This window comes from Bubalus kerabau, chromosome 3 (genome assembly GCF_029407905.1).
Source record: "Bubalus kerabau isolate K-KA32 ecotype Philippines breed swamp buffalo chromosome 3, PCC_UOA_SB_1v2, whole genome shotgun sequence".
Classification (NCBI taxonomy): Eukaryota; Metazoa; Chordata; class Mammalia; order Artiodactyla; family Bovidae; genus Bubalus; species Bubalus kerabau.
Genome location: NC_073626.1, coordinates 27,198,233 through 27,255,834, shown reverse-complemented (window position 1 = coordinate 27,255,834; position 57,602 = coordinate 27,198,233). Strand labels below are relative to the sequence as shown.

General features: G+C 43.8%; 2 protein-coding genes and 1 long non-coding RNA gene across 8 annotated transcripts; 1 reads left to right on the top strand and 2 right to left on the bottom strand.

Moving 5' to 3' along the window:
* Window positions 1-6,699: 6,699 nt before the first annotated feature.
* LOC129647568 (glutathione S-transferase A2) lies at window positions 6,700-29,551 on the bottom strand. 5 transcript variants are annotated; one of them, XM_055574653.1, is made up of 8 exons: window positions 28,368-28,521; window positions 20,416-20,576; window positions 14,480-14,587; window positions 12,312-12,363; window positions 11,191-11,323; window positions 8,740-8,881; window positions 7,627-7,758; window positions 6,700-7,071 (listed from the first exon to the last, which is right to left on the bottom strand). In XM_055574653.1, exons 3-8 carry the CDS (start codon window positions 14,564-14,566, stop codon window positions 6,946-6,948), a joined length of 672 nt encoding a protein of 223 aa, XP_055430628.1. In that variant the 5' UTR covers window positions 14,567-14,587; window positions 20,416-20,576; window positions 28,368-28,521; the 3' UTR covers window positions 6,700-6,945. The 5 variants fall into 5 exon arrangements, with proteins under 5 accessions (XP_055430628.1, XP_055430626.1, XP_055430629.1 ...); XM_055574651.1 differs by lacking the exon at window positions 28,368-28,521 and adding an exon at window positions 26,511-26,677; XM_055574654.1 differs by lacking the exons at window positions 20,416-20,576; window positions 28,368-28,521 and adding an exon at window positions 26,511-26,679.
* On the top strand, window positions 14,735-22,054 carry LOC129647569 (uncharacterized). The gene is made up of 3 exons (XR_008712349.1): window positions 14,735-14,854; window positions 17,185-17,341; window positions 21,941-22,054. It is a non-coding gene; the product is annotated as an uncharacterized LOC129647569 (long non-coding RNA).
* Window positions 29,552-38,636: 9,085 nt separating the features above from the next.
* Window positions 38,637-54,210, bottom strand: LOC129647567 (glutathione S-transferase A1). Of its 2 annotated transcripts, XM_055574648.1 has the most exons (7): window positions 54,136-54,210; window positions 47,054-47,167; window positions 44,544-44,595; window positions 43,104-43,236; window positions 41,008-41,149; window positions 39,646-39,777; window positions 38,637-38,835 (listed from the first exon to the last, which is right to left on the bottom strand). In XM_055574648.1, the coding sequence occupies exons 2-7, from the start codon at window positions 47,138-47,140 to the stop codon at window positions 38,713-38,715; spliced, it is 669 nt and encodes a 222-aa protein (XP_055430623.1). In that variant the 5' UTR covers window positions 47,141-47,167; window positions 54,136-54,210; the 3' UTR covers window positions 38,637-38,712. The 2 variants fall into 2 exon arrangements, with proteins under 2 accessions (XP_055430623.1, XP_055430624.1); XM_055574649.1 differs by lacking the exons at window positions 43,104-43,236; window positions 54,136-54,210 and having other exon boundaries at window positions 47,054-47,139.
* Between the last annotated feature and the right edge of the window lie 3,392 nt (window positions 54,211-57,602).

Genomic DNA, 57,602 nt, shown 5'->3' with positions numbered 1-57,602 from the left:
CTTTGTTTTACAAAAATGATGTGTTTTTCTCAAGTTTTCAGTGTGCTTACAGGCTTACTATATGAGGGCTTACTATCTGCAGGGGCTCCAAAGATAAAGTGCAGCTGTTTTGGCAAAGTTGTGTATGCTAGAGCATGATGATTCAACTTCTGAAAATTTGCTATGACACATTGTAAGGGAAATTTGAGCACAGAATATTGACTAGGAACTTTCTTCTAACCCTGGCCGGCTCGGATGGTACCAACGCTGAAAATAAAAACCATGAGGAAATCAGAAGACCCAGGAAGAGCATCCCATAGCTCAGATTTGGCCCTTCCCCGATTTGAAAAAATTAGGTCATCAGAGGAAGAAATGACAAGTTAAATGCTATTTTTTATACTAAGTATTTTTTTTATTGTTCCTTAACATTAAGAAACAGTTGCCTGTTTCTTAACATTGTTGAGACACAGTTAAACACAGTACTTGGCTGATAAGAATGAGATGAAAAGCATTGTGTCCCTTTTTTCCTTCCCTCCCTCCCTTCCTTCCTTTGTTAAAATCACTGTTTGCACCACCTTGGATAAGCTCAGTATCAACAACCAGTTACCACAGACTTTGGGCACCTATTTAAAAACACTGAGTCATTCATTCACAGCTCAACATTTAAAGAATAAGTGGTAAAAACTGCTTTTTGGGTATCATATAAAGAGTTTCCTACAATTGCTCCCTAAGTAAGTGCTTAATAACCCCCTGAGATCAAAGTCATTTTCTTATGCTGTTATTTTTTTTTGGTCGCATTGCAGCATGTGGGATCTTAGTTCCCAACAGAGATTGAACCCATGTCCTCTGCACTGGGAGCACAAAAGTGCGGAATCTCAACCACTGGATTGCCAGGGAATTCTCGGCCCCCATCCTTTGAATACATTTACAATTCATTTATTTTACAAGTTTTACAAATTATACCAGCATACTTATCCATGAAACTCCAGAAAGCTAACGAGTCTAGTTGAGTTGGCAAATCCACACTCTGACTGGTTTTTCAGTTTTCTCTTCATCCTGTTTTTGGTGCAGAAGCAGATGAGTTTTTTCTTCTTCAGTTCAAGCTATGCTTTCAAATAGCTACAGTGTGAAATTGTACCTCCCAAAATACTGTATCATCTGGCAAAAGCTTATGGAAGAAAGCCAGACATTGGATTCTCACTTCATTTAGAATAAGATCCAAATTCCTTGACAGGACTGAAGGAGCGTGTCATCTGCCATCTGTCGCCTCTTCTCATTCTACAGGTGGCTCAGATGGTAAAGAATCTGCCTGCGATGCAAGATACTCGGGTTCAATCCCTGGGTCAGGAAGACCCTCTGGAGAAGGATATAGCTAAACCCACTCCAGTATTCTTGCCTGGGGAATTCTATGCACAAAGGAGTCTGGCGGGCTACAGCCCACGGGGTCACAAAGAGTCGGACATAACTGAGCGACTAACACTTTCTTTCTTTCTCATGCCAGAAGCCACCCACTACCCTCCAGTCATGCCTCCTTTGGCTTGGGGTACCGGACACTGCTTCCTACTCCAGGGCTTTGAAAATTCTGGTGTGTCCATCCGGAACCGTCTTGCTCAACTCCTTGCATGTCTGCTTCTTTCTTACATTGTGTCTCAGTTTATTTGTCACTTCCCCAGAGTGGCCTTCCCTCATCACCCACCTAAAGTAGAGCTCTCTGGCCTTCCCTGGTGCTCCAGTGGCTGAGACTCCACGTTCCCAATGTAGGGGGCCTGGGTTCGATTCCTGGTCAGGGAACTAGATCCCACATGCCACAACTAAGACCCAGCACAGCCAAATAAATAAATACATAATAACAACAAGAAAATAAAAATAAAAGTAGAGCTCTCACTGGGCAAAGGGTACAAACTTTCAATTATAGGATAAATAAGTTCTGAGGATCTGATGTGTAATGGTGACCCTAGTTGGTAACATGTGTGTTAGTTGCTCAGTCGTGTCTGACTCTCTGCAGCCCCGTGGACTATAGCCCGCCAGGTTCCTCTGTCCATGAAATTCTCTAGGCGAGAATACTGGAGTGGGTTGCTATTTCCTTCTCCGTGGTAACATTATATTGTATTTTAAAAAAGTAAATATGTAAGGTGATGATGGATGTGTTAATTTGGTGGGGGCAACCATTTCATGATGTATATCAAACATTTTAAAAATATTGTACAATTTCATTTGTCAATTATACTTTGTTAAAGCAGGAAAAGATAAAGCAGAACTCTGCCCTCTCCTCCCCCTGCAACTTGTCTCTGGGACAGAGTCTGTTTGATTTGCTTCACATCCCTATCATGCGGCTCTTGGGTCTCATCCAGGTTGCCCTGCCACACACTGCATTTCTGCCCAACGTCAGACACTGGAGCCTTTTCAGAGCCTTATTCACAAGCCTGAGCTCTGGATGGGGGAGGGCTGTCACTGATAACGTGTTATTTATTTTGTGAAAATTCTGACCTTTTGAAATGAAGCAGGATTGGATGGTATCAGTGTGACAGCATGTTGGCAAGGAAGGCGTGCGCATCATGAAACTAAGAAAATGAGCGGTATGGACAACATGAATGCTGGAGTGATGGAGGGCGGGGGTCTGGCAGAAAGTTGCTGATAGAAGAGGAGAGGGGGCCTGGATTTTCAGTAAAGAAATCAAAGAGAATAGATACGAGGTAATACTTTTGAACTGTTAGAACTAATATGGTGATTAGTTCATTCGGTAAGAAACCAAAGCTCAAGACTTTGGAGAGACGTCAAGTCAGCGCAAAGACTACTTGAGTCTTGGAAGTGACAGCAAAGAGGGAAGGAAATACCAACGGGAAAACCAGCCAGGGATGAAAGAGGACTTTTTTGGATTTGTTTTGAAGTGCTTGTTGTTGCTGTTGGTTTTGAGGGATGGAGATATAGATGGCTAAGGAGAGCAGGACAGGAGAGACCAAAGCCTGACTGTAATTAGACAACAACTTCCCAGGAGAGAGAGGCAGCCTGGGGGGAAGAGAGGAATTGTCCAGAATGACCATCACAGGATAGATTTGTGGGGTTTTACTTGCCTCCTTTAGTCTTAGCATCATATTCGGGGGTATAATTGCCATATAATAAACGGCACATAATTTAAGTGTACAGCTGGATACGTGTGTGTGTTAGTCACTCAGTCGAGTCCGACTCTTTGTGACTCCTGGACTGTAGCCTGCCAGGCTCTTCTATCCATGAAGTTCCTCTTCTATCCATGAAGTTCTCCAGGCAAGAATACTGGAGTGGATTGCCATTCCCTTCTCCCAGGGATCTTCCTGACCCAGGGATCCAACCCTGGTCTCCTGCCTTGCAGGCAGATTCTTTACCATCTGAGCTACCAGGGAAGTCCACGTGTTAACAGGTATACACCCACGAAAGAATCATAGTCAATATGGTGAACATTGTCTGTCCTCTGCCTTGGACTCTTCCCCCTGCTCCTCCCCCACGGCATGTTATTTTCTCATCAAGATAAACTAGTTTGCATTTTCCAGAATTGTATATAAATAGAATCATACAAGTGTTTTGGGGTTTTTTTTTTTTTTTTGGTCTAGTTTCTTCCACTCAGTGTATCATTTTGAAATCCGACTATTTTATTGGGTGTATTCATTCTTGTTTATTGCAAAGTAGTTGTGTTAGCTCTCTGTGGCCACTGTAACAGATGACCACACCCTGGGTGGCTTTAAACAACAGAAATTTATTCCCTCTGGAGGCCTGAAATCAAGGTGTGGACAAGGTTGGTTCCTTTTGAAGGCTCTGAGGAAGAATCTGTTCCGTGATGCTCTTCTAGCTCCTGTCGCTGCCAGTAGTTCTTGGGGTTCCTTGGCTTGTGGAAGCATCGCTCTGATCTGTATCATAGAAACGGAGGAAGGAAAAGGACATGGAACAGAAGGACTGATGGAAGAAGGTGAAGAGATGAGGGCATAAGAAAAGTGTCAAGGGGAAGAGAGGAGAACGCTCCAACTTAGCCTTCCATCAGCAGTTTTAGTTTCTCTTGGGAGCAGTTTATGTGGATTTACAATTTTTTTTAATTTTTATTTATTTTAATTGGAGGATAATTACAATATTGTGATGGTTTTTGCTGTACATCAACACGAATCAGCCACAGGTATACATGTGTTCCCCTCCCATCCTGAACCCCCCTCCCACCTCCCTCTCCACCCTACCCCTCTGGGTTGTCCCAGAGCACAGGCTTCAGAAAAAGCAATTTTTCTGTTCCAGCAAGCAGATTGCTCTTAACTGAAGAGGCCCCACCTACTCTGAGCAGTGAGTCTGGCGGATGCCATGGCTGAACACTAGGTGGCGCACTTGCGCTCCCTGGGGTCTGGCATCCTAGGGCTTTAGGAAACTGGCTGTGACACCCGCTTCTGCTGTTCTTGGGTGACTTCCCACAATTACAAATAAAACTGAGCCTAACCCTCCCTTTCTGTCCTAGCTCTCAGACAGAGATCTTTCCTAGATCTCTATTATTCCACTCATCTGCGTTTTGCGGCGCAAACCTTCTCAAAAGGGCTGTCAGTGGCTGCCATCTCTATATCAAACTTCCCATGGGAACCTGCCCCCCACCCCCACCCCACCGTCAGACGTCTGTCTCAGCACCCTGCTGCCGTCTTCAGTCTCCAGCTGTGTGATGCCACACTTCCCTGCCTCACAGATGCCTCCTCCTCAGACTCCTTGGCTGGCCCCTTCCCTTCTAGGCCGTCTCCTCAATCAATCACTGTCCTTGGAGCCATGACTTCCGATGCCAGGTCATAGATATTTGCTGTTTCCGTCTTGGTCTCTCCTGGACTGCTAACTCTGGGGGAAGTTAGTGGACCCATCAGGAGGACACTCAAGCAGCCCCGTGAAGAGGTGGACAAGGAGGTCTTTTCCAGTAGCTGTGAAAGTGAACCATGTTGGCAGTGGATCCCCCATCCCCAGTCAAGCTTTCAGATGAGTGCAACCCTGCTGAGGGCTTGACTACAGCCTCCTGGGAGATCCCAACCCAGAACAACCCAACTAAGTTGCTCCCAGATCCCTGACCCTCGTAAATTGTCTCGGGTAATAACTGGTCAGCTTGACTTCACTAAACTTTGGGGTGATTTGTTATGTAGCAGGAGATAACAGATAAACCCATGCCTACCTCTCTGACCTCATCTTTCATACTTTCTCACCATGCCTCCCACCATGCTTGCCTGCCTGCTGTGCCTGAAGTCCACCAAAGTTGTTCCTGACCAAGGCCCTGGTCCCTCTTGTTCAGATCCTATTACCCTGGGTCTTCTCATGCTGGCTTTTTCCAGTCAGTAAGGTCTTAGTCTGCTCTGGCCACTCCTTTAGAGTCAACCATTGCCCCATCACCATCCATCACATGGCTCTTTTATTTTCCTTATAAAATAGCATTCATCATTAAGCATAATTAACCTTTAAAATTGATTTATTCATTATCTGAGCAGGAAAATGCTCATGTACCATTGCATCTTCTGTGCCTTGAAAAATGAAAGAAACAAAATAGGTGCTCAGTAAACATTCACTAAATAAAACAGTGAATAAAAGCTTTTAAATATGTTTTATTGGAACCATAATCTTTAAGATTTTATCAATTTCTGAGTCAAAGTCTAAATTTTTTTAAATGGGGTATGTTTGTCTGGCCTGTTGCCTTAGAATGTTGCAACTATGTTGAAAGCTTCAAAGGACAACATATTCAAACATAGCTGTAGAGTGCAGAGGGGAGGTGAACAAAGACTGTGGGGATGACAATCAACACAGGTTAACCTCGTGCTGACACATGGCTGCTGTGTCCAGGCAGCTCTGGTTGGAAGAATGCTTCTGATACAGATTTGTTCTTCCAGAAGATTTTGGAAAATTGACAAGTTGCTATATATAATGGGCTTCCCTGATGGCTCAGATGGTAAAGAACCTCCTGCAATGCAGAAGACCAGGGTTTGATCACTTGGTCGGGAAGATCCCCTGGAGAAGGAAATGGCAACTCACTCCAGTATTCTTGCCTGGAGAATCCCATGGACAGAGGAGCCTGGTGGGCTACAGTCCATGTGGTTGCAAAGAGTTGGACACGACTGAGCTATGAACACAACACTATATATAATACCTCAAATCTTGATCCAATCCCCCCAGGACATTCAGAGTAATATCTACTTACATTTATATAAATATAAATATGTATTAAAATATATATTTAAAATATGTATGTAAATACACACACATATGTAGTATATCTCCATGAAAATGCTGAATGATGTAGGGATCAAAGACCAAATGCAAATAACTTTGTAACAGATCTCTGTGTGTTTATGTCACAAATTACCCAAGAATGATACTCAACAGGCATGATTTTGGATTAGAACTGCCCATTTTGTCGTTTCTCTTACTAATGTAACCTCCTTGACAACAGGGACTATGTCTGGTTTGTTTATCCTTAGTTATCATGCTCCTGGAATACTGAATGTTCCCTATGAGATATAAAATAAAGATTCCATAACTGAATAGGAAAAGGGGTTGATAACGTGAAGGAAAGAGGTTGTCTGAAAAAAAGAGAAAAGTTTTAGGTTATGGGTCAGAAAAACAGCAAAATGCAAAAAGAAAAGACTATTTTTGTGACACCAAGCACGTCAGATGAAAATTTCTACTTAACTTGCTTTGACAGTGATAGCTGGTACATGCATAACTTTTTTGAACAGATCAAACAGTCCATGATACTTTTTCTCCTTTTATTGATGTTTAGGTCTGAAACACATTCTAGGAGGAGATCATGATTTTATACGTGATCAAAACAAAATACATTGTTTTGCAACTAAATCTGCATTCTAATTAAATCATCAACTATACTTTGAAAAAGTTTATTAGTTCCACAATAGACAAGATCTACATTTAGGTAAAGCACTTCATTGTTGGAGAACTTCAGAAGAGTGATCCTGTATGTCGTGGGCAGCCCTGCCTGCTTTATTTAATCCTGAAAATCCTCTTTGTTTCTTCCAAATTTTTCTCATCCATGGGAGGCTTCCTCTGGCTGCCAGGCTGCAGAAACTTCTTCACAGCTGGGAGACTGCTGACTCTGGCTTTCAGGCCCTGCAACCCACGAGAGCACAGCTCAGAGTGCCGCTAAAGACAAGCCCCGTCACTGACACAAGCCAGGGACCCCAAGACCCTCCTAGACAAGGGCCAGCCAAGGCCCCTCCATCAGCACCAGCAGAAGGCTGGACACAGACACCCACTAAGACAGGAAGATGACAGCCCAATAGCATTTTCCCCAGAGATGTCTTAGTGTAAGACTCTGTCCAACTTCCTGAACTTCCTAATTATCAGTCCTGCAGGTTCACCCTCGAGTGCAGTATGAGGAAAAGAAATGTGTCAGATATCAAGACAGGAAAATGAAAATATAGGGCAATTGGGCTGGAAGTGAAGACAGAAAATATGAATGGTAATCCGTGAGGCAAGTCAGGACCAATCTGCTCTCGGAGGGGGAGAGAGACAGGCAGAGAGAGACCAGCATGTGAGAGAAGGAACAGGACCCGAGGGAGGAAACAATTCGGTGCAGACCCCTAGCACCCCAGTCCCAGGGTCCAGAGAGCAGATGCCGAGGTGGGGGGTGTGTTTGGCCCCCAGGGCCGTGGGAGAGCTCACCTTCAGCAGAGGGAAGTTGGCCAAAAGGCTAGGGTCCAGCTCTTCCACATAGTAGAGAAGTTCAACCAGGTGGATGTCAGCCTTGCTCAGCTTGTTGCCCACAAAATAATCTTGTCCGTGATTCTTCAGCACCTGGCGAATGGAGGGGTCAGATCAGGGACACAGGTCCTGACAGGCTGGACCCCTGCTCCTCCCCTGCCCCTCACCCAGCCCCACTTCCATCTCTGCCCCTCAGTGAGTGGGTGGGAACCTCAGACCTTCTGCTCCCCCTGACACATAAGCAACAAATTAATACTTGTGAAGTTAATGAAAGAATGATTTAAATTTTATAAAGATGACAGTGTTGGTTTAAGCTTTTTATTTACATATAAGCCTCCTGTATCTTACAATCATTTTTTTTTTCAGTTTGTGATTTCTGTTTAGCATGATTTAAGGTAGTCTAATCATGAAACATTCTCCTCTTACATTTAAAGAGAAATATTACTACTAAGATGTATACTAGGAGTAATGATGGAACATTAATTTCTTGGTTTTGTATGACTTTCTTTAAGAGTCTGAGAACCACGTCCCCCAAATTTGTAGATTATTTTCTCCTGAATAACTTTTCCTCTGTCTTTTTATCTCTACCCCACCACCCCCATATCTGTTTAGATATGTTTCATCCGCCCCCAAAACACTACTGCATTCTGCTGACTGGCAGTTGCTCTCATGTCTCTCTACACATGGTATCAGAATATTTTCTGATGTATTGCTGACATCATGCTTCTCTTAGATCAAAGCCCCTGCACCACGTTCTGAGGATTCATCTACTCCAGGCTCCAGTGTGGCTCTCAGAGCTCCTAAAGCCCAAGTTCTAAGTATGTGAAATTCCATTGAATAGGGAATTCCAGATTGGTCTGAGTAAACAGAAATTTGGCTGAAAAATTATAACTTGGGTAAAACTGGTGCAATTTTTCCTCATAGATGATTTCTATAAAGTGCCCTGAGAATCAGAGTACTGCATTAGTATTCAGACAGGCTCACAGAGGTGAAGGTCAATGCCCTAGCAATGCCAAGCACTATTTTCCTTTGTCCTTTGATCTCAGTGCCAAAAATACCGAACAGTCCACTCACTTTTTCAAATGCAGGGAAATAACGGTTTGTTGTTCTCTCTTTGATCTGAGCTACTTTAGCATCTTTTTGATCAGGTGGGCACAGTGGCAAAAACATGATCATTTCACCCAAATCTGCCACACCCTCTGAGTACATATCAATCCTGAAAAGACAAAATGACCAAATTGTCAGATACCTCCTGCCTTAGGTTTTACAGTTTAGAAGGGCTAAAAGGGGGCATCAAGAAATGGCAAAGTAATTCACCTCCATTGGGTGCATCTTTCTATGCCAGTCATACAGTTATGATTTTTTTTATTAATTTTAACATTTAATTCCAGAACAAATCATCTAGATAGATATATATGTCTAATATTTTTGTTATACACATGGCCAAATATAGGAAGAGCATATCAGTGACCCATGCAGAGTCACAAGAATGAGAGAAAAGGGTGGAAGCAGGGCAGGTAACCACGAGACCACACTTGGGTTTGCCGTCTCTGCTGTGGTGTGGCCTGTCCACAGTTAATGTGGCGCATTAGTACCACCTCAGTCGTATCGAGAGAGAATCCTGGCACCGCCACCCCCGTCACATCCTTTTCCCTCTCTTGTCCTGTTATAACACGAGGCTCATTTAGCTGCCCAATACCAGCACTTCTTTCAGGTACTTCCCATAGAAAATGGTTTCACAATGCTCTCCATATACTCTTGCTGGACTCTGGCTTTGTTTGCGTTTCTCAAGACTCTACCCAAAATATCCCCTGTAATAGTGCATTTCTTCATTCTGTTCCCACAGTGCATATTCCACATAATTTTGTTGTTTTTCTTCCAAAGATGACTTCCTACAAGAGTGTTCTTGAGTAAAAAGCTTTGTTGAAATATAACTCACATAGCAGAATGTCACCCTTTTCAAGTGTAAAACTGTGCAAGTGGTAAAGTCTCAGGATTCTGTACCATCATCATTCTCTAATTCTAAAATATTAGTATTTTCATCACTCCCAAAAGAGATTTTTTTTTTCAGGCATTCAACATTCCTTACTCTCTCCAGCTTTGGCAGTCACTAAACTGCTTTTGGTTTTATGACCAGGAGTGTCCTGAATGTGCCAGACAAACGGAATCCTACAATATGCCTTGCTTGTGTCTGGTTTCTTTCTGTAAGAGAATGTTTTCAAGTTCCCTCCATGTTGAAGCATGGATCAGGACTTCATTTCTTTTCGTGGTCACATAATGTTCCATTGTATGGATATGCCTGCCTGTGTTCATCCATTCACCAGTTAATGGACATTTGTGCTGTTTCTGCTTTTTGAACGTTATGAACAACAGCACTATGAACTTTTGTGTACAAGTTTTAGTGTGGTTGTGTTTTTAGTTCTCGAGTATATTCCTAGTAGAGGATTGCTGAGTTGTATGGTAACTCTATGTATAATTTTTTGAGTAATTGCCATATTTCATGAGTCAATCATATGGTCCCATCACAACACAGAGGAGCCCCCCCCCCCCCCAAATATGGGTGCAATGAATAAGTCAGGCTGCTACATGTGAAGTGTTAGTTGTTCAGTTGTGCCTGACTTTGCGACCCCATGGACTGCAGCCCACCAGGCTCCTCTGTCCATGGGATTTTCCAGGCAAGGATACTGGAGTGGGCTGTCATTTCCTTCTCCAGGGGATCTTCCTGACCCAGGGACAGAACCCAGGTCTCCTGCATTGCAGGCATTCTTTACCGACAGAGCTATGAGGGAAGCCCCTGGCTGCTATAGACATATTCTAATGTTCCAGACAACCCTAGCATCTTGGGCTCAACATCTGCTAACCTTTGTCAAGCGACCAGTTCATATAAAAGACTGATAAATAAGGTTCCTGGTCATCATTCTTATAATTTCTGGAACTTAAAAATCGTCTCCTCTAGAGACTTCCCTTCTAAGGCTTTATCTTCTAGACACTCAGGTGCTTTGTCCCTTGTCTCTAACTGTTGGTGGGTGTTAAGCTCAAAAGGGCGTGAGCTTCTGGTGTCATGGTTCCACCATCCTCCCAGCTTCATAGTCCATCTGTGTTTGGAGACCTCTGTCACCGTTCTATATCCATGGTCCACATCCTTACATAAATATATTAAAATGAATTTATTTAATTTACTTATATGACTGTGCTGGGTCTTAGTTGTGGCATGTGGGCACTTTTAATTGCAGCATGTGGAATCCAGCTCCCTGACCAGGGATCGAACCTGAGTCCCCAGCATTGGGAATGCAGAGTCTTAGCCACTGGACCACCAGGGAAGTCCTACGTAAATTCTTGGTTCCACTTCAAGTTTACTCTTCCCTCATCCTCATAGGTCTCTGTAGTACTGGACCTCAGTTACATCATGAAGGTCTATACTGCTGTTGGTCATGATCTCTGTGAGCACATCCTGCTCACTCAAGGAAGCACCTAAATTGTTCCTATTAATCACAGATGAAAGAACAGAAAAAAAAAATACCGTACAGGGCTCTCTCCTTCATGTCTTTCCCATAGAGGTTGTATTTGGTGGCAACGTAGTTGAGAATGGCTCTGGTCTGCACCAGCTTTATCCCATCAATTTCAACCATCGGCACTTGCTGGAACATCAAACTCCCATCTTTTGAAAGAAGAAAAGAAGTAGAGTGAGATGTTGGATGAACCATGCTGTTTAATTAAACTGAAATTTTTTATGAATCAAACTTTTTGTTGAAATGGCTGAAGACATAAAAGGAAACAAAAATTTTTACTTGGTAAAATATCAGTAGGAATAACATTTTGCTTTTAGCTTCCTGTAGTCCTTTTTATCAATTTGCCTCTTACTTTTCAATCTGTCATTTCACTTTTTATTTCCCATCCAGATCATGGTATGTGTCTTTATTTTATGTATTTGACTTGCCTTCACGGATTTTTTAGGAACAATATAGGAGAGGTTCTACTAGCCAGTTGCCAAGTCAAATGAGATATTTCTAAAGTAAGCCTCCTGTGGTTCATGGCGTTAAGGGCAGTTCTAAGAGAGACTCCTATATACGGTGTTTTGTATGCTCATCAAATCCCACCCCCAGACAGTGCACGGGGTAACCCTCTTTTTCCAACTCCATTGCTGCTGGCCCTTGTGCTTTATCTCCCTCCTCACACACTCACCTGGGCTTAGAACTGTTTCAACACCAGTTGGTTAGTTGAGTCTGCAATATTGCTACAATATTACTTTTTGAAACCCATTAATGAAAAGGACTCATGGCAATGGCTGGGCTTCTTTCTCTTCTCTTCTCTCTGATGCATGTGTTTTTCCTGACTTTGGGTGGGAGGGCTGTGTGGCATCCTGAACTGGTATGGTCACTCACAGTGCAGAAAGGCAGAGAGAGGACAGAGAGGGCATTTATGGGGCACCGGGGCTGGCTCCTTTAGCAAATACTCGAGTTCCAGCCCAAGTCCTGGGTGAGCTGCAAGACCTCCTCGAGGAGCCCCAACCCTTACCTTTAACCATGTTTCTTCCACTCCCCTGATGCGCACCCACGATGCACACACATGGCATTGCTAGTGTTCTAACCTCAACTGAAGACTTTTACTAGATACTCCCATCAGAGGAATTTAGTTCTTGGTCTTACCGTTTCTTAGCTTATCCAGGTCTTCTGGTTGTTCTATAAATTTCTCTTCAAACTGAAAAACAGAAACAGTCAATGAGTCTTTGTTATTTCATTCCATAGCATTCATTGCTGAACTTGAATGTCCCCTGTCTGATGCTATGTAGAAGATAAGATTTCCAAGTTTGGCAGAGGGCAATGATTATGGCTTCTTGGAAATTCAGATTAGAGCCACCAAGATAAATGTGTGGCTTGTAGCACATAACTGCTTATTTTTCAGGTTCAGTTCCCCTCCTCACTGTCTCCATCTCTGTCAATCATTAGATATGCTTTGGGAGGAGGATGTCACTGGAGGGAACAGATAGCAAGTTCTAGTTATGGAGTTTTAATATCTCTGAAAGCCTTTCTCTTCCTATAAGGTCAGGACAGGGTACTGCATGTCCCCCATCATGGAGTATCCATGGGGTCAGTGATCCCCAAGATGTCACCAGGGGCCTCTGCTGTATATTACCTCCTCCCGTTCAAGTTTATATTTTAAAAGGGGTCTTGATGGTGAGGGACTTCCCTTGTGGCTCAGACAGTAAAAAATCCAGCTGCAATGCAGGAGACCTGGGTTCAATCCCTGGGTCGGGAAGATCCCCTGGAGAAGGGAATGGCAACCCACTCCAGTATTCTTGCCTGGAGAATCCCATGGACAGAGGAGCCTGGCGGGCTACAGTCCATGGGATTGCAGAGTCGGATATGACTGACTTTCATGTGTAGATTCTTGATGGTGAAGAGTTTGGGAACTGGGAGTTTCTAACTTGCTAAACAGTTTATTGTGGATCTGCATGAACTCACAGGGTCAGTCTGTGCAGTCTACGTCTCCCCCCGTCAGGCTGGGCTGGACAAGAGGAGGCCTGGATGCTCTCAGCGTCTCAGCACCCTCCTGTGCTGACCTCAGCCCGCCCAGGAACTCTGAACACATCCTTGAACCCCAAGGCTGGACCTCAGTGAAAACCGTTGGTTGTTGATTATTAGAAATTAAACAACCTGGAATGGCACTGTTTGAATTTTTCTGTGTACTTGTTTCTTCACACACTTGAGAATGGATCAAGCATGAAGCAATCAAGAAAGTGTTATCTGAGGCTTAGGTAAACATGTTGTTAGGGAGCTAAGGGAGCACACTAGAGCTTCCCTTTGCAGAACCCCACCTCACCTGAAGCCCTCCTTTACTGATCCCCACTAAGGGACCAAATCTCCTGAGTCTGTCCACGACTCCCTCCCCAGGGAACCCTCACAGAGTTGCTGGGTCCCTCTGACCTGGGCTGAGAAGTGCTTTTCTGTGACACCTCTAGAGGGCAGCACTCAACAGAGTCCCACTGAAACCTACAAATTTGCTGCCGGGAATATGGCATTGTAACTCCAAAATGTTTGGCTGTCCTTCTAGGTGCTCCCACCCCCTTTTAATCACCCACACACTTGTCTGCATCCTCACTAAAGTGTAAGCTGCCCAAGGGCAGGGACTGTATCTGTTTCATTTATCCCTGTATCCATTCAGTTCAGGTCAGTCACTCAGTCGTGTCCAACTCTGCGACCCCATTGACTGCAGCATGCTAGGCCTCCCTGTCCATCGCCAGGTCCTGGAGTTTACTCAAACTCATGTCCATTGAGCCGGTATCCGTTAACCAGCTTCAATAATTATCAGTTCTATTATATTACCCAATTGTAAGTCATCTATATGCTTATCCCCCTCCCCCTTGTAAGAATTTGAAACAAATCCCAGATATCACATATTTTCATTTAAATACTTCAGTGTGTATTTCCAAAATATAAAAACTATTAAAAGTAACACAGTACATTATAATACCTAACACATTAACAAAAGTTACTGAATATATCTATTGATATTTAATGTTCACATTTCTAATTGTTGTATAACTGTCGTATATAATATTTTACAATTTTAAAAATCAAATTCCAACTTAGGACCACACAATGTGATTAGTTTCTTAAATTTATTCTAATTGTTTATTCTCTTTGACAGGAAGAACATTTAATAATCCATAAGGACAAATCTGTTTATCTCTTAATGGCTGATAAATTTTCTTTAATGAAAAACAGCAGGTCATTTAGAAAGAAAAGTCTCCTAGCTCACGTGAGAGAAATAGTTTGATGCTGTCAATTTATATTCAACTGGAGATGAAACCTACCTCCACTCCGGCTGCAGCCAGGAGCCACCGAATGCACTCCATTCTGCCACGTCCATTGAAGTAGTGTAACTTGGGTTTCCCCGCCATGATGGCAGTCTCCTGGTTTCTCTAAACATTGATGAATGAATGAATGAATAAGTGAATGAATGAACAAAAATAAAACCACAGAAGCCAAATGCACTTTATGATATATGGCCAAACAGCATCAACAGTGCTGAGGAAGTGTCGACTTCCTTCATAGCAGAGTTGGAAGAGTCCCTGGAATGCATTCCTTGGTCCATATTCTCACCTCCTTTAAACCAATCATGGAAAATTGTACCAATCCATTCTCCAGTCTCCACTGGGTAAAATCTGATTGTCTTGGTAGGCTAAGAGGTAAGTCTGTGGTAAGGATGATGGGTGGGTATTAGAGAGGGAAAGGACTAGAGAACTAGTATATATGTATTTTTAATTAATGCATTTATTTGACTGTAATGGGTCTTCTCTGTGCCAGGCAGGATCTTCTTTTCAGTTGCACCATGTGGGATCTTTAGTTGTGGCAAGCAAACTCCTTAGTTGTGGCATGTAGAATCTAGTTCTGTGACCAGGGATTGAACCCAGTCATTGGAGAGCATGAAGTCTTAGCCACTGAATCACCAGGGAAGTCCTGAGCACTAGTATTTACTGCTGCTGCTGCGGCTGCTGCTAAGTCGCTTCAGTCGTGTCCGACTCTGTGCGACCCCATAGACAGCAGCCCACCAGGCTCCCCCGTCCCTGGGACTCTCCAGGCAAGAACACTGGAGTGGGTTGCCATTTCCTTCTCCAATGCATGAAAGTGAAAAGTGAAAGTGAAGTCGCTCAGTCGTGTCCGACTCCTAGAGACCCCATGGACTGCAGCCTACCAGGCTCCTCCGTCCATGGGATTTTCCAGGCAAGAGTACTGGAGTGGGGTGCCACTGCCTTCTCCAGTATTTACTGAAAACCTCCTAATGGTCCTGCTCCAATAACCCCTTTGGATGTTTAATCCTCACAACAATCCCATGAAATAGTTTTTGTGGATTTTTTAGTTAATAAAACCAAAGCTCAGAGATTACATGGCATGTTCACAGTCATAATCCAGTTAGTGATGGATGCCCACACCTAGGATTAAAATGAGGACAAGGCTGGAACCTACACAGATGCAGGCCCTGCGACCCTGGGAGGGAGGGGCCTTGAAGCCAGAGTACTGCAAAGAGAGTGAGGAGGAGGAGGTGGAGACAGAAGCCATGTTCAGCTCCTTGGCTGTTACACTGCATTAGTTCAAAAGCTGAAATTAGGACTCAGATTTGCTTAACTGTTGCTCAAAAATCCTAATTCTTTCTACAGGCTTAGGACGCTAAGTCCTTCCATTTCCTTGCAATTCTAGATTCTACCTCTCTTGGTACATCTTCTATCTAGAACAAGGGATGTTGCTGCATGAACTTTACAATCCGGGATGGAACTGACATTTGTTCAATGTCTGTCACGCAGTGGGCATTGTCACAAATTTATCTTCATTTCATTTAACCCTCCCAAAATCCCTGCTGTGAAGTTTGTCATTGATCTCACTTTGCAGTTGGGAATATTGAAGTTTCTAGGGTAACTTGCCCAAAGTAGGTGGTGGACCTGGGATTCAAAGCTACTTCTATATGAACCCAAAGCTTGGTTTCATTTTTCCATATTAGTGTTTTTCCAAATGTGCATGACAATCCTTCAGTTGACTATGAAATCCACCAATTTTTAAAGTAGAAGAAAATAGAAATAGGAAATATCAAAGTGCCTTCTATGTTCAAGAGGTAAGCATCATTCCATGAAATTTTAGTTTTGCTGTGTGTATGGGTAAAGGAAAGCACATGTGCACAGTTATCTGGTCATTGGAATGGTAAGAGATACTTTGGTTGGGTCCACTCAATGAAGTTTAAAAGCCCTTGGTCTACAGCAGCCTGCCTGAAGGGTGGACACAGCAGGGGACCAGAAAATGAAACTCAAAGGCTCTGGACAGAACTAGTTCTATTATGACTGTGAATGGAAACATACAGGACTCATTAAAAGCAGGAATCCCAAAGCCAGGATGTATGGACAAACAGCTGCATTTTCTATGCAAATCCCAATGTTTAGAAAGCACTAAGATTCTCTTGCAAAATTTTGTTGTTATGGAGCTTGGGACAAAAATATACTTCTCTTTACCCAATAATCATCTCCTGAAAAGTATACACGACTTGAATTTTAGATACCAAATGTTTTCAATATCCACATTTTAAATGTGAGATCAACGGTCTAACCTTTGGAAAATAAAGGATCCCTTGGAAACCTATTTATCTCATCTGTCTGGAAGTTGGAGATTGTGTACATTGTACTTTTCTTATCATGGGGAACGGAGGAGCTGTGATTCAGCAGAATTCTGAGAAGGTGTCGCTGTGAGGTGGAAGTCAGAGATCCCCCTCACACTAAGCTCCTTCTCACACTAAGCTCCCTTATTCAATGACCAAGGATCACGTTACAAAGGGAAATGAATTTTTAACTTACATAATATTTTATCGTATCTTTCTTATAATATCTTTCTTCATCTTTTGACAGCTGGGGCAAATGTGATATAAACCTCCTGGTCCCCAGAAAATGAGAACTAGAGAGATTCAGTGACTTGCCATCAGTCACACACGTGTGTTCCTGATTCACACTCAATAACTAGCAAGTGTGTCCACCTCTAGGACAACTCCGGGAAATGGCTTCTAGGATCCTATTATCAAGAAGAGGAAACTCGAGTTCAAAGAGCTGAAGCTACTTTCCTAGCTCACTCGTTTTGTGAGCACTGGGGTCCTTTGAAGGCATCTTCTGACTTCTGATCTGGGGCTCCCCCCCAACCAGGTAACACTTATGCCCTCTCTCTGCTGATCTCTGAGACCTTCAATATTAGTTTGTTACCCATTCAGAATCCATTAGTCAATTAACAATTAAATGGGAGAGAAGGAAACATGAAATTCATGAGTTCCTTTTCTGTTAGCTGATTCCTAGGACGGCAGAGCCTGGTGGGCTGCCGTCTCCGGGGTCGCACAGAGTCGGACACGACTGAAGCGACTTAGCAGCAGCAGCAGCAGGGGCTTGATATGAGGAAGCACAAGCTGGAATCAAGATTGCCAGGAGAAATATCAATAACCTCAGATATGCAGATGATACCACGCTTATGGCAGAAAGTGAAAAACTAAAGAGCCTCTTGATGAAAGTGAAAGAGGAGAGTGAAAAAGTTGGCTTAAAACTCAACATTCAGAAAACTAAGATCATGGCATCTGGTCCCATCACTTCATGGCAAATAGATGGGGAAACAATGGAAACAGCGAGAGACCTTATTTTGGGGGGCTCCAAAATCACTGCAGATGGTGACTGCAGCCATGAAATTAAGATGCTCGCTCCTTGGAAGAAAAGCTATGATCAACCTAGATAGCATATTGAAAACCAGAGACATTACTTTGCCAACAAATGTCCGTCAAAGCTATGGTTTTTCCAGTAGTCATGTATTGATGTGTGAGTTGGATCATATTTAAAGCCGAGTGCCGAAGAATTGGTGCTTTTGAACTGTGGTGTTGAAGACTCTTGAGATTCATTTGGACAAATAGAAGATCAAACCAGTCAATCCTAAAGGAAATCAGTCCTGAATATTCATTGGAAGGACTGATGTTGAAGCTGAAACTCCAATATTTTGGCCACCAGATGTGAAGAACTGACTCATTGGAAAAGACCCTGATGCTGGGAAGGATTGAAGGCAGGAGAAGGGGATGACAGAGAATGAGATGGTTGGATGGCATCACTGACTGGATGGATGTGAATTTGAGCAAACTCCAGGAGTTGGTGACGGACAAGGAAGTCTGGCGTGCTGCAGTCCATGGGGTCACAAAGAGTTGGACATGATCGAGCGACTGAACTGAACTGAACTGATATGAGGAAAAATGGATAAAAACATACCTTATTTACCTGAAACCCTAAAAACTTACTATGAGTAAATTGAGCACTAGTATAACTATGTTTGGCCTTCACAAGGAGGTAGGCTTATATTCCCTGAAAGGAATGTGTGTGTGTGTGTGTGAGTGTGTGTGCTTAGTTGCTCAGTCGTGTCCGACTCTTTGTGACCCCGTGGACTGCAGCCTGCCAGGCCCCTCTGAGCATGGAATTCTCCAGGTAAGAAAACTGGAGTGGGTTGCCATTCCCTCCTCCAGGGGATCTTCCCAACCCAGGGATCAAACCCATGTATCTTGCATCTCCTGCATTGGCAGATGGATTCTTTACCACTGCGCCACCTGTGAAACCCAAAAGGAGTGTGCCCTGGGATAATCCAATGTGAACTAAAGGAGCTGTATCTGGGAGCTGGTGGGGAGCAGGGCCCTGATGACAGAGTTTCTTAGCAGAAAGAAGGAAGGCTTAGAGGCTAAGTGCTTTCCTTATGAGGTACATACACTCAGGGCGGTTGTTTAATCTCTTTACCTCGGCGTTCTCTTTTAAAATATAGTTATATCTACTAGTGAAGCCTGATGAGAAAATTAAAGTATGAAAAATTCATAATAGGGACCAGGAAATTTCCCTCCTGCTCCCAGTTCCTGGGAGATGGGCAAGTCTCCGAGCACACTGGGCAGTGTGTGTCTATTTACCTCTTGACTCAAAGGTCTTGTAGGCATAAGAACTTATACATAACTAAGTCATTCTGGTTCTCTTTTTATTTGCTTTGTGTGAAATATTAGTGATGATCACTGATTAGTTAACTTGGATTGCATGAAGATTTTGGCAAAGGTTTAGGGAGATACATCTCAGCATATTTCCCTTTTGCAGCCCCAAGATTGTAGCTGGCCCCTGGTTGAAGCATGCACCCTGACTTGCCTTGCCTTGCCCCTCAGGCCTGGCCCTGCCCCACTCATTCCCTGTTCTGGACTCCCTGGAATTTTTCCTGCCCCATCTCTCACCCCCTTTGCCACAGCAGGAGCTCAGGTTCTCACTCTCAACACCTGATGGAAAAAGATCCCTTCTCTCCAACCTCTGGTTCATTACCTGAATATGCAGACCCTTCACTGATCTTTCTTCAACACCTTATTTCTGGCTGATATGTATGCGTATTTCCTCCTCTTAACAAGTTTCCTTCAAAACTTCTAAGGCCTTTGTTTCCCCCCAATATTAGTATTTACAACAGTGCATTAACTCCCGCATTCCGATTCAAACGTCACTCAGTTGTGTCCAACTTTTTGCGACCCCATGGACAGAGGAGCCTGGCAGGCTACAGTCTACGGGATTCTCCAGGCAAGAATACTGAAGTGGGTTGCCATTTCCTTCTCCAGGGGATCTTCCCAACCCAGGGATTGAACCCAGGTCTCCTGTATTGCAAGCAGATTCTTTACCATCTGAACCACTGGAGAAGCCCTGTACCTTCTAGCCAGGTGAATGTTTGTGCTTTTTAAAAGCTAGTTTCTGCTCCATCCAGACCACTTTTGGAGGTTTGCCAAGAGTTGTTGAAACCCAGAGAGAGAAGGGGACTTGCCAGCTGGCTAATCACAGCACAGAGTTTCTGTTGACATTCAGACTTATTCCTCTAATGATATATCTTAATTTTCAGTCTCCACAGCCCAAGTAGTATTACAACGTCACAGTTTGCGCCTGTTGTGTGTTGACTCTGTCTATGGAGAAACTTACTTCAGCAAAAACATCTACTCTCTCGTTCACACTGGTCATATTCTCCAATTGTCTAAAAAATTCTTTTTTCTCTTCACATCATGAATTTTTCTCAGATCTGAGTTCTCACACTTAGTGTTTTACATTCTTTATTTTTACACTTCTGTAAAGCTATATCCAACAAAAGTAGACTAAACAACTTGAAATGTCCCTTAAGAAACCACAATATGAGTACAAAACAGTTTTTGTTGTGCTATGGGCACATTATACTGACATATAAAATCAGTATTTACCTTAGGACTGTCTGTCTCCCACTTGGCTCAGCCCCTTAATGCCAGGTCCACATGTGTTTATAAGCTGCTGTTACAGTTGACTAACTCTGCCTCTTTCAAGAGGGCAAGAGCCCAGTTAGGGAGAAAGCTCTCCTACAGTGTTCAGAGCTGCAGATTCCATGCTAGATTTAAAAAAAAAAAAAATGATGAGTCATTCCCTTATCATGATACAACTAGTTAATATGTTCCTTTCAAGGTTGGCAATTAAAGATTAAACACAAAATTTCAAGTTGCTGGACCCACTCTGCCAGAGGGTGAAGTTTTGTAGTATGACTTTTTCTTTCCTTCAGCTTTTTTAACCGTGAGAAAAAAATTGAAATATAGTTACTTACAATGTTGTGTTAGTTTCAGGTGTACCGCAAAGTGATTTAATTTTATGCATATATATAGTCTTTTCCAGATTCTTTATGCTTATCAGTTATTGCAAAATACTGAGTATAGTTCCCTGTGCTATATAATACATCCTTATTGCTTGTCTTTTTTACATATAGTAGTGTGTATATGTTACTCCCTAATTCCTAGTTTATCTCTCTGCCACCTTTCCCTTTGGTAACCATAAGTTTGTTTTTTAGGTCTGTGGATCTATTTCTGTTTTGTAAATAAGTTCATTTTTTTTTTTTTTTACATTTCACATATAAGAGATATCATATGATATGGTATTTGTCTTTGACTTACTTCACTTAATATGATAATATCTAGGTACATCCATGTTGCTGCAAATGGCATCATTTCTTTCTTTTTTTATGGCTGAATATTATTCTATTATATATATACAACATCTTCTTCATCCATTCATCTGAAGATGGATATTTAGGTTTCTTCCTTGTCTTGGCTACTGTAAATAGTGCTGCCATGAACACGGCACATATCTTTTTGAATTAGAGTTTTCTCTGGCTATATGCCCAGGAGTGGGGTTGCAAGATCATATGGTAAGTCTATTTTTAGTTTTTTAAGGAACCTCCCTACTGTTCTCTATAATGGCTGCACCAATTGACATTCCCACCAACAGTGTAAGAGACTTACTTATTTTCCACATCCTCTCCAGTATTTATTTTTTACAGACTTTTTAATGATGGTCATTCTGATGGGAGTGAGGTGATGCCTCACTGGAGTTTTTATTTGAATTTCTCTAATAGCTAGTGATATTGAGCATCTTTTCATGTGCCTTTTGCCCATCTGTTTGTTAAATTATGTTTCTTTGAAAAAACTTAATGTAAGGTTTTCGTGAATTGGATACAAGGACTAGGGCAGATGATAAACCTCTACTGTGGGGACACCAGGGAGCTGGTATCATTAAAGGGCATGTGCCCCTCTGGAATACTTTATTGCATTAGGTTGTGGATAAACTGCAGGGCACTCAAATTTAGGCACACAATAAATAATTTTTCAAAAAAGTATGCTCTAAACACTGTATGAAATATATGAAAAAATTACTTATTGTATATCAGAAATTCACACTTAACAGGTATCCTGTATTTTATTTTAGCTACTAAATCTGAAGAAGGAAACAGACTTAATAGGCTCCATCTTGAAAGCAGGACTCCATCTTGGGCCAGACTGTGGACTTCGAGCTATATGCCCAGTACCTATGGAAACGACATACCAACTGGAAAACCAGGTCCCAGGGTGGAAGAGCCCCAGGATTCATACCTAGACTCTCCATCACCTAAAAGAATACCCTAATTAGCTGTGTAACTGAATAAAATCATAAATTCTATTATGCTTATTGGGGTATGACCACAGGCCTATTGATAATTGTGCACTGTTAACTGCCTAGGCTTATGGCATATGAATCCCAGGTTAACTTTGATTGTATCTTTCTTTTCCTTTGTTCAGACTAGGTTCAGGGAATTTGGGGAGGTGGGTTTGGGCACGTACACTTAGGGAACAAAACGTTTTCACAAAAACTGGTTGGGGTCCTTGGCTAAGAGGAGACTCTGCCTTGGGCCCACCGGTGTAAAAATCTGCACTCCACTATCTGCATTGTCCTGAGTGAGTTTGTTTCCCAGAACGCATGGCTACAACAAATCTGGCAAAACAAATTTTATACTTTTTCCTCCCTGCCTCACTCAAATCAGCCTCCCTACTCTCTGGACCTTTGCTCATGCTATTTGTTCTGTTCAGAAAAATACCTTAGAACTACCTTGAGCTTCTACTCTTCTTCCCCTATAATGTCTTTTCTTACATTACATTGACACTATATGTTTTAATATTAAATTAGGACTCCCCCTAGAGCCTCCAGAGAAAATGTGGTCCAGTCTGTGCCTTGACTTTGGACTTCATCCTGTTGACTTTGGAATTCATCCTGTTGTTTAAAGCCCCCAGTTGTAGTAAGGTGACACAGCAGCCACAAGGAACCAACACAGTCCTGCTTACTCCCTTACAGCACAGGATTACTGTGCAGCAAATCCTACACAGCTCATGACTGCATCCATCCCACAATTAGTAAAGGAAGAATTCTTTTTCTCAATATAATTACACTGTTCTATCACACTACAATTTTATAATTTATATAATTTACAATTATAGCTCCTTAATTTCATTGAATGTTCAACATTCTAATTTTCCCCACTGTCTCATAAAGATTTCTTGGTACTTGGTTTCTTTGCAATAGGGCCCAAGCAATTCTGTCATTAGAGTGATATGAATACATATGTCTTGAAGACTTGGATGAATGAATAGAGCTGTCGGGCAGATGAGAGTGGGTGGGGACTGTGAGGAATTCCCACAGCCCATGAAGGAGGAAACAGAACAGGCTCTATCTTGAAAGCAGGACTCCATCTTGGGCTGGACTGTGGACATTGAGCTATATGCTGGTTTCAGTATCTATGGAAACAACATACCAACTGGAAAACCAGGCCCCCAGAAGGAAGAGCCCCAGGGCTCTCTGTGGCCTAAAAGAATACCCTAATTATCTGTGTAACCAAATAGAATCATGCATTCTATTATGCTTACTGCGGTATGACCACAAGCCTATTGATAATTGTCCACTGTTAACTACCTAGGCTTAAGGCATATGATCACGGGTTAACTTTGATTTTATCTTACTTTTTTCTTCGTTCAGACTAGTTTCAGGGAATCTTATAAGCATAATAGAATGTATGATTCTATTTGGTTACACAGATAACTAGTGTATTCTTTTAGGCCATGAGGAGTCTAGATACAAACCCTGGGGCTCTTCCATGGTTGGGGTGGGGTCCTGGTTTTCCAGCTGATATGTCATTTCCATAGATACTGGCCATATAGCTCAAAGTTCCACAGTCTGGCCCAACATGGAGTCCTGCTTTCAAGATAGAGCCTGTCCTGTCTGTTTCTTCCTTCAAAGTCATATATATTCATTCATATCAAATTCACACATGTCATCTGTGTCATAGAGATCAGATCTGGGGGACCCCATCAAATGGGGGTGGGGTCCTTATGCAGGGCCCCAAAGAGCCTCGTGCAGCAGAGCTGTGATGACCAGACAGCCACAGCAGGGTCCCCTGAGCACAGAGCTTGGGTCCCTTGGGTTCTTATTATTACCCCACCTCCCAGAACACTGGAGAGCCCACAGTAGACAAAATAGTTATTCAAAAATGGGTAAGAAAAGACTTTTTTATTATTAGATGAAAAATGTCTCTCAAAGGAATACAGAAAATGTCTTTCTGCCATGACCCCAGAAAGGTAGCTCTTTCCTGTGAAAACCTAAGAATGTCAGATATAAACTATTACACTTTTCTCTTTGTTGGGCTATGTCACAGATGTTATAGGATGATCCTTGGAAAATATTAAGGGAATATATAATGTGTCCTGTTCTTATTTATCTTTTAATTCCAAACTGTTGTAGCCATGTGTTCCAGGAAACAAACTCACTCAGAAGGACAATGCAGATAGTGAAGTGCAGTTTATTACACCGGCGGGCCCAAGGCAGAGTCTCCTCTTAGCCAAGGACCCCAACCAGTTTTGGTGAAAACCTTATACACCCTAAGAGTACATGTTCAAACCCACCCCCCCAAATTCTCTGAAACTAGTCTGAACAAAGGAAAAGAAAGATACAATCAAAGTTAACCCGTGATTCATATGCCTTAAACCCGTGATTTGTATGCCTAGGTAGTTCAGTTCAGTTCAGTCGCTCAGTAGTGTCTAACTCTTTGTGACCCCGTGAATCGCAGCACGCCAGGCCTCCCTGTCCATCACCAACTCGTGGAGTTCACTCAAACTCACGTCCATCGAGTCGGTGATGCCATCCACCATCTCATCCTCTGTCGTCCCCTTCTCCTCCTGCCGCCAATCCCTCCCAGCATCAGAGTCTTTTCCAGTGAGTCAACTCTTTGCATGAGGTGGCCAAAGTACTGGGTTTCAGCTTTAGCATCATTCCTTCCAAAGAACACCCAGAACTGATCTCCCTTAGAATGGACTGGCTGGATCTCCTTGCAGTCCAAGGGACTCTCAAGAGTCTTCTCCAACACCACAGTTCAAAAGCATCAATTCTTTGGCACTCAGCTTTCTTCACAGTCCAACTCTCACATCCATACATGACTACTGGAAAAACCATAGCCTTGACTAGATGGACCTTTGTTGGCAAAGTAATATCTCTGCTTTGCAATATGCTATCTAGGTTGGTCATAACTTTCCTTCCAAGGAGTAAGCGTCTTTTATTTCATGGCTGCAGTCACCATCTGCAGTGATTTTGGAGCCCCCAAAAATAAAGTCTGCCACTGTTTCCACTGTTTCCCCATCTATTTCCCATGAAGTGATGGGACCAGATGCCATGATCTTAGTTTTCTGAATGTTGAGTTTTAAGCCAACTTTTTCACTCTCCTCTTTCACTTTCATCAAGAGGCTCTTTAGTTCCTCGTCACTTTCTGCCATAAAGGTGGTGTCATCTGCATATCTGAGGTTATTGGTATTTCTCCCAGCAATCTTGATTCCAGCTTGTGCTTCTTCCAGCCCAGCGTTTCTCATAATGTACTCTGCATAGAAGTTAAATAAGCAGGGTGACAATATACAGCCTTGACGTACTCCTTTTCCTATTTGGAACCAGTCTGTTGTTCCATGTCCAGTTCTAACTCTTGCTTCCTGACCTGCATACAGGTTTCTCAAGAGGCAGGTCAGGTGGTCTGGTATTCCCATCTCTTTCAGAATTTTCCAGTTTATTGTGATCCACACAGTCAAAGGCTTTGGCATAGTCAATAAAGCAGAAATAGATGTTTTTCTGGAACTCTCTTGCTCTTTCGATGATCTAGCAGATGTTGGCAATTTGATCTCTGGTTCTTCAAGGTGCCCAACAAATTCATTGCTGAATGAATGCATTAAATCCAACAGGCAGTTTGTTACAATCTGCACTGCTCTATATTTCTGATTTATGTTTTAACTTTAATTACATTTCTTTTCTAATATGTATATTTTTTCTTTTTATTATGGAAATTTGTGGCATACACAAAATAAAAAATGCAATGATTCTCCTTGTAACCATCAACCAGCTTCAATAATTATCAGCACAGCCCAATTGCAAGTCATCCATATGCCTACCCCCCTGTCCCTGGTAATAATTTGAAACATATCCCAGATATTATACATTTCATCTTTAAGTACTTCATGGTATATCACTAGATCATTAAACTTATTTTAAAACTGATCACAATATATTAAAATGCCTGACATATTAATAATAATTACTTACTATCAATTGATATTTAATATTCATGTTTCTAATTGCTCATGAATGTGATAAATATTTTATGCCGGGAGCCAGCACGGGAGTCCCCACGCATGACAAGGTCATGTGGGAGAGTTCTGGTGGGCAAGGCGAGCCACTCCAGGGGTGCCCCTCTAGGCCTGCCTGAGCGTCTACCCCAAAACCAAAATCTTGCCGGGGTCCAGCCCCGGCTAATCCAGGGTATTTAAAGCGGGGACGGCGTCGGCGACCTATTTATTTATAAATATTTATCAAAGATATAAAGAGTAATAGAATGAGGATAGCTCAGTAGGAAAATTCAGTGGAGAAAAGAGGCTGAGTGGCTTGGTTTACGCGGGAGACCAATAAAACTTCAAGACAAGAAGTTTGCACCACTTACATAGGCCGCAGGCGTCCTTCCATTCTCCCGAAGGAGAGGAGACACTGAGGCCTCCCCGGTCGGATCTTAGAAGCCCAGGCATAATTAGCAAGCATGGCGGGTTCCGCGCTCCAGATGGAGACTCAGCCAGAATTTGAGAAAGAGAGCAACATGGGGAGACCAAGTTTTGGTAAACAAGGCCCGCACTTTATTTTCCAAAGTAGTTTTTATACCTTAAGTTATGCATAGAGGATAATGGGGGAAGGGGTGGAGTCATGCAAGGACAGCAGTTCCTGGTCCTAATCGAAGCCAGGCTTTCAAACTTATCATATGCAAAAGTTCAGGTGAATTACATCATCTTCTGGCCAGGAGGCCTGTTAACATTTTAAGAAACTTATTTTTCTCTAAAGGTGATTATTCCAAAGTCAGGCACCAGCCTCCAAAAAAGCACTGGACAAAGCTGCATTTTACATTTCTATAGACCCATTATATCAATCAATACACCGCCAAGGACACAGTAGGTAAGGAGTATGGAGACTTAGCAGCAAACATTGGCTCAATAAGTGAAAAACCCTTCACCAATACAATTTCTAATCAATCTTTTAACTACTCAAAAGAATCTGTGTTTAGACAGTTTAGAACATCTCCTGCCTCTCACAGTTGGGAGGCTCTGAACAATCACATGTGGCCGGAAAAACCTATTCAGGCAGGCTAGAGGATTTCCAAAGGAGTTTGTAGGTTGAAACACTCACACCCAGGAATTATTAACTGGAGCTGTAAGCTAACTCTTTTTTCAGAGAGAGGTAGTGGGGGACAGCCCCCCGTAAAGTCAGAGGTGTAGGTGAAAGCACAAAGCAGAAAGTAGGCAGACTCTGGTTTTGGGGGTAGATGCTCGAGAATTTCCAGGGGGACTCCTGAGGCTCGATCCCGCCTTTGCGTGTGCCAAGCCTCCTTCCTCATGACCTTTGCCATGGGCGGAGCTCCTGCTCCCGGCAGTGATAGAATTCCAGTTGAGCTATTCCAGATCCTGAAAGATGATGCTGTGGAAAGTGCTGCACTCAATATGCAATATGCACTCGATATGCAATATGCCGGCTCCCGGCAAAATCTGTCTGTTTTACTATTTTACGGCTTTCACCAACTCTTCTGACATTAACAGGGGGCTATCCCCGACCAACTTTCTCTGTAAGAAAATCAACTTAAAACTCTAGTTAATAAGTCTCCTGGGCATAATAGGAGTGTTTCAATTCAAACCCCTCTGATGACTTTCTAGCTTGCCTGACAGGTTTGTTCAGATTCACAGCCTCCCAACCACGAGAGAGGCACGGGAAGCTTAAGATATTCTAACAATGCAGAGCTTCTCAGAGAGTTAAAATCGTTAAATAGAACTAGTAGAAGATTTCTTTGTTGAGCTAATGCTTGCTGCCAAGTTTCCATATCCCTTACCTACTGTGTCCCTGGGAGTGTATTGATTAATATAGTTGGTGATTAGAAATCTAAGTAGTAGCTTTAATGTTTGTAACCTTGGACCCTTGAGTTAATTCTTTTCTTGTTATAGCCCACCACACTTTTGCCTATAGGAATGCAACTTTATCTAATGCTTTCGGAGGGTGGCGCCTGACTTTAGAATAATCACCTTTAGAGAAAAATAAGTTTTCTGAAGAAAGGGTCATAAAATGTTAACAGGCTTCCTGGCCAGAAGATGATGTAAATCACCTAAAACTTTTGCATATGATAAGTTTGCAGAAAGAAAGCCTGGCTTCGATAAGAATCGAGGACTGCTGACCTTGCATGACTCTACCCCTTCCCCCATTATACTCTACACACAACTTAAGGTATAAAAACTACTTTGGAAAATAAAGTGCGGGCCTTGCTCACCCTCGGTCTCCCTGTGTCGTTCTTTCTCGTCTCCTTTTCTCTCCTTTTGTCTCTACTCTTTCTTCAGGCCAAAGTAATTGGAGTGTGGGGGTCCGCTGAGACCACTTACTTGCCTGGGCTTCTAAGACCCACTTGAGAAGGTGCCTAAAGTGGGGCACCTTCCGCGATTCGAGAGAGCGCCTGCGGCCTCCGTGGTCAGTGCAAACCTGGTGTCACGGGTTATATTGATTTCCCATGTAAACCAATTATAATTAGGCCTCTGATTCTCTCCACTGACGCTATCCCTTTAAATCACCGATGCAGTCCTCCCGAGGGAATCCCTGGATCCGGCCGGGGCTGGACCCCGGCAATTTTACAGTTCTAAAAATCAAAATTCAGGAAATTTTCTGACAATTCAGTGGTTAGGGCATGGGCTTTCACTGTTGTGGGCCTGCTTTTGATCTCTGATCAGAGACTTAAAATCCTGCAAGCCTCACAGCCAAAAACAAATAAACAAACAAATTTATTTTTATTGTTTATTTTCCTTGAGAAGAAGAAATTTCAATAAAAATCTGTTAATCTAATACCTAATAAATGTTTTTAATGCAAAATTATTAGCAGTTCATTTTATAAGGAAAATTTCTTCTGTGAGAAAAGTAGTTTGATACAGTCAATTTTCCTAGAGTAGGAAATGACAACCCACTCCGGTGTTCTTGCCTGGAGAATCCCATGGACAGGGGAGCCTGGCAGGCTCTGGCCTATAGGATTGCAAAGAGTTGTACACAACTGAGAGACGAGGCATGCTTAGTCACTTCAGTTGTGTCCAACTCTCTGCGACCCCATGGACCATGGCCCGCCAAGCTCCTTTGTCCATAGGATTCTCCATGCAAGAACACTGGAGTGGGTTGCCATTTCTTTTTCCAGTGATAAAGTATGAAGTGAGTGAAGTGAAGTTGCTCAGTCGTGTCTGACTCTCTGCAACCCCATGGACTGTAGCCTACCAGGCTCCTCAGTCCATGGGATTTTCCAGGCACGAGTACTGGCGTGGGTTGCCATTTCCTTCTCTGAGATACTAGGCATGCTCGGTCAATTTAGATCCAACTGAAGATGAAACCTACCTCCACTCCAGCTGCAGCCAGGAGCCACCGAATGCACTCCATTCTGCAGCGTCCATTGAGATAATGAAGAATGGGCTTCCCTGCCATGATGGCAGTCTCCTATTTTCTCTAACCCTTAACGAACCAACAAGTGAATGAATGAATGAATAAATGAACAAAGAATAAAAACATAGAAGCTAACGCCATTATGATACATGGCTGAACAGTATCAACAATGCTGAAGAATCGGCCTTCCTCATGGCAATTGGAAGAGTCCTTGGAATGTCCCACTCTCAATAGCCAGCTGTGGGAAATTCCACCAAACCATTGTCCAGCCTCCACTGGGTAAAATCTGTTTTCTTGGCAGGCTAAGAAGTGAGAATGTGGTATGGATGCATGGGTTGGTGTTGGGGAGGGGAAGGATTAGAGAACTAGTATTTATTGCAAAACTCCTAGTAGTCCTGCCCCAATGCTGACCACTTTGAATGCATTATATCTTTAATCCTCACAAGAATCCCATGAAATAGTTATTATCTCCATTTTTCAATTAATGAAATGGACCTCAGAGCTTAAATAACATTCGTGGGAATCCACACCATGGATTAAAAAAAGGGCAGGGTGGGAACCCACACATGTGCAGGTCCTGGGAGCTTGGGAAGGAGGGAACTTGGAGCCAGAGGATTTCACAGACAGGAGGAGGAGGAGGAGATGGAGTCCATGTTCAACTCCTACCCTATTATGCTGCATTTGTTCAAAAGCTGAAGTTAGGACTCATATTTGCTTTACTGTTGCTCAAAAGATCCTGATTCTTTCCACCTACACAGGATGCCAAATCCTTCCATTTTCTTGGAATTGTACATTCTGCCTCTCTTGGTGCATCTTATGTCTAGAGAAAGGGATGTTACTGCATTAACTGTACAGTCTAGGTGGAACTGACATTTGTTCTATGTCTGTCATGCACTGCCCATTCTCACAAATTTATCTTCATTTAACCCCACAAGAATCACCTGCTATGAAGTTTGCCATTGCTCTCATTTTGCAGTTGGGGATACTGAAATTTCTAGGGTAACTTGCACGAAGTTGGTGGCAGACCTGGGATTCAAACCCATTTCTATATGAACCCAAGTCTTGGCTTCATTTTTCACATTAACATTTTTCAAAATAGGCATGACAATCCTTCAGTGGACTGTGAAATTTTTCAGTTTTTAAAAGAAAGCATCATTTCATGAGTTATCAGTTTCAGTTATGTGTTCGTTGCATGTTCACGTGGAAGAAAGCACGTGGGCACACTCATTTGATCATTGTAATGGTTAGAGATACTTGGGTCTTGTCAGGTCCATGAAGTTTGAAAGCCCCTGTGTGTGGAGTGGACATAGCAGGAAACCAGAGAATGAATTCAAAGGCTCCAACAATGGACAGAAATTATTGGGTTGGCCAAAAAGTTCCTTCAGGTTTTTCTGTAAGGTGTTAAAGGAAAACTCAAACAAACATTATGACCAACCCAATTGTTCTCTCATGGAAGTGAATGGGAACATACAGGACTTAGTAAAAGCAGGAACCCCAAAGCCAGAATATAGGAAGAAACAGCTGCACTTTCTATCCAAATCCCAGCTCGGTTTGAAAGCATTGCAATATTTTGTTGAATGTTCAGGACAAAAATATACTTCTCTTTAGCTGATAAAGTATGAATAACTTGAATTTTAGATAACAAAATGTTTTCAATATTCACATTTTAAAAATTTTATTCAGTTTTGGTTTATTTATTTTTTATTTCAATATTCATATTTTTAATGTAAAAATCAGTGTTCTAACTTTTAGAAAGTAGAGGATCCCTTGGAAACATACTTAACTCAACAGTCTTGAAGTTGGAGATTGTGTATATTGTACTTTTCTTATCATGGGGAATGGAGGAGCTGTGATTCAGCAGAATTCTGAGAAGGGTGTCCCTGTGAAGTGGAGGTCACAGGTCCCCTTACACAAAGCTCCCTTATCCACTGACCAAGGATCATGTTACAAAGGGAAATGAAGTTTTAACTTGCATAATATTTTATCTCATCTTTCTTATAAGTAACTTTCTTACCCTTTTGAAGGCTGGGGCAAAAGTGATATAAACTTTCTGGCCCCCAGAAAACGAGAACTAGAGAGGTTCAGTAACTTGCCATCCATCACACACGTGTGTTCCCAATTCACACTCAGTATCTAGCAAGTGTGTCCACCCTCACGACAACCCCAGAAATGGCTTCTAGTATCTTATTGTCAGGAGGAGAAAACTTAAGTTCAAAGAGCTGAAGCTGCTCTCCTAGCTCACTCGTTTTGTGAGCATTGGGGTCCTTTGAAGACATCTTCTGACTTCTGGTCCGGGGCTCCCCTCAACCATGTAATGCTTATGCCCCCTCTCTGCTGGTCTCTGAGACTCTCAATATTAGTTTGTTCCCCATGCAGAATCCGTTAGTCAATTTTCTCCAGGCAAGAACACTGGAGTGGGTTGCCATTTCCTACTCCAATGCTCCGACTCTTAGTGACCCCATGGGCTGCAGCCTACCAGCCTCCTCTGTCCATGGGATTTCCCAGGCAAGAGTACTGGAGTGGGGTAGCATTCCCTTCTCCAAATAGGAGAGAAGGAAACATTAATTCTGTTAGCTGATTCTTAGGGGCTTGATATGAGGAAAAACGGATAAAAACGTACCTTACTTTACCCCAGACCTTAAAAACTTACTGTGAGTATCCTGAGTACTAGTATAACTATATTTGACTTCATAAGGAGGTAGGCTTATGTTCTCTGAAAAGGAATGTGTCTTGGGATGATTCCAGTGTGAACTAAAGGAGCAGTATCTCAGGGAGTAGGTGGGAGAGGGCTCCTAATGACAGCGTTTCTTAGCAGAGAGAAAGGAGGCTTAGAGACAAAACCCAGCTCCTTTCCTTATAAGATATATAAACCCAGGGGAGTTGTTTAATCTCTGTACCTCAGTGTTCTCTTTTGAAATACAACTATGTCTACTAGTGAGGGCTGTTGAGGAAATTAAATTAGATAAGGCATAAAAAAATCATAACAGGGAGCAGCAAATCCATCTTCCGTCCTGCTCCCAGTTCCTGGGAGATGGCTGAGTGAGCACACTGGGGAGCACGCTGTCTGTGTGTCTGTCTATCTGCTATCTCCCTCTTGACTTCCAGCTCTTGTGCTGTGCTCTGCTGTGCTAAGTCGCTTCAGCCCCTATAGCTCTAGTAAGAACAGGATTTTATATATATCCAGATTCTGTCAACTACTTTATAAACTGGTTCTCTCTTTATTTATCTTGTGTGAAAGATCAGTGATGCTCGCTGACTAGTTAACCTGGATTGGAGGAAGTTTTTGGCAAAGGTTCAGCGAGGTCTGGCACAGCCTTTTGAAACCCCAAGACTGAAGTGGACCCCTGGTTCTGCCCCTGAACCATGCACCCTGCCTGCCGTTCCCCCAGGCCTTTGCCCTCCCACTCACTCCCTGATCCGGACTCTCTGGAATCTTCTGTCCCCCCACCCAGCCCCTTTGAATGGGTTCCAGCCATGGCAATGGGAAACCCACCCCTTTCTATAGCAGGAGTCCAGGGGCTCCCACTCAGTACCCTTCTCTCCACCCCCCTGTCCCTTCACTGATCTTTCTTCAGCATCTTCTTTCCGGTTGACCTGTCCACGGATTTCCTTCTCAACAAGTTTCCTTCAAACCTCCTCAACTAACACTCATTGAGCAGTTGCCTGCACTAAGAAATGATGGCTGGTGGGGAACACAAGAGGAATCTGATGTGGTCCCTGCCCTGGAGGGGTTGAAATCTAGTCAGAAAAACAGGTTTGTAGACAACTGACAGCACACAAAGAGCCCTGCAATGACTTCATTTGAATTAGTCCCACCCCAAGGACCGTGATTCTCTCAGCCAGCAAGTCAGAACAAGGGGAGAGGCTGCAGGCTGAGAAAGCAGAGGGTGCTGCCCGCCTGCCCCGGTTGGCCCCAGTGCCATAGCATCTCAGCCTCCAAGCCAGTGACTCTCATGGGGTCAAACCTCATGCCCATTGAAACGCTGCTCTCTGTAGCATCTTCAACAGTACTTCTGAAGGAGGAAACAGAACAGGCTCTGGAAAGCAGGACTCCATCTTGGGCCAGACTGTGGACTTTGAGCTATATGCCCAGTATCTATGCAAATGACAGACCAACTGGAAAACCAGACCCCCAGAAGGAAGAGCCCCAGGGCTCTCCATCACCTAAAAGAATACCCTAATTATCTGTGTAACCAAATAGAATCATACATTCTATTATGCTTATTGAGGAATGACCACAAGCCTATTGATAATTGTCCACCGATACTACCTAGGTTTAAGGCATATGAATCCCGGATTGACTTTGATTGTATTTTTCTTTTTCCTTTGTTCAGACTAGTTTCAGGGAATTTGGGGAGGTGGGTTTAGACACATACGTTTAGGGTATATAAGGTTTTCACAAAAACTGGTCAGGGTCCTTGGCTAAGAGGAGACTCTGCCTTGGGCCCGCCGGTGTAATAAACTGCACTCCACTATATGCATTGTCCTTCTGAGTGACTTTGTTTCCTGAAGGTGTGGCTACAACACTTCTCTACCCAGTCTCAGTATCTTCTCTTTTCAGGCTTAGGTACCATATTTCCCCTGTGAATTGCCATGCCCTGGACAACTCTAGGACTTTCACAGGATCTCACTGAACCTCTCCTGCCTCAGGCTTTTGATTTACCCCCAATAGTAATACTGGTAACAGAGCATTGTTTGCTCTGCATTCTGATTCGAATGACTTGTACCTTCCAGTCAGGTGAATTTCTTTACTTTTGGAAGCTAATTCTCTGCTCCTGTATTATCTAGTTTTCACATCAAGACTTCCTGTGTTTAGGAGTCTGAAAAGTCATATGAGCCAGTGATTCTTAACTGGGGCTGATTTTGCTCCCCCAGCCCAGAGGACATTTGGCAATGTCTGGGGACATTGGTTATTAAAACTAGGTGGAAGGGTGCCACATCACTGGGGAGAGACCAGAGGTGTCTCTGATATTGGGGGTGGTGAGGCTGCCTCCCACGTGCGTCTGATTGCTCATTACTCCCCAGTCTGCACTGTATCCAGCTTTTCCCATCAATCCTGTTGTCTTTTTTAATTTAATTTTTTAATTGGAGGATAAATATTTCACAATGTTGTGTTGATTTCTGTTGTAAAATAATTGCAATCAGTCACAATTTTATATATATATATATATATATATCCCCTCCCTCTTGAGCCTCCCTCCCCACTCCCATCCCAGCCCCTTTAGGGGGTCACAGAGCTCCAGGCTGGGCTCCCTTGTAGCAGCTTTCCACTCGGACCCATTTCACACGTGATAGTGTATATATGTCGTCACTGCTTTCTCAATTCACCCTACAACTCTGTTATCTTAAAGGCACATTTATTGGATATTTAGTTGGAAACATCTATGATTGATGCAGCTGGCTACTAAACTATGATATCTCCCAGGTTAAGGTATTTTGTAAAATACAGAAATCCTTCTGTAGGCGTGTTCATCTTCTGGTCTACTTTCCGGGCGGTCACTACATGAGGAAGGAGCCTCTCCCACAGCCTGTGTTCTTTCTGCAAGTACAGAGTGAAAGGGAAAGTGGGAATATTGATCTTCACTGTGTCATTTATATTGATGAAGTGACAGTTTCTTTTAAAACTTTTTAAACTATCACTGCAAGTATCTGAGAGGTGTCAAGTTTGCAAATTTGAAGAAATATCAATGTATATGTCAACACTGTTGTTAAGTACATTCCTTAAGCCTAATTCATGCACATTTCTATAGCAAATATTTTTAACTGAAAAAAAAAAAAGACAATATACAGGACAGGTCCCCACAACAAAGAATTACCCAGCTTGAAATGTCAATAGGGCCAAGGTTGATAAACCCTGCTCCAGCCAATTTCTAGGTTTCCCATGAATTGCTTGAGCTCCAAGAGAGACAGAGGGGGACTTGCCAGCTGGCTAATCACAGCAAAGACTGAGTTAAAATCCAGTTTTGCTGGCAGTAACTTAGTCATTCCAATTATAGTCAAATCTTAATTTTGAGTTTCCAAGTCCACATAGTGTTACTGCATCGCAATTCCCACCTGCTGTGTGTTGCCTGTGTCTACGGAGCAGGCAGCTTTAGCATAAACACCTACTCTGCCCTCTCGTACTGGTCTCACTCTCGGATTGTCCAAAATGCTGCCATCCTTTTTTCCCCTCATATCATTAATTTGTCTCAGATCTAAATTCTCATGCTTAGTTTTCGACATTCTTCATTTTTACTTTTCTGTATCCAACAGCAATTGACTAAACAACTTGAATGTCCCCTAAGCACAGCAAGAAGGCACATGTGAGCGTGAAACAGCTTTTCTTGTGGTAAGGAAACATTATACAGACATGCAAAGTCAGTACTTACCTTACGAAAGTCTGTCTCCCACTTGGCTCAGCACCTCAGTGCCCAGTTCACGTGTGTTTACAAGCTCTTGTCACAGTTGACTGACTGACTCCTCCTCTCTGAAAGGGGCAGAGTCCAGTTAAGGAAAAGCCACCCCCATGGTGTTCAGGGCCACTGGTTCTATGCTAGATTAAAAAAGAAAAAGGCAAATTGTCCTCTTATCAGGATACACCTTGTTAATAACTTCAAGATCAACAATTAAAGATTAAACACAATATTTCAAGTTGATTGTATCCTCTTGCCAGTCAATGAAGGATGGCCTTTGCAGAAAACTTACTTTTCTTGAATTGGCTTTCATGAATTGGAGACAGGCGCTAAAGCAGACGATAAAATCTACTGTGGGGACACCAGGGAGCTGTGGTCATGAAGGTTCACGTGGACCTCTGTCATACTCTTTACCCGGAGTTGTAGATAAATATAGGACACCCAAGTAGATATGAACTTCAGACACATAATAAATAATTTTTTCATATAAATACATCCTAAACATTGTATGGCATGAGTTCATGCTTAGTTGTATCTGACTCTTTGCTACCCTATGGACTGTACCTTCCAGGCTCTTCTGTCCCTGGGGTTTTCAAGGCAAAAATACTGGAGTGGGTTGCCATTCCATCCTCCAGGGGATCTTCCTGACCCAGGGATTGAAACTGGATCTCCTGCAGAAAATTACAGGTGAATTCTCTACAATCTGAGCCATGATGTTTGTCTCCAAAAGGAAAAAAAGTCCACATCTGAAAACCTGGAACCTCTGGATGGGACGGAATTTGGAGAAAGAGTCTTTGCAGATGTAATTAAGGAACCTGAAGTGAGACTATCCTGGATTATATAGATAGGCAAAAACCCAACAACAAGTGTGCTTATAGCAGAAGAGAAAATACACAGACACACACATATGGGTGATATGAAGATGGAGGCAGAGATTGAAGTGATGTGGCCATGAGTCATGGAAAGGAAGGATGCAAAAAGCCACCAGAAGCCAGAAGAGGCAGGGAAGACTTCTACTAAGAGTGTCCAGAGGCAATGCAGCACCTTAACTTTGGACTTCAGGCCTCCAAAATGTGAGAGAATTCATCGTGTTGTTTTAAGCCCCCAGTTGTAGTAAGTTGACACAGCAACCGTAGAAAACCAACACACAGGCCTGTTTCCTTCCCCAGAGCACAGGATTACTGTGCAGCAAATCCTGCACAGTGCATGACTGCATCCATCCCACAATTATTAAATTTACCTCTAAGAGGTAAGGACTCGTTTTCTAAACATAATCACACTATTCTATCACACTAAAATGTTATAATTTATATCTTTTATAATTAAAGTTCATTCATTTGATTAAATGTTCAGCATTCTAATATTCCCAATGTCTCATAAAGACTTAAGTGCAGTTGGCTTACTTGCATTAGGGTCAAAGCAAGGTCTGTCCATAGCATTGGAGTGATATGAACATCCTGGTCTTGAAGACTTGGATGAATGAATAGAGCTGTGAGGCAGATGAGAGTGGGTGGGGACTGTGAGCAATTCCCACAGCCCAGACCCCAGGGCCATGGAAGTGTGTGTGGAGGTACAACCATTCATGGTGGAGCCCTGGGGATACACAGGGCTGGGCCCCCATCAGGAACTCACAGATGCTGAGGGAAGCCAGTGGCCATCAGGGGGTTTACTGGGCTCTGGGGGGAGCAAAGAGGTGCATCCAACTCTCCCCAGGGAGCACAGAGCTCAGTGTGGCCCCCGGGGTGGAGCTGGCCTGGGAGGGAACAAAGGTGCCCAGGCAGGGCGCAGGCCACCCCCACACGTCTTGTGTGACGGGACTGGCACTCAAGGGCTGAGGAGGGAAGGCAGGAGGGCACCCCGCGGGCCGTGGGAGTCACTGAGGGAGGTAAAACAGGGTGGTGATTCTCAGGTTTGCATTTTAGAAAAATATTTTGATGTCAGTGGAGAACAGGCCAGAGGGAGGGAAATGCAGCCAGGGACCCCTTGTGTCTGTCAGCTCTGGCCCCGCCCCTTCACCTGGGGTTTCCGGGGTGAGGGTGAGGTGGGCAGCTCAGTCCAGGAAGAACAGAACCTGATACTCCAAAGGCCAGGTTTCTTGGGGAGTGTTCACCGCAGGGCCCACGTATGACCAGAGCCAGAATCACTCCAAATCCAGGCTCCCTGGCTCCATGAGAGGCCAGGGGAAATGACATCATATATATTCATTCACATCAAATTCACACATGTCACCTGTATCATAGAGATCTGATCTGGGGGACCTTGTCAAATGAGCGTGAGGCCCCTGTGCAGAGCCCCACAGAGCCTCTTGCAGCAGAGCTGCAATGACCAGGTGGCCACAGCAGGGTCCCCTGAGCACAGAGGTTGGGTCCACTGGGTTCTTATTGCTTGCCCACCTCCCAGAACACTGGAGAGCCCACAGTAGACAAAAGAGTTGTTCAGAAACGCGTAAGAAAAGACATTTTATTATCAGATGGAAAATATCTCTCAAAGAAATAAAGAAAATGTCTTTCTTCCATGACCTCAGAAAGGTAGCTCTTTCCTGTGAAAACCTAAGAATGTCAGATATAAACTGTTACACTTTTCTCTTTGATAGGCTATGTGACAGATGTTATAGGATGATCCTTGGAAAATAGTACAGGAATATATCATCTGTTTCCTGTTCTTATTTATGTTTTCATTCCAAACCAGAAAGGTGAGAAGGAGATCGTAGTAAAAAAGAACACATTGGAAGCAAATCTGCTCATAGGAGCTTTATTGTTTCATTGTTAGAAAATTTCAGAAGATTTGTCCTGGGCAGCCCCGTTGGCTTTACTAAAACTTGAAAACCTTCCTGGCTTCTTCTATTTTTTTCTCATCCGCGGGAGGCTTCCTCTGGCTGCCAGGCTGCAGAAATTTCTTCACGGCCGGGATATTGCTGACTCTGGCTTTTAGGGCCTGCAATGCACGAGAACACAGCTCAGAGTGCAGCTAAAGAGCAGCCCTGTCACTATGCAACCCAGCAGGGACTCTGAGACCCTCCTAGACAAGGGCCAGCCGAGGCGCCTCCATCAGCACCAGGAGGACTCTCATGAGACAGGAAGGGGACAGCCCAGTTTTCCCCAGAGAGGTCTTAGTGTAACCCTCCTTTCTGCTTCCCGATCTTCCTACCCTCAAGTGGGTTGACCCTCAAGTGCAGTGTAACGAAGAGGAGTGTGTGAGATATCAGCACAGATTAAGGCTCCAGATGTCAAGACAAGAAGAGCTAGGACACGGGGCTGGAACTGAAGACGGAAAACATGAAAGGTCATGTGTGAGGTCAGTCGGAGCCAATCTGCCCTCAGAGAGAGAAACGGGGAGAGAGAAATCAACGTGTGAGAGAAGGAACAGGAATTGAAGGGAAGAAGTGAGATGGGGGGAAACCCACTCAGACAGACTCAGGGAAAGAAGGACACACGCGGGACAGAGGGGAGGGAAGAGGAAATCAGGACAGAGGCTGAAGTGGAAGAGGGACGAAGAGACAGCCAGCCCTGGGTCTCTCTCCTGGTAAAAGGCAGGGTGTTTTCCGTGGGGCAGAGTCCACCTCTGATGTCCTTGGCTTGACAGATTCTTTCCACACTCCAGACCAGGGCCTTGGAGTGAACTGAGGAGACCGGGGGGCAGCGAGGCCTGGACAGGGATGGGGACCCTAGCACCCCAGTCCCAGGGTCCAGAGAGCAGATGCCGAGTGGGGGTGTGTCTGGCCTCCAGGGCCGTGGGAGCGCTCACCTTCAGCAGAGGGAAGTTGGCCAAAAGGCTGGGGTCCAGCTCTTCCACATAGTAGAGAAGTTCAACCAGGTGGATGTCAGCCCTGCTCAGCTTGTTGCCCACCAGGTAGTCTTGTCCATGGCTCTTCAGCACCTGGCAAATGGAGGGATCAGATCAGGGACACAGGTCCTGGCAGGCTGGACCCCTGCTCCTCCCCTGTCCCTCGCCCAGCCCCACTTCCATCTCTGCCCCTCGCTGGGCAGGTGGGAACCTCAGACCTTCTGCTCCCTCCAACTCAGAGACGGGCCAGGTAGGTTCTTGCTGTTCCCTCCTCATCCCCAGTGGAAGGCAGACCACCATTTCCTTTTCCTGTTCACACCTCGCTGTGGCTGCCTTACTTCTGCCACTGGGCCAAGGCCTTAGCACCGCCTGCACCGTGTTTTTGTGGACCACACACCCTCAAGTGTGCAGCCCTGAACTCCACAACATGACCCTTCATCCGTCTCTCTCTCTCCTTCTCTCCCTCCTCCTTGGGCAGTGTCTCCATCTTCATGACAGCCTTCTACCACCCTGAGCAAACTAATGCAGACTCGGTATTCCTTCTCAACTCTTTTGCTCTCATTTCCTGGTCTTACAATCTTTTTTCTTTTTTTTTTTTTTGGCGGAGGGCAGGCGGGGCGGGGGGTGGTTCATGCTTTTAGTTGAGCTTGATTTCAGGTATTTTTGATCATGAAACTTTCAAACAGAAAAAACTAAAATACGTACTAGCTATAATGATGGAACACTACTTCATTGATTTTATTTCACTTTCTTCAAAAGTCTGAGAGTCATGTCCCAAAATATCTCGATTACTTTTTCCTGAACAAGTTTTCCTCTGTCTCTTTCTCTCCACCCCACTGCCCCCATATCTATCTAGATACATGTCAATCACCCCCAAAACACTTCCACATTCTCCTGACGGGCAGCTGGTCTCATGTCTCCCTACACAGGACACCAGAATATTTTCTGATGTGTTGCTGACATCATGCTCTTTTTGAATCAAAGCCCCTGCACCGTGTTCTAAGGATCCATCTACTCCAGGTTCCAGTGTGGCTCTCAGAGCTTCCATAACCCAGGCTCTAAGTATAACCATGAAATTCCATTGAGTAGAGAATTCCAGATTGGGTTTGAGTAAATAGAAATTTGGCTGAAAAATTATAACTTGGGTAAAACTAGTATAATTCTTCTATACATTCAATTTTTATAAAGTGCCCTGAGACTCAGAGTACTACATTAGTATTTAGAAAGGCTCACAGAGCTGAAGGTGAATGCCCCGGCCATGCCAGGCACTATTTTTCTTCGTCCTCTGACCTCACTGCCAAAGATGCTGAAGAGTCCACTTACATTTTCAAATGCAGGGAGATAACGGTTTGTTGTCTTCTCTCGGATTAGGGTCAGCTTGGCATCTTTTTCAGCAGGTGGGCACAGTGGAAAATGCATGATCATTTCACCCAAATCTGCCACACCCTCTGAATACATATCAATCCTGAAAAGATAAAATAACCAAATTGTCAAATGTGTCTGCCTTAGATTTTTGGAATGGGTAAGAATGAGACATTGAGAGGTAGCAAAGTAGTTCTCCTCCACTGGGTGCATTTTTCTACGCCAGTGATTTAGCTTTGTTTTTTAAAATTAATTTTAGCATTCTAGAACAAGCCATCAGGGTAAACATATGTGTAATCTTTTTGTTATACACATGACCAAATATAGAGACAGAGCACATCAGTGACCCGTCCATAGTCACAGGCGTGAGGGAATCGGGTGGAATCAGTGCAGGTAAGCACTGGGACCACACCTGGGTGTGCCATCTTTGCCATGACGTGGTCTGATCATGGTCGGTGTGATGCATTAGGACCACCTCAGTCATGTCCAGCAGAGTCCTGGCACCTCGGTCCCAGTCACATCCCTCTTCCTCTCTCATCCTGTTAGAACACCAGGCCCATTTAGAGTCCCAACACCAGCACTTTCTCCAGTTATTTCCCGGAGAACCTGGTTCTGAAACACTCTCCACATACTATTGCCAGACTCTGGTTCTGTTTGAATTTCTCAAGACTGTACCCTTCATTCTTTTTCATGGCCGAATAACATCCCACTGTAGGGATGGACCAACCTTCCCTCTTTCTTTCATCAGTTAATGGACATTTTTGTTGATTCTAATTATTGATTATGAACAACACTGCTATGAATTTCTGAGTATAAATTTTGTGTGGGGGTGTTTTTAATCCTCTTGAAAGGAATTGCTGAGTCATATGGGTAACTCTATGTTTAACTTTTAGAATAACAGCAGTAGTTCCTTGAGTGCTAAGTTGCTTCAGATACGACCGACTCTTTGTGACTCGGTGGACTATAGCCCACCAGGCTCCTCTGTCCATGGGATTCTTCTCCAGGCAAGAATACTAGCATGGGTCGCCATGCCCTCCTCCAGTGGGTCTTCCAGACCCAGGGATCAAACCCAGGTCTCTTATGTCTCCTGCATTGCTAGCAAGTTCTTTACTGTTAGTGCCACCTGGGAAGTTCCTTACAAGATTTTAATTTCAATCATGTAGTCCCCGGAGAAGGCAATGGCACCCCACTCCAGTACTCTTGCCTGGAAAATCCCATGGACAGAGGAGCCTGGTAGGCTGCAGTCCATGGGGTCGCAAAGAGTTGGACACGACTGAGCCACTTCACTTTCACTTTTCAGTTTCATGCATTGGAAAAGGAAATGGCAACCCACTCCAGTGTTCTTGCCTGGAGAATCCCAGGGACAGGGGAGCCTGGTGGGCTGCTGTCTCTGGGGTCGCACAGAGTCGGACACGACTGAAGCGACTCAGCAGCAGCAGCAGCATGTAGTCCCATCACAACAGAGAGAATACCCCTCACCCCCAGGATATAGTTGTACTGAAAAATCTAGCTGACTAAAACTATATCGAAATGCTTGATGTAACCTTACCATACTGAGCTCAACCTCTGCTAATCCTTGTCTAGTGGCCAGTCCATACAAAGGGTTAATAAATTAAGTTCCTGGTCATCATTCTTTGAATTTTTGGAATTCAAAAACCCACTTCTTTAGATCCTTCCCTTTCTAAGCTTTATCTTCTAGATACTCAGATGCGTTGTCCCTTGTCTCTAGCTATTGGTGGGTGGCCAGTTCAGACGAGCCTGAACCCCTAGAGTCTTGGTTCTACCATCCTCTTCGCTTCACAGACCATTCATGTTTGGAAACCTTGTCACTGTGCTATATCCATGGACGGTATCCTCTTCCATAGGCGGTTGATTTCACTTCAAGTTTATTTACTCTTCCCTCATACTCATAGGTCTTTGCAGTACTGGACTCAGTTATGCCCCATAAGGTTTATACCATCCTGTTGGTCATGATGCCCTGCTTTGTTCCTGCTCAGTCAGGGAAGGACCTAAGTTGTTCCTATGATTTGTGAGGATGAAACTAAACACTACCGTACAGGGCTCTCTCCTTTATATCTTTCCCGTAGAGGTTGTATTTGGTGGCAATGTAGTTGAGAATGGCTCTGGTCTGCACCAGCTTCATCCCATCAATTTCAACCATTGGCACTTGCTGGAACATCAAACTCCCATCTTTTGAAAGAAAAAAAGAAGGGTGAAATGTTTAATATGTTGCACCCTTTTAAGATGAGCAAATGTTTGCTGAAATAACCAAAAATATAAAGTGAAACGCTAAAATGACCTGGTAGGCTTAAGCTGGATGGCATTTTGTTTGCCTTTTACTTTCTAACCTATTATTTCATTTATCTTTTTGTTTCCCATTCAGACATATGGGCGATCCCTTGTAAATCTGGGCTGATTTGTCTTCATGAAGATGCTTACTCCTTGGAAGGAAAGTTATGACCAACCTAGACAGCATATTCAAAAGCAGAGACATTACTTTGCCAACAAAGGTTCGTCTAGTCAAGGCTATGGTTTTTCCTGTGGTCATGTATGGATGTGAGAGTTGGACTGTGAAGAAAGCTGAGCACCGAAGAATTGATGCTTTTGAACTGTGGTGTTGGAGAAGACTCTTGAGAGTCCCTTGGACTGCAAGGAGATCCAACCAGTCCATTCTGAAGGAGATCAGCCCTGGGATTTCTTTGGAAGGAATGATGCTAAAGCTGAAACTCCAGTACTTTGGCCACCTCATGTGAAGAGTTGACTCATTGGAAAAGACTCTGATGCTGGGAGGGATTGGGGGCAGGAGGAGAAGGGGACGCCAGAGGATGAGATGGCTGGATGGCATCACTGCCTCGATGGACCTGAGTCTGGGTGAACTCCGGGAGTTGGTGATGGACAGGGAGGCCTGGCATGGTGCGATTCATGGGGTCCCAAAGAGTCGGACACGACTGAGCGACTGATCTGATCTGATGTTTTAGAAAGAAGCTGGAAGAGGCTGCAGCAAGTGTGCCAACCGGTTGCCATTTAACACAAGTTCCAGAGAAAATTTCAGAACACATAAGACATGTTTTGAGAGAGTTTGCCCTTTCTCTGCTCACTGAGTCTTCATTAGTGCTAGGATGTTACTTTGCGAACCCCGGACTCACAGCAACCTCTGGGCCTGTTTCTCCCCTCTTTTGTCAGATCTTCACCTTTTCCTGACTTTAGGTGGGAGCACTGTGTGGTCACTCACGGTGCAGAAAGGCAGAGAAGCACAGACAGAGCATTCATGGGCACTGGGGCTGGCTCCTTTAACAAACACTTGAGTTCCAGCCCTTCCTAGTTCCCAGTGAGTTGCAAGGCATTTTCAAGGAGACCGGCCTCTTACCTTTAACCATATTTCTCCCACTCTACGAACCCCACTCCCACCACACACACAGCACGTTGGTGGTGTTGAAACCTCAACTTGAGACTTCTACTGGATACTCCCATCAGAGGAATTTCGTTCCTGGGCTTACCATTTTTTAACTTATCCAAGTCTTCTGGTTTTTCTATAAATTTCTCTTCAAACTGAAAAGCAGAAAGAGTCAGTAAGTTTTTGTTATTTCATTCCATAGCATAGCTGGACTTGCATGGCCTCTGTCGGCTGCCCACTATGGAGACTGTAGGGTTTCCAAGTTCGGCAGGGTGCGCAGAGGACAGTGATCAAGGCCATTTGGAGATTTAGATTAGAGCCACCAAGATAAAAGCGTGGGTTGCAGCAAGTGACTGCTTATTTTGCAGGTTAATTCACCTCTACCCTGTCCCCACCTCTGTCAGTGATTAGGTAATGATTTGGGGGGAGGGGAATGTCACTGGAGGGAAGGGACTGGGAAATTCTTCTAGTTACGGAGTTGTAACTAGTCTCTGGAAAGCCTTTCTCTCCCTGTGAGATCAGGACAGGATTTTGGGGTATCCCCTAGCATGGGGTATCCATGGGGCCATTGACTCCCTTAGAGGCTGTCACCGGAGTCCTCTGCTGTATATTACCTCCCTCCATTCAACTTTTTATTGTAAACAAGTGTCTTGATTGTGAAAAGTTTGAGAACTGGGGATTTCTAACTGACTCACTGGAGTAGTTCATTGTGGATCTAAATGATCCCATAGGGTGAAACCATGTAGATAGTGAGTGTGTGGGCAACAATTTATAAAGCACCCAGTTCAAGACAACCCTAAGAGGCGATGACGGGTGGGTAGTCATTGTGAGAAGGGGCTGGTTGATCAGCTGTTTCTTGTGAAACTGATGGAGATGAAGGATTGTGAGGATCAGGCTCTGGGCCCAGAGAACCCAGAATGCCAATGTTCTTTGGTCAGTCGAGCCCCACACCATGCTCTGTCAGGCTTGGCTGGACAAGAGGAAGCCTGGATGCTCTCAGCGTCTCCCCCGTCTTCGCCGTCCTGTGCTGAACTCCTCCTGCCCAGGGACTCTGAACACATCCTTGAACCCCAAGGCTGAACCGCAGTGAAAAATGTTGGTTGTTGATTTATAGAAATGAAACCACCTGGAATGGCACTGTTTGGATTTTCTATGTACTTTTTTCTTTACATGCTTGAAAATGGACCAAGCTAATGTGCCCTGCATTCCTGAAGCAATCGAGAAAGTATAATATGAGGCTTAGGTAAACATGTTTTTAGGAAACTAAGGGAGCACACTAGAGGTCCCCTTTGCAGGACACTGCCTCACCTGAAGCCTTCTTTTACTGTTCTCCTCTAAGGGACCAAATCTCTGACCTCTGTCCATGACTCCCTCCCCAGGAAACCCTCACCGAGTTGCTGGCTCCCTCTGATCTGGGCTAAGTGCTTTATTGAGTGACACCTCTAGAGGGCAGCACTCAGCAGAGTTGCACAGAAGCCTATCAATATACTACTGAGAAGGTGGCGTTTTTACGCTCAAGTCTTCTGTGTCCTCCGAGGTGCTCCCAGTCCTCTTTTAGTCACCCACATACGTGTCTGCATCCTCACTAGAGTGTAAGCGGCCTGAGGGTAGGGACTGTGTCTGTCTTGACGATTCATGTATCTCTAGGGCCTGGCACGAAACCTGGCACTTCAAGGTGCCCAACAAATTCATTGCTGAGTGAATGAATGCATTAAATCCAACAGGCAGTTTGCTACAGTCTGCACTGCTCTATATTTCTGGTTTATGTTTTAACTTTAATTTCATTTCTCTTCTAATATGTATATTTTTGTCTTTTATTATGGAAATCTGTGGCACGCACAAAATAAAAAATACAATGATGCTCCTTGTAAACTTGCACCAGCTTCAGTAATTATAGGCTCAACCCAATCCCAAGATATCTATATGCCTACACCCCTCTCCCTGGTAATAATTTGAAACAAATCCCAGATATTATATATTTCATCTTTAAACACTTCATGGTATATTACTAGTTCATTAAACTTATTTTAAAACTGACCACAATACATTAAAATGCCTGACATATTAACAATAATTCTTAATATCAAGTTATATTTAATATTCATATGTCTAATTGTTGCATGAATGTAACAAATATTTTACAGTTTTCAAAATCAAAATTCAGGAAATTTTCTGACAGTTCAGTGGTTAAGGCATGGGCTTTCACTGTTGTGGGCCTTCTTTTGATCTCTGGTCAGAGAATTAAAACATCACAAGCCTCACAGCCAAAAACAAATAAAAACACAAATTTATTTTCTATTGTTTTCTATTGTCCTTGGGAAGACGAAATTTCAATAAAGATCTGTTAATCTAATACCTAATAAATGTTTTTAATGCAAAATTCTTAGCAGATCATTTAATAAGGAAAATCTCCTCTGTGAGAAAAGTAGTATGATACAGTCAATTTCCCTGGAGTAGGAAATGGAAACCCACTCCAGTGTTCTTGTCTGAAGAATCTCAGGGACAGAGGAGCCTGGCAGGCTATGGCCTATGGGAGCGAAACGAGTTGGACACGACTGAGTGACTGACTAGGCACCCACGGTCAATTTAGATCCAACTGAAGATGAAACCTACCTCCACTCCAGCTGCAGCCAGGAGCCACCGAATGCACTCCATTCTGCCGCGTCCATTGAAATAGTGAAGAGTGGGCTTTCCTGCCATGGTGGCAGTCTCTTGGTTTCTCTAGCCCTTAATGAACCAACAAATGAACCAATGAATGAACAAAGAATAAAAGCATAGAAGCTAACGCCTTTATGATATATGGCTGAACAGCACAAACAATGCTGAAAAATCGGCCTCCCTCAGGGCAATTGGAAGAGTCCCTGGAACGTCTTCCTTAGCCCAAATTCCCACTCTCAATAGCCACCTGTGGGAAATTCCACCAATCATTGTCCAGTCTACACTGGGTAAAATCTGATTTTCTTGGCAGGCTAAGAGGTGAGTCTGTGGTATGGATGCGTGGGTGGGTGTCAGGGAGGACAAAGATTAGAGAACTAGTATTTATTGCAAAACTCCTAATATTCCTGCCCCAATGCTACCTGTCTCCTGAGAAATCTGTATGCAGGTCAGGAAGCAAGAGTTAGAACTGGACATGGAAAAACAGACTGGTTCCAAATCGAGAAAGGAGTACGTCAAGCCTGCATATTGTCACCCTGCTTATTTAAATTATATAAACAGTACATCATGTGAAATCCCAGGCTGGATGAAGCACAAGCTGGAATCAGATTTCTGGGAAAAATATCAGTAACCTCAGCTATGCAGATGACACCACCCTTATGGATGAAAGCCAAAGAAAACTAAAGAGCCTCTTGATGAAAGTGAAAGAGGAGAGTGAAAGAGTGGGCTTAAAGCTCAACATTCAGAAAACTAATATCATGGCATCCGGTCCCATCACTTCATGGCCAATAGATGGGGAAGCAATGGAAACAGTGAGAGACTTTATTTTGGGGTCTCCAAAATCACTGCAGATGGTGATTGCAGCCATGAAATTAAAAGACACTTGCTCCTTGGAAGAAAAGCCATGACCAACCTAAACGGCATATTAAAAACCAGAGACATTACTTTACCAACAAAGGTCCATCTAGTCAAAGCTGGTTTTTCCAGTGATCGTATATGGATGTGAGAGTTGGACCATAAAGAAAACTGAGCGCTGAAGAATTGATACTTTTGAACTGTGATGTTGGAGAAAACTCTTGAGAGTCCCTTGGACAGCAAGGACGTCCAACCAGTCCATCCTAAAGGAAATCAGTCCTGAATATTCATTGGAAGGACTGATGCTGAAGCTGAAGCTCCAATACTTTGGCCACCTGATGCAAAGAACCGACTCATTGGAAAAGACCCTGATGCTGGGAAAGATTGCAAGCGGGAGGAGAAGGGGATGACCCAGGATGGGATGGCTGGATGGCATCACCAATGCGATGAACATGAGTTTGAATAGCCTCCAGGAATTGGTGATGGATAGGGAATCCTGGCATGCTGCAGTCCGTGGTGTTGCAAAGAGTCGAACACAACTGAGCGAGTGAACTGAACTGAACTGAATGGTGACCACTTTGAACACATTATATCTTTAATCCTCACAAGAATCCCATGCAATAATTATTATCTCCATTCTTCAGTTAATGAAATGGACCTCAGAGCTTAAATAACATTCATGGAAATCCACACCCAGGATTAAAACCAGGGCAGGGCAGGAACCCACACATATGTAGGCCCTGGGAGCCTGGGAAGGAGGGGCCTTGGAGCCAGAGGACATCACAGACAGCAGGAGGAGGAGGGGGAGGAGACAGAGTCCATGTTCAGCTCATTGGCTATTATGCTGCATTTGTTCAAAATCTGAAATTAGAGCTCAGTTTGCTTAACTGTTGCTCAAAAGATCCCGATTCTTTCCACAGATACAGGATGCCAAATACTTCCATTTTCTTGGAACTGTATATTTTATCTCTATTCGTACATTTTGTATCTAAAGAAAGGGATGTTACTGCATTAACTGTACAGTCTAGGTGGAACTGACATTTGTTCTATGTCTGTCATGCACTGCGCATTATCACAAATGTGTCTTCATTTAACCCTACAAGAATCACCTGCTATGAAGTTGCCATTGCTCTCATTTTGCAGTTGGGGATACCGAGATTTCTAGGGTAACTTGCACAAAGTAGGTGGTGAACTTGGGATTCAAACCCATTTCTATATGAACCCAAGTCTTGGCTTCATTTTTCATGTTAACATGTTTCAAACTAGGCATGACAATCCTTCAGTGGACTGTGAAATTTTCCCGTTTTTAAAATAAAGCGTTGTTTCATGAGTTTCTCATTTCAGCTATGTGTGCGTTGTATGTTCAGGTAGAAGAAAGCACGTAGGCAGGCTCATTTGGTCATGGTATTGGTAAGAGATACTTGGGTCTTTTCAGGTCAGTGAAGTTTGAAAGCCCCTAGACTACAGCAGCCTATGTGTAGAGTGGACGTAGCAGGGAACCAGAGAATGAAATTCAAAGGCTCCAACAATAGACAGAAATTATTGGCCAAAAAGTTCTTTTGGGTTTTTCTGTAAGATGTTACAGGAAAACTCAAACATTATGACCAATGTGAATAGAGTGAATAGAAACATACTGCTGCTGCTGCTACTAAATCGCTTTAGTCGTGTCCGACTCTGTGCGACCCCATAGATGGCGGCCCACCAGGGTCCCCCATCCCTGGGATTCTCCAGGCAAGAACACTGGAGTAGGTTGCCATTTCCTTTTCCAGTGCATGAAAGGGAAAAGTGAAAGTGAAGTCGCTCAGTCGTGTCCGACTCTTAGCGACCCCATGGTCTGCAGCCTACCAGGCTCCTCCGTCCATGGGATTTTCCAGGCAAGAGTACTGGAGTGGGGTGCCATTGCCTTCTCCATAGAAACATACAGGACTTACTAAAAGCAGGGACCCCAAAGCCAGAACATAGGAAGAAACAGCTGCGTTTTCTATTCAAATCCCAGCTCTGTTTAGTAAACATTAAGATCTTGCAACTTTTTGTTGAGGAGTTCAGGACAAAAATATACTTTTCTTTAGTGGATAAAGTATGAATAACTTGAATTTTAGATAACAAAATGTTTTCAATATCCACATTTTAAAAAATTTATTTAGTTTTGGTTTACTTTTTTATTTACATATCCACATTTTTAATGTGAGATCAATGGTCTAACCTTTGCAAAATAAAGGATCCTTAGTAACATACTTAACTCGTCCATCTTGAAGTTGGAGATTGTGTATATTGTACTTATCATATAGAACGTGATTCTATAGATTCTATCATATAGAACGTGATTCTATAGATTCTATCATATAGAACGTTCTATCATATAGAACGATAAGGAGCTGTGATTCAGCAGAATTCTGAGAAGGGTGTGGCTGTGAAGTGGAAGTCACAGATCCTCCTCACATTAAACTCCATTATCCAATGACTAAGGATCACATTACAAAAGGAAATGAAGTTTTAACTTACATAATACTTTATCATATCTTTCTTATAAGTAACTTTCTTCACTTTTTGAAGGCTGGGGCAAACGTGATATAAACTTCCTGGCTCCCAGAAAATGAGAACTAAAGAGATTCAGTGACTTGCCATCAGTCACACAGGTGTGTTCCCAATTCACACTCAATATCTAGCAAGTGTGTCCACCCTCAGGACAACCCCAGAAACGGCTTCTAGTATCCTATTGGAAGAGGAAATGCAAATTCAAAGAGCTCTGTGAGCACTGGGGTCCTTTGAAGACATCTTCTGAATTCGGGTCTGGGCCCCCCCACCCCCAAGCAGGTAATGCATATGTTCCCCTCTGCTGCTCTCTGAGACCCTTGATATTAGTTTGTTCCCCATGCAGAATCCTTTGGCCAATTAACAGTTCAATGGGAGAGAAGGAAACATTAATTCTGTTAGCTGATTCTGAGGAAAAACGGATAAAAACATAACGTACTTTACCCAGACCTTAAAAACTTACTGTGAGTATCCTGAGCACTAGTATAACTATATTTGACCTTCATAAGGAGGTAGGCTTATATTCTCTGAAAAGGAATGTGTCTTGGGATGATTCCAGTGTGAACTAAAGGAGCTGTATCTCAGGGAGTAGGTGGGAAGGGGCTCCTAATGACAGCGTTTCTTAGCAGAGAGAAAGGAGGCTTAGAGACAAAGCCCAACTCCTTTCCTTATAAGATATATAAACCCAGGGGAGTTGTTTAATCTCTGTACCTCAGTGTTCTCTTTTGAAATACAGCTATGTCTACTAGTGAGGACTGTTGAGGAAATTAAATTAGATAAGGCATAAAAAATTCATAACAGGGAGCAGTAAATCCAGCTTCCGTCCTGCTCCCAGTTCCTGGGAGATGGCTGAGTGAGCACACTGGGGAGCACGCTGTCTGTGTGTCTGTCTATCTGCTATCTCCCTCTTGACTTCCAGCTCTCGTGCTGTGCTCTGCTGTGCTAAGTCGCTTCAGCCCCTATAGCTCTAGTAAGAACAGGATTTTTTATATATCCAGATTCTGTCAACTACTTTATAAACTGGTTCTCTTTTTATTTGTCTTGTGTGAAAGATCAGTGATGCTCACTGACTAGATAACCTGGATTGGAGGAAGTTTTTGGCAAAGGATCAGCGAGGTCTGGCACAGCCTTTTGAAACCCCAAGACTGAAGTGGACCCCTGGTTCTGCCCCTGAACCATGCACGCCGCCTGCCGTTCCCTCAGGCCTTTGCCCTCCCATTCACTCCCTGATCTGGACTCTCTGGAATCTTCTGCCCGCCACCCAGCCCCTTTGAATGGGTTCCAGCCATGGCAATGGGAAGCCCACTCCTTTCTATAGAAGGAATCCAGGGGCTCCCACTCAGTACCCTTCTCTCCACCCTCCTGTCCCTCACTGATCTTTCTTCAGCATCTTCTTTCCGGTTGACCTGTCCACGGATTTCCTCCTCAACTAACACTCATTGAACAGTTGCCTGCACTAAGAAATGATGGCTGGTGGGGAACACAAGAGGAATCTGATGTGGTCCCTGCCCTGGAGGGGTTGAAATCTAGTCAGAAAAGCAGGTTTGTAGACAACTGGCAGCACACAGAGAGCCCTGCAATGACTTCACTTGAATTGGTTCCATGCCAAGGACCGTGATTCTCTCAGCCAGCAAGTCAGAACAAGGGGAGAGGCTGCAGGCTGAGAAAGCAAAGGGTGCTGCCCGCCTGCCCTGGTTGGCCCCAGTGCCATAGCATCTCAGCCTCCAAGCCAGTGACTCTCATGGGGTCAAACCTCATCCCCATTGAAACATTGCTCTCTGTAGCATCTTGCAAAGTACTTCTTCTCATCCCAGTCTCAGTATCTTCTCTTTTCAGGCTTAGGTACCATATTTCCCCTGTGAATTGCCATGCCCTGGACAACTCTAGGACTTTCACAGGATCTCACTGAACCTCTCCTGCCTCAGGCTTTTGATTTACCCCCAATAGTAATACAGGTAACAGAGCATTGTTTGTCTGCATTCTGATTCAAATGACTTGGACCTTCCAGTCAGGTGAATTTCTTTACTTTTGGAAGCTAATTCTCTGCTCCTGTATTACCTAGTTTTCACATCCAGACTTCCTGTGTTTAGGAGTCTGAAAAGTCATATGAACCAGTGATTCTTAACTGGGGCTGATTTTGCTCCCCCAGCCCAGAGGACATTTGGCAATGCCTGAGGACATTGTTGGTTGTGAAAACTAGGTGGAAGGGTGCCACACAATTGGCGAGAGACCAGAGGTGTCTCTGATGTTGGGGGTGGTGGGGCTGCCTCCCATGTGCGTCTGATTGCTCATTACTCCTCAGTCTGCACTGTATCCAGATTTTTCCATCAATCCTGTGGTCTTTTTAAATTTAATATAAAAAACTTTTTTAATTGGAGGATAATTGCTTCACAATGTTGTGTTGATTTCCTTTGTACAATAACTGGAATCAGTCACAACTGTATATATATATATATCCCCTCCCTCTTGCATCTCCCTCCCCACTCCCGTCCCACCCCCCTTAGGGGGTCTCAGAGCTCCAGGCTGGGCTCCCTTGTAGCAGCTTCCCACTCTGACCCATTTCACACGTGATAGTGTATATATGTCGTCGCTGCTTTCTCAACTCATGCTACAACCCTGTTATCTTAACAGGCACATTTATTGGATATTTAGTTGGAAACATCTATGATTGATGCAGCTGGCTACTAAACTATGTAATCTCCCAGGATAAGATATTTTTTAAAATACAGAAATTCTTCTGTAGGCACGTTTATCTTCTAGTCTACTTTCCGGGCGGTCACTACATGAGGAAGGAACCTCTCCCACAGCCTGTGTTCTTTCTGCAAGTACAGAGTGAAAGGGAAAGTGGGAATATTGATCTTCACTGTGTCATTTATATTGATGAAGTGACAGTTTCTTTTAAAACTTTTTAAACTATCACTGCAAGTATCTGAGAGGCATCAAGTTTGCAAATTTGAAGAAATATCAATGTATATGTCAACACTGTTGTTAAGTACATTTCTTAAGTCTAATTCAATATACATTTCTATAGCAAATATTTTTAACTAAAACAACAACCAAAAAAAGACATTATACAGAACAGGTCCCCGCAACAAAGAATTACCCAGCTTGAAATGTCAATAGGGCCAAGGTTGATAAACCCTGCTCCAGCCAATTTCTAGGTTTCCCATGAATTGCTTGAGCTCCAAGAGAGACAGAGGGGGACTTGCCAGCTGGCTAATCACAGCAAAGACTGAGTTAAAATCCAGTTTTGCTGGCAGTAACTTAGTCATTCCAATTATAGTTAAATCTTAATTTTGAGTTTCCAAGTCCACATAGTGTTACCGCGTTGCAATTCCCACCTGCTGTGTGTTGCCTGTGTCTACGGAGCAGGCAGCTTTAGCATAAACACCTACTCTGCCCTCTCGTACTGGTCGCACTCTCGGATTGTCCAAAATGCTGCCATCCTTTTTTCCCCTCATCATTAATTTGACTCAGATCTAAATTCTCATGCTTAGTTTTCGACATTCTTCATTTTTACATTTCTGTATCCAACAGCAATTGACTAAACAACTTAAATGTCCCCTAAGCAGAGCAAGAAGGCACATGTGAGCGTGAAACAGCTTTTCTTGTGCTAAGGAAACATTATACAGACATGCAAAGTCAGTACTTACCTTACGAAAGTCTGTCTCCCACTTGGCTCAGCACCTCAGTGCCCAGATCACGTCGTTTATAAGCTCTTGTTACAGTTGACTGACTGACTCCTCCTCTCTGAAAGGGGCAGAGTCTAGTTAAGGAAAAGCCACCCCCATGGTGTTCAGGGCCACTGGTTCTATGCTAGATTAAAAAAGAAAAAGGCAAATTGTCCTCTTATCAGGATACACCTTGTTAATAACTTCTTTTAGAGATCAGCAATTAAAGATTAAACACAATATTTCAAGTTGATTGTATCCTCTTGCCAGTCAATGAAGGATGGCCTTTGCAGAAAACTTACTTTTCTTGAATTGGCTTTCATGAATTGGAGACAGGCGCTAAAGCAGACGATAAAATCTACTGTGGGGACACCAGGGAGCTGTGGTCATGAAGGTTCACGTGGACCTCTGTCATACTCTTTACCCGGAGTTGTAGATAAATATAGGACACCCAAGTAGATATGAACTTCAGACACATAATAAATAATTTTTTCATATAAATACATCCTAAACATTGTATGGCATGAGTTCATGCTTAGTTGTATCTGACTCTTTGCTACCCTATGGACTGTACCTTCCAGGCTCTTCTGTCCCTGGGGTTTTCAAGGCAAAAATACTGGAGTGGGTTGCCATTCCATCCTCCAGGGGATCTTCCTGACCCAGGGATTGAAACTGGATCTCCTGCAGAAAATTACAGGTGAATTCTCTACAACCTGAGCCATGATGTTTGTCTCCAAAAGGAAAAAAAGTCCACATCTGAAAACCTGGAACCTCTGGATGGGATGGAATTTGGAGAAAGAGTCTTTGCAGATGTTAAGGAACCTGAAGTGAGACTATCCTGGATTATATAGATAGGCCCAAACCCAACAACAAGTGTGCTTATAGCAGAAGAGAAAATACACAGACACACGCATACAAGTGATGTGAAGATGGAGGCAGAGATTGAAGTGATGTGGCCATGAGTCATGGAAAGGAAGGATGGTCAGGAAGCAGCAGTTAGAACTGGACATGGAACAACAGACTGGTTCCAAATAGGAAAAGGAGTACATCAAGGCTGTATATTGTCACCCTGTTTATTTAACTTATATGCAGAGTATATCATGAGAAACGCTAGACTGGAAGAAACACAAGCTGGAATCAAGATTGCCGGGAGAAATATCAATAACCTCAGATATGCAGATGACACCACCCTTATGGCAGAAAGTGAAGAGGAACTAAAAAGCCTCTTGATGAAAGTGAAAGTGGAGAGTGAAAAAGTTGGCTTAAATCAACATTCAGAAAACGAAGATCATGGCATCCGGTCCCACCAGTTCATGGGAAATAGATGGGGAAACAGTGGAAACAGTGTCAGACTTTATTTTTCTGGGCTCCAAAATCACTACAGATGGTGACTGCAGCCATGAAATGAAAAGACGCTTACTCCTTGGAAGGAAAGTTATGACCAACCTAGACAGCATATTCAAAAGCAGAGACGTTACTTTGCCAAACAAAGGTTTGTCTAGTCAAGGCTATGGTTTTTCCTGTGGTCATGTATGGATGTGAGAGTTGGACTGTGAAGAAGGCTGAGTGCCAAAGAATTGATGCTTTTGAACTGTGGTGTTGTAGAAGACTCTTGCGAGTCCCTTGGACTGCAAGGAGATCCAACCAGTCCATTCTGAAGGAGATCAGCCCTGGGATTTCTTTGGAAGGAATGATGCTAAAGCTGAAACTCCAGTACTTTGGCCACCTCATGTGAAGAGTTGACTCATTGGAAAAGACTCTGATACTGGGAGGGATTGGGGGCAAGAGAAGAAGGGGACGACAGAGGATGAGATGGCTGGATGGCATCCCTGACTCGATGGACGTGAGTCTGAGTGAACTCTGGGAGTTGGTGATGGACAGGGAGGCCTGGCATGCTGCGATTCATGGGGTCGCAAAGAGTCGGACACGACTGAGTGACTGAACTGAACTGATCTGATCTGAAAAAGCCACCAGAAGCCGGAAGATGCAGGGAAGACTTCTCCCAAGAGTGTCCAGAGGCAATGTAGCACCTTAACTTTGGACTTCAGGCCTCCAAAAGTGTGAGAGAATTCATCGTGCTGTTTTAAGCCCCCCAGTTGTAGTAAGTTGACACAGCAACCGTAGAAAACCAACACACAGGCCTGTTTCCTTCCCCAGAGCACAGGATTACTGTGCAGAAAATCCTACACAGCGCATGACTGCATCCATCCCACAATTATTAAATTTACCTCTAAGAGGTAAGGACTCGTTTTCTAAACATAATCACACTATTCTATCACACTAAAATGTTATAATTTATATCTTTTATAATTAAAGTTCATTCATTTGATTAAATGTTCAGCATTCTAATATTCCCAATGTCTCATAAAGACTTATGTGCAGTTGGCTTACTTGCATTAGAGTCAAAGCAAGGTCTGTCCATAGCATTGGAGTGATATGAACATCCTGGTCTTGAAGACTTGGATGAATGAATAGAGCTGTGAGGCAGATGAGAGTGGGTGGGGACTGTGAGCAATTCCCACAGCCCAGACCCCTGAGCCATGGAGGTGTGTGTGGAAGTACAACCATTCATGGTGGAGCCCTGGGGATACACAGGGCTGGGCCCCCATCAGGAACTCACAGATGCTGAGGGAAGCCAGTGGCCATCAGGGGGTTTACTGGGCTCTGGGGGAAGCAAAGAGGTGCGTCCAACTCTCCCCAGGGAGCACAGAGCTCAGTGTGGGCCCTGGGATGGAGCTGGGCCCTGGGGTGGAGCTGGAACAAAGGTGCCCAGGCAGGGCACAGGCCACCCCCACACATCTTGTGTGATGGGACTGGCACTCAAGGGGTGAGAAGGGAAGGCATGAGGGCACACCATGGGCAGCGGGAGTTACTGAGGGAGGTAAAACAGGGTGGTGATTCTCAGGTTTGCATTTTAGAAAAATATTTTGATGTCAGTGGAGAACAGGCCAGAGGGAGGGAAATGCAGCCAGGGACCCCTTGTGTCTGTCAGCTCTGGCCCCGCCCCTTCACCTGGGGTTTCCGGGGTGAGGGTGAGGTGGGCAGCTCAGTCCAGGAAGAACAGAACCTGATACTCCAAAGGCCAGGTTTCTTGGGGAGTGTTCACCGCAGGGCCCACGTATGACCAGAGCCAGAATCACTCCCAATCCAGGCTCCCTGGCTCCATGAGAGGCCAGGGGAAATGACGTCATATATATTCATTCACATCAAATTCACACATGTCACCTGTATCATAGAGATCTGATCTGGGGGACCTTGTCAAATGAGCGTGAGGCCCCTGTGCAGAGCCCCACAGAGCCTCTTGCAGCAGAGCTGCAATGACCAGGCGGCCACAGCAGGGTCCCCTGAGCACAGAGGTTGGGTCCACTGGGTTCTTATTGCTTGCCCACCTCCCAGAACACTGGAGAGCCCACAGTAGACAAAAGAGTTGTTCAGAAACGCATAAGAAA

Coding starts and splice junctions, on each gene's coding strand:
- LOC129647568 (XM_055574650.1), bottom strand. Junction 11,324..12,311: donor CCTGGATAAGCTAAGAAACG/GTAAGACCAAGA, acceptor TTCTTTCAAAAG/ATGGGAGTTTGATGTTCCAG. Junction 7,072..7,626: donor CCAACTTCCCTCTGCTGAAG/GTGAGCTCTCCC, acceptor CGTGGGTTGCAG/GGCCTGAAAGCCAGAGTCAG.
- LOC129647567 (XM_055574648.1), bottom strand. CDS start 47,140: ATGGCAGGAAAGCCCACTCTTCACTATTTCAATGGACGCGGCAGAATG. Junction 43,237..44,543: donor CTTGGATAAGTTAAAAAATG/GTAAGCCCAGGA, acceptor TTCTTTCAAAAG/ATGGGAGTTTGATGTTCCAG. Junction 41,150..43,103: donor GATATAAAGGAGAGAGCCCT/GTACGGTAGTGT, acceptor TTATCTTTTCAG/GATTGATATGTATTCAGAGG.